The sequence below is a fragment of the Podarcis tiliguerta genome (genome assembly GCF_965153285.1).
Source record: "Podarcis tiliguerta genome assembly, chromosome: 4".
Classification (NCBI taxonomy): domain Eukaryota; kingdom Metazoa; phylum Chordata; class Lepidosauria; order Squamata; family Lacertidae; genus Podarcis; species Podarcis tiliguerta.
Genome location: NC_139537.1, coordinates 19183439 through 19254122, shown reverse-complemented (window position 1 = coordinate 19254122; position 70684 = coordinate 19183439). Strand labels below are relative to the sequence as shown.

General features: G+C 43.0%; 2 protein-coding genes and 1 long non-coding RNA gene across 3 annotated transcripts in view; all 3 read left to right on the top strand.

The window, feature by feature from the left end:
• Window positions 1–20464: 20464 nt before the first annotated feature.
• On the top strand, window positions 20465–49857 carry LOC310676842 (stromelysin-1-like). The gene is made up of 18 exons (XM_083439020.1): window positions 20465–20810; window positions 21207–21451; window positions 22477–22625; window positions 22722–22841; window positions 24946–25107; window positions 26140–26296; window positions 27609–27742; window positions 28679–28838; window positions 29250–29353; window positions 30943–31045; window positions 38053–38201; window positions 38298–38417; window positions 40250–40411; window positions 41095–41236; window positions 42265–42398; window positions 43279–43438; window positions 43534–43637; window positions 49311–49857. The coding sequence occupies exons 1-18, from the start codon at window positions 20703–20705 to the stop codon at window positions 49433–49435; spliced, it is 2538 nt and encodes an 845-aa protein (XP_083295146.1). The 5' UTR covers window positions 20465–20702; the 3' UTR covers window positions 49436–49857.
• On the top strand, window positions 43749–48595 carry LOC310675873. Its single transcript, XR_014510269.1, has 2 exons — window positions 43749–45110; window positions 45614–48595. It is a non-coding gene; the product is annotated as an uncharacterized lncRNA (long non-coding RNA).
• A 15228-nt stretch (window positions 49858–65085) lies between the features above and the next one.
• The window catches only part of LOC310675636 (stromelysin-1-like), a 12566-nt gene continuing 6967 nt past the window's right edge, over window positions 65086–70684 (top strand). Inside the window, exons 1-5 of the mRNA XM_083436607.1 lie at window positions 65086–65386; window positions 66809–67053; window positions 67169–67317; window positions 69151–69276; window positions 70003–70164. Of these exons, the coding sequence (XP_083292733.1) occupies window positions 65288–65386; window positions 66809–67053; window positions 67169–67317; window positions 69151–69276; window positions 70003–70164 (781 nt within the window). The 5' untranslated portion in view covers window positions 65086–65287. The remainder of the gene's footprint in view (window positions 65387–66808; window positions 67054–67168; window positions 67318–69150; window positions 69277–70002; window positions 70165–70684) is intronic.

Genomic DNA, 70684 nt, shown 5'->3' with positions numbered 1-70684 from the left:
GAGTTGTCAAGCTTTTTTAAGGAAGCCACAGTTGTTATTTCCCCCCTTTTTAGGTGGATGGGGGAGGAGATCACTAAGGGGCCAAAGATCTAACAGGAACAACCTGCAATCTACTAGGAAATCACTATCTACCCGTTGGACATGCCTGGCCTAGGGTGTATTACAAATTCAGATACCCAGCATCTTCTGGAATGTTAGCAGTGTCCTTAAAGTACCCATAGCAGGAGCTACGGGTGAGAAAAATAAACACATTGTCCTTGTCATATCAAGAGTTATGGCCATATTAAGACTGCACATGGCAACAGATTGATAATATTACGCAGCGACTTGCTCGGTTTATGAGGAAGGGATTTTGTCATGAAATCTCCTTTCATAAATCATCAAAACACACACTTAGTAAAAATTTCCTTTTTGTAACCACAGTTTCCCTCTTTCTCAGTATACAAGATAGGTTATGGGGGGAATGATACCTTGTAAGCCGTTTTTGAGCCTTTGAGGAAATCAGTTATTCTTCCTCTCATGGGCATATGAGGACAAGGCATTGTGATATGCTGCAATCTGTTCCTGAGACTTTGAGGAAAGAATGTTGTCATTGACAGTTAGTTTCCTTCTAGGGTCATTCTCACAACAAAACGAAAATTTCCTTTCTTGACCACAGTTTCGTCTTTCTCTCAAGAGCTTATGAGGATATGTATCGAGCGGTAATGACATAGGGACAAATTTACCACAAACAGGAATCATCTGAAGGCAGACAAATCTCCCGTTGTGTTTCGCCATATTGAATCATGTTGTTGGCATCCATCTGTCTTGAGAGACAATGGAGTGTGCCTCCAGGGTTGAAGTCAAACCGCTGGAGAATCACAGCGCCTGCCGTGGCTGCAGAGGGTCCTTTTCCTGAAACATACATGTAGTTGCCTGTGGAGAAATTCCAGTGCGCAGCCTCCAGACCACCATCACTCAACAGAGTGCTTCCCAGGAAGTCCGGCTCCAGGGGTGGGGAACCTATTTCGGCCCAAATCACCCTGGTGGAATAGGAAACCATCTTTAATCAATATACACTGTCTTGAGAACCAAAAGCCACAGAGGGGTTAATATATCTGGAGGCTGGGTAGCTTTCTCAAGTTGTGAGCCACATTTTTTGTTTCCCCTTCCTTTTTTTTTTAAAAAAAAAATATTATTTATACTTTTCAGATATATATATTTCACTGATTTTACAATCATTTTAAAACTTGACTTCCTTCCCCCTCTTTCTGCGGTTCCTTAAATTTATTTTTAAGATCTCCTGCATATCCAAATTCACTTAACTTATATAACTGCAGGTTATTACAATAATCCTGCCACTGTTTCTATCTCTTTACAATTTATCTGCAAATATTCAATAAACCATTTCCATTCTTTTATAAAAAGTTTGTTATCTTAATTTCTTATTCTTCTGGTAAGTTCTGCCGTTTCTGCATATTCCATAAGTTTTTGTATTTATTCTTCCTTTGCTGGGACTTTTTCTTCTTTCCGTTTTGGGCGAGTAACATTCTTGCCACTGTAGTTGCATACATGAATAAGTTTCTATGCAATTTAGATAGTTCTGTCCCTATAATTCCCAAAAGAAAGGCTTCTGGGTGTGTTTTTTTACAAACTTTATTTTAAACATCTTTTTAATTTCATTGTATATCATTTCCCAGTAAGCCTTAACCTTACTACAAGACCACAACATATGATAAAAATAACCTTCTTTCTCTTTACGTTTCCAACACTTATTGTTTCCCCTTCCTTGCTCGCTTCTGTTTGAGACCTGTCATGGCTGCTCATCTTAAGTAAAAGAAGCTGTGAAAAACTTGTTGCTGTGTCTGCCTTTCCTAGCAATAAGACAAAAGTTCTGCTCTGTGACGTACATAATACCATAGCTGTCAAGCGTCCCTTATTTGGTGGGACAGTCCCTTATCCCAGCGCCATGTCCCGCTGCTGTCCCTTATTGATGATGTCCCTTAAATAAGCTACTGAAGGTAATGGGGCCCTTTCTATGTCCAGCTGTCCTTTGTCAACAACAAATTGTTGCTTTTGTGTGTGTTGAATATATGCTATATGGTAATTTATGGACCTAATAGGTATCTAAAGCCATTTGCACGCAACAAAATATGTATTTTATCAAAGTAATTGTTGATCCCTTATTTTCGAGGCTGCTGGTCCCTTATTTTCGAGGCTGCTGGTCCCTTATTTTCAAATCTGTAAGTTGACAGCTATGCATAATACCCCAGTCTATATGTACCTTAGCAATAACTTGCCAGGTTATTAAATAACAGGAAGCCATGCTTGCTGTTACATGCAATCTGATTAGGACAGTGTGCCAGCTGAAGTGAGCATGGCCTGGAGATAAGCAAATGATGATGAGCCTTTTTAATCTCACATTCCTAGCATTTGGACCACACTGCATTCTGTCAATCTTCCTTTTCCTCTCTCAAGGCCTTGGGCAGTTCAAATGAAGCTCCAAAGCAAGACAGGAGCTCAAAGTGCCATACCTGGTTCTCGCACACCCAGTTTTAACCCCACAACAACCCTGTGAGAGGGTTCAGCTACGAGACTGTGACTGGCCCTTACATTATCCAGTCAGCTTCATGGCTAAGTGTGGCATTTAAGAAACTTGCAGGTATGTGAAGAAGCTCATTCCATCACAAACTCCTTTCAGTACAATATTTCTACTTACTAGAATTCTGTCTGCAACCTCCCTAAGAGGACCTGTTGAATAGGAAGATAAGAAAAATTAGGAAAAAACATATTTTTGGTACAGTGGTACCTCGGGTTACAGACACTTCAGGTTACAAATGCTTCAGGTTACAGACTCCGCTAACCCAGAAATTGTACCTCTGGTTAAGAACTTTGCTTCAGGATGAGAACAGAAATCACGCAGCGGCGGCACGGTGGCAGCGAGAGGCCCCATTAGCTAAAGTGGTGCTTCAGGTTAAGAACAGTTTCAGGTTAAAAATGGACCTCCAGAACGAATTAAGTTCTTAACCTGAGGTACCACTGTAATTTGCTTTCTAAAAATGCTAAAGTTTGCTTATTTCCTCTTTTCAAGTACATCTAGCAAAGGAATAAGTATTAAGCCGTCATTTGAAAATGGGTATCTTGGAATGTGCCATTTCATACAATACTGGTAGTTATGAGGTTTTGTGGTTTGTTTGTTTTTAAACAACTTAATGCAGACCAGCAACAGGTTGCATTAAACTGACAGCTTGTCAGTTTCGGTTCTCTCACTTCCTCATGTTTCCATCTTAAAGCTGGTTCTCCACATCTCTGTAGCGATCTGAAAATTCTCTTTTTAAAAATCCTCATGGAAGCTATTCAGTGTTTTGGTGCAAATTTCTCCTCATGAACACATTTTTTGTGTGCAGTTTTGACTGACATGCACATGCTTGCAAGCAATTTATGCTAATATCATTCATTTTCACGCATTGTTTTCACTACTATATTCATTTTTATGAACCCCCCCCCCCAAATATATCCATTTTTGTAAACATTGATTTGTCAAAGAACTGTGATACAAAATTAGGATAAGTGCAAATTTAGAAGAATAGCTGTCCTCATAATGTTTCAGAAAGTGCAATATTGATGGATTTGACTTTAAATGTGAAGTAATCCCCAATGCCTAATGCTGACCAAGGTCTTCCAAGGTTTGACATCTACTGTGATTGCAAGTGTAATGTGGATTGTGCTTCAAGGGACGCCAGGCCACATATTGGGTTTGCCAGAGCCTGAGGAATGGACTGATATGGGAGCAGATGGCCCAACAGATATCTGGGTTCTAAGTTGTGTAGAGCTTTAAAGGTTTCAAGTCAATTCAGAAATATACTGGGAGCAAATACAGTTGCAAAAGCGTAGGTGAGGTGTTAAGCAGCCCACCATCTTGAAACTGAATAGTCAGAAATTTCTCCACTCTTTTACCATCATGTCAGGAAAAGCTGACCACCCAAACAACTGAATCTGTTTGGTCTGAACACCTCGCAAACGCGTCCTGATTTTGTTGTTCAGAAACCAGAGTATGAAGCATCCCCTCTGAAAGCAACAGGCAGAGCCTATAAAAAATATCTAGCTTCCTTTCAATAAATAACCATGGGCTGCCTTCTCAGGCAGGACAAACCATTAGGAGTGCACCAAGCATTCATTTGTTTCAGTGGCGCCAGTATTGAGAAAGGGAGCATTTGGTCAAAAAGCTTTCCCATCCCACCTCACTTGCTGGGGATACAGCTTCTCTGAAGCTTTGTGTCTCTTTTTTGCTCAGTGGTGCTGTTCAGACAAGACTTTAGGGTAGAATCCCAGAGCCCCACTCGGAAGAATAAGCAGGAAGCTCCCACCCCCAGGCCTGGTATAAACAGTGTGATGCTTTGCTTGTACCAAAGATGCAAATATTTCCCCAGCACATGATGTTTGATACCATCAAAGTACAAATGAGTCACTTCAGCAATCTATTCCTCCAGATTTCTGCAGGGCATTGAAACCGTCTGTAGGACAAGATATGCCAAGGAAAATAAAGAATTTATTTATGTATGCTACAACAGCGGCAAGAGTCTTGATAGCACAAGGATGGAAGAATGAGGAAACCCTGACAAAAGAACAGTGGTGAGAGAAATTGATGAACTGGCGAAATTGACATACAAATTGCGAGATAAGGACATCTGTGACTTCAGAGAAGAATGGGAACTTTTTTTACAAATTACTTAAAAAGACAACAAAATGTACTGGACTCCTTGGCAGGTTTTGAATAAACATACACAAATTTATCGAGGGTTACTGTAGTAGAGAGATAATAAAAGGATATATACAATTTTACAGTATGCAGAGAACAACATGAGAAATCAGAGAGAGGAGCTGAGGGAAGTCTTGGAGGGGGGGAACTTTTTTTAAAAAATTAAATTTTAAATTTTAATTTTTTTAAAAAAATAAACCGTCTGCGGAGCAAAAATGTAACAAAGCACATGCCACGTAGGGCTTGTCGGTGAAGTATGCTGGAGAAGGAGAAGGAGAACACAGAAGGAGAGCCTGCGGGGAACTTGAAACGGCCATTTCTTGACCACTAAGGGAGGGCTGCTTTCCACTAGTGAGTTGCTGGAAGAACCTTATGCATAGCTGTCAAGTGTCCCTTATTTGAAGGGACAGTCCCTTATTCCAGCGCCATGTCCCGCTGCTGTCCCTTATTGATAAATGTCCCTTAAAAAGGTAAAGGTACCCCTGCCCGTACGGGCCAGTCTTGACAGACTCTAGAGTTGTGCGCCCATCTCACTTAAGAGGCCGAGGGCCAGCGCTGTCCGGAGACACTTCCGGGTCACGTGGCCAGCGTAACAAAGCTGCATCTGGTGAGCCAGCGCAGCACACGGAAATGCCGTTTACCTTCCCGCCAGTAAGCGGTCCCTATTTATCTACTTGCACCCAAGGGTGCTTTCGAACTGCTAGGTTGGCAGGCGCTGGGACCGAGCAACAGGAGCGCACCACGCCACGGGGATTCGAACTGCCGACCTTTTGATCGGCAAGCCCTAGGCGCTGAGGCTTTTACCCACAGCGCCACCCGCGTCCCTTAAATGTCCCTTAAATGATGTCCCTTAAATTTCAAATGAAGCAGCTCCTCTCCCTCCCTCCCTGCCAGCCAGGGAGGAGGGAGGCTCCAACTGTGTTGCTTGGCTGTGTTGCTCACCCAATAAGAAGTCTAAGAATGACTGGGGGGTGGAGCTTGAATGCCTTGTGTGTGGCTAGTTAATGCAAGCTGAGGGAGTTTTTGAATGCTGGACGCTTTTTTGTTGCATGTGCTGCCGCAACCTTTGCAGTGCAATGCCAGGCCGGGGAGCCATCTTAAGTTGAGGCTGCATAGGCCTTGTGGTGCATGTGATTCAGATTCTATTCAGTTGAACCTCTGGTTACAAAGTTGGTTGGACAGTGTTCTCGAAGCTACCAGCATGAGTTTGACCAGAATGCAGGAGGACAGGAAGACTGGAGTGCCTGGAACAGGTGAGGCTGCAGGTCCCTTATTTTGGGTGCTGGTCCCTTATTTTCAAGGCTGCTGGTCCCTTATTTTCAAATCTGTAAGTTGACAGCTATGACCTTATGCTGGTTCACCAGAGTTATAGCAGGGGGCACTGGAAACATCATAGAACCAGAGAATTGGAAGGGACCTCAAATATCATGAAGTCCATCCTCTGCTGATGTAGCAAACCCATGGCTGCAGCATCCCTGATAATTGGCCACCCAGTGGTCATGAGCTGAGATGGCTGAAGAGCTGTAATGAGCTTAGGAGAGATGTGACTTCCAAGTCAGCTGGTTCACTTAGTAAAAACACACATGTATCATTTATTTCTCTTTATAAAAACATGTATATCTCAGTTTTCTCAATGTGCCCAGAGAATCTCCCTCTCTTTAGATCAGAACTTAAAACAGCAATGAGCTGCCATGGTGTTTGACTGGCTCTGCTGCTGCACCTGCACTGCGCCAACCTCCCTGTCCCGTCTCCATGTTCCTCTTGGTTACTGGCAGCAGCCTCTGTGTTGGGAAGCCAGGTGAGCGATGCAATTCCACCCCACTCTGCTCCACTAGCTGCTGCTGGAGAGCAGAAGACTAACTCTGTCCGCTTGCACTAGTTTTCCATTTTGAATGGTTCTCTCCCGTTGTGTTTATTTTGGAGCTCTGCATGTGTCCTGATGAATGTGTCTGGTCACGATGACTGGCGAGAAGCCGTCTGATGACTGAGTCTTCCTTTTCATCGGGTGGTGATTGGAAGGTTTAAGATTTCCATGGGTGGTGCAAAGGGACTAGTGAATCCATTTAAGAGAAAGAGGATTAGAAAAGAACACGTTCCTGAACAAACATAAAACAACACAAAGTTTTGAAGTGTACTGCTTTTCCAACTGCATTTTATGAAATGTCTATGTTTTTATACAATCCAATACACAATTTCATTTTTTCCTTTATTTTGTGTTGACCCCACCCCACCCCATTTTCCATGGAGTTGTTGTTTCTCCTCTTCTGTTGCACCCTGTAAAATACTGTTTGTTAAATCATAACCACAGTTCTGTCATCTAGTTACAGTGGTACGTCAGGTTACATACGCTTCAGGTTGCATACGCTTCAGGTTACAGACTCTGCTAACCCAGAAATAGTACCACAGGTTAAGAACTTTGCTTCAGGATGAGAACAGAAATTGTGCAGTGGCGGTGCAGCAGTAGCGGGAGGCCCCATTAGCTAAAGAGGTGCTTCAGGTTAAGAACAGTTTCAGGTTAAGAACGGACCTCCGGAACGAATTAAGTACTTAACCTGAGGTACCACTGTACTTCTGTTGCTCATAGTTCAAATCCTGATTGCAAATTCATCCTAACTATAGTATTTCTTTAGTTAGCAGTTTTGAAGTGTATGGCTGGTTGGGCATTGATGACTATCTAACAAAAAGTCTGTCATTTAGCTACAAGGTGAAGTTTAAGGTGCTGGTATCAGCGTACAAAGCCCTAGAAAGCTTGGAACCAGGCTACCTCAAAGATCGCCTCATCCACATCATCTTCTTTTTATATGCAAATGTTTAAACTGTTTTTTAATATGTGGAAGTGTTTTATATATCTGTTTATGTTACTTAATTCACAAAACACTTGTGGTTTGTATACACCACTTGACTGTTAAATCCTCAGAGCAGTTTCCAAAAGACAACACAGTAAAATAAGCAAAAATTCACAACCATCCTTTAAAATGTACATAAGTTAAAATATTAAAGCAAATTAAAAATCAACTTTCGAAGCATCTGGGGAGACTTGTCGAAGCAAGAATATATGTCAAAAATATGTGTCATTATATTGTAAATCACTTCCAGGTGGCTTCATGAAATGAAATGAAATGAAATTATTGTTGTTGTTGTTAGCCAAGTGTAGGTACTTTGTAATGCATGCTTTGTATGCACAATGGGGCTGAGAATACTATGTATTCCCAACAGCAAATATTTTAGCATGGGAAATGTCCATATGAAGCCTTAGAATCACATTCAGAAATGAAAAACCTGCTTTTTCCATCTTGCTGATTCAGCTTAGGCACTTGAATTAAGTCCTTGGTTATGCTGTGCAACTCTCCAGGAAAACAAGCAACTGATATTTAACAGAACGTAACAGAAGTTGTGGGTAGCTATAGAAAAAGTGCCCTGCAAAATAACTATAATTTGGTTTTGTTTATTTGGAACAAACTTTTGACTAAGTGCTAAAGTCCACCGTAACAACAGAGGTCATGAGGTGAAGGCCTACCTTCTGTGAACGTTGCTTACATGAAACTGGCAGGAACAGAGAGACTGAAAACATTTCCGGTTGTCTCTCAAATACGGTACCCTTCAGTCAGAACTTCAAAAGCCACGTGAATCCAAACGAAATCTATGCGACCATCAGCTCACTATTACACAAATATGTGTTCTCAGTTGCCGGCATTTGCTTGGCCACATAGATTGCAGAAGTGGAAAAAGAAAAAACCAGCAACACCCCACCCCTAAGCATTGGTGCAAAATGTCTCAGTGAGGGCTGCGCATGCTCACAGGACATAAAATGCTGTTTCTCTATTGGCAGGGGGACATAAATGGAGGCAGCACTCCACTCTGCACCAGTGTGGATAATTCAAAGAATACAGAGCAACAACAACAATAACAATTTATTATTTATACCATGCCCATCTGGCTGGGTTTCCCCAGCTACTCTGGGCAACTCCCAACAGAATATTAAAACACCAAACATTAAAAACATTAAAAACTTCCCTAAACAGGGCTGCCTTCAGATGTCTTCTAAAAGTCAGGTAGTTGCTTATTTCTTTGACATCTGATGGGAGGGCATTCCACAGGGCGGGCACGACTACCGAGAAGGCCCCCTGCCTGGTTCCCTGCAACCTCACTTCTCACACTGAGGGAACCACCAGAAGGCCCTCAGAGCTGGACCTCAGGGTCCAGGCTGAACAATGGGGGTGGAGACGCTCCTTTAGGTATACTGGGCCGAGGCTGTTTAGGGTTTTCAGGGTCAGCACCAACACTTTGAATTGTGCTCGGAAATGTACTGGGAGCCAATGTAGGTCTTTGAGGACTGGTGTTATATAGTCTTGGTGGCCACTCCCGTCACCAGTCTAGCTGATGCATTCTTAATCAATTGTAGTTTCTGGGTCACCTTCAAAGATAGCACCACGTAGAGTGCATTGCAGTAGTCCAGGCATCCCCAACCTACGGTCCTCCAGATGTTTTGGCCTACAACTTCCATGATCCCTAGCTAACAGGACCAGTGGTCAGGGATGATGGGAACTGTAGTTCTAAACATCTGGAGGGCCAAAGGTTGGGAATGCCTGCAGTAGTCCAAGCGGGAGATAACCAGAGCATGCATCACTCTAGCGAGACAGTCTGCAGGCAGGTAGGGTCTCAGCCTGTGCACCAAATGTAGCTGGTAGACAGCTGCCTTGGACACAGAATTATAAGGATCGAACTACAGCAGGGGCTGGCAACAGCTGCTATTGGACTCCAAGTCCCATCAGCCCCAGAGAGGATGGCCAATGAGCAGACAGGATGGAAGTCCGACAGCGTCAGGCTAGCACCACGTTGGTTACCCCTGAACTACACATCCTTGTTTGCACATGCATATACACAAACAGTGCTTGCCAAGTAGCATGAGTGTCAGGAAGAATCGGTGGGAGGGCTGATCTGTTTTCTCCATGTCTCCCAACTGTATCCAGAGGTCTACCTAGGCACCTCTTGCATGCTTGGCAAGGAGATGTATTGGTGCCCCACCCCCATATCTTCCTTGGCAAGGAGCTGTATTGGTGCCTCCAAATCCGGAAGAGACCATGGGCCAGAAACTCAAAATAGTGCCGGGCAGTAACTGTTGTAACAGCCCATGCCAGTGACCAGATTCCGTCTCCGAGGAGCCTGTTTGCCTCAGCCACCCAGGGCAGCAGAGGAGCAGCCCATGGAGCACGCAGATAGGTTGCTAGACCGTCTGAGTGGAGAGGCATGATTTTTGTGCATCCCTGAGCAGGGGGCAACCTAACCCACCTCTAGGTATGGCCCTGATTGTCTCCTGCCTATTTCCCCTTCCCTACCCGTCCTCCAGCTCAGTCATGTTTTCCTTGCATCCAATTTCAGAGTTTGCCTGCAGGGAAATGGCAGGCCTAACAGGGGGTGGTCAGCAGAGAGGGGAAGATTTAAGCACATCCCACCCAGTCAAGTAAAGGTGAGCTCCTTTACTTCAGCCTTCCGCATCCTGGTGCATTCCAAATGTTTGGACTACAACTCCCATCAGCCCCAGCCATCATGACCAACAGCCAGGGATGGTGGGATCTACATCCCAAAACATGTGGAGGACGCCAAGCTGATGAAAGGTGCCTTACAGGGGAAATACAGGATTGAGAAACTCTTGTTTGCATCATAATATACTGTATATATAGTGCCACCCTAAATTAACTGGGGGATTTAGTTTTGAGTAAATGACTGGTGATCGTCTCTGCCAAATCTAAACACAGTGACAGGGTGTTGTACTTTTAGTGAACTTCTGACACATGAATGAAGGTTGGAAATTCCATGACTAGACTCCAGGACTTCCACTGTCAGGATTCTACCCTTCCCTTTAAAGCCCTTCTAGTGCCTGGCCTCTTGTGCCTTCCAGTTCCTTGTGCTATTTCTTTCTAGGGTTGGGAGAGATACTTGATTCAGTTCATATTTAAACGTGAATCTGCTGAATCCTTACTTTCTGAAGCAGTACGTGAATTGAAACAGCCACCCTTTGAAATTTGCGCTTCTCCGAATATGTTGCACTTTTCGGAGTGTGTGTGTGTAAAAATAACATACAAAAATGCATTCTATTGGGGAAATCGCTTTGCAAAAATGTGTATATAAGGAAACCCACATTAAAATGCTGACAAATTTTCACGAGATTTCAAAATAATAAATAAATTGCATACAGTGGTACCTCGGGTTAGGTACTTAATTCATTCCGGAGGTCCGTTTTTAACCTGAAACTGTTCTTAACCTGAAGCACCACTTTAGCTAATGGGGCCTCCCGCTACTGCTGCACCGCCACTGCACGATTTCTGTTCTCATCCTGAAGCAAAGTTCTTAACCCGAGGTAATATTTCTGCGTTAGTGGAGTCTGTAACCTGAAGCGTCTGTAACCTGAAGCATATGTAACCCGAGGTACCACTGTACTAATATGGAAATGTGAAGAACTTTGGGGATGAGACTAATGCTTAATTATGCTCTCTAAAACCCCAATTAAACATACGGTCAGGATGAGAAAGACAGAGAGCAGGAGGCACCATGGTAAAACATCTGCCTTTTGTCCCAGTAGTCTTGGGTTCAATCCCTGGCATCTGCAGATGGGGCTGGGAGAGACCTGATGTAAGTGGCCTAATTCAGTGTAAGAGAGCTTCCTATATTCCCAATCCCACTCAAAAACAGCCACAGCCAGGAAGCATCCTAATTCGTCAGAATTACATTTCAATTTTTCATTTGGCCTAAATCCAGGGCAGCACTACATTCCATGTGGCTGTGGTAAACGCCAATGCTTTCTCGAGTTGCCCACTGCAATTCTTTATCTGTATTTAGGCGGTCAGTTGAATAAAAGGGAGCTGGGATATACTGTACACCATCCTGATTTCAAAAGGTCATCCCAACTGCTGGGTGGGATCACCCAGAGTTCTGGAGTGTGTTGCCAGCGATATGCTGATGATTCACGGCTCTGCTTCTCCTCTACATCTGCAGGTGTGGCAGTGGACGTGCTAGACCAAAGTCCTGCCTCAGTCATGGGCTGGATTACAGTCATTCAACTGAAGCTTATTCTAGATAAGGCTGAAGTGCTGTTAGTGGGTGCTTCCTTTGGCTGGCTGGTGCATGGCTTGCCTTGAATGGGGTTACCCACCCTCTGAAAGGGCAGGTGCCAGTGTAACTGGATATCCAAGCTGCTTCAGTCGCAAAGTGCCTTCCATCAGCTTCAGTTGGTGGTGCAGCTACTTCCCTATCTGGCCAGGGATAGCCTAACTTCTGTTGTCCATGCCCTGATAGGATAGATTACGGCAATGGATGATATATGGGATTGCCTTCAAAGATAGTTCGGAAACTGCAGGTGGTGCAGAATTTGACAGTCATGCTCCTGAACATGGCAAAACAGTCCAAGCATAGAAAACCAATTCTGGCACAACTGCGCCCAATTCAAAGTGCTGGTTTTGACTTCTTTAGTTCTTTTCATTTGTTTGTTTGTTTATAAATTTTATTTTCTGTTTTTTTCATTTTACAATTGACATAGTCGTGACAGTTTTTGTCTTTTACAACCTAAAGAAAGAGAAAAGAAGAGAAAAAGAACTCCTCCAACCTCGACTTCCTTGCCCTCCGTTCTGTCGTTCCATGTAATATATCTCATTCCTACCGCACCTCCAAGTTTACTCTATTTATCATTTATTCTTTTAATTTTATTTTAAAAAATTCACAGCGAACGTTTGCGCCTGTCCTGCTAATGTTTTTAGTTGTGTACAATAGATTTGCAAATGTTCAATAAAGCATTCCCATTCCAAATCAAAACATCCCTTTTCTTGATTTCTTAACCTTCTGATAAGTTTCGCCATTTCTGAATATTCCAATCGTTTCTGTTGCCAGTCTTCTTTCGTTGGGTCTGTTTCTTCTTTCCATTTCTGGGCAAACACCATTCAAGCAGCCGTGGTCACGTACATAAATAAAAACTTTTTTTCTTTCTTTTGGCATCTCTGTCAAAAGAAAGCTTCTGGCTTCTTCACAAAAGTTATTTAAAACATTTTTTTCAACTCATTATAAACCATTTCCCAGAATGCTTTCTCCCTCTTACACAGGAAAAAAGGTATCTTCTTTCTCCTTACATTTCCAAAAAGTATCTGATTCTGATTTATAAATTTTTGCTAGCTTACTAGGTGTCAGGTACCTTCTATACATCATCTTCATCATTTCCCTTTATTGAAGTCTACATTCCACAATCACTCCTATGCTGACAATTCTATATAGTGTCCCATATCCATTGCCCAATGTATCATTGTTGACTTCTGTTTTCACAGCATTTTATACATTTTTGACATTACCTTCTTATTGTTATCTAGTAGATCTCTTTCTCTCTGTGTGTTTTTGACTTATAAAGCCTCTCCCCCTTTTTTCTTTTTTTTTAACTGGTGGCACTGGTGCTATGGAATTCACTCCCTACTGGAATATGAGATAAGCCGTCTGTACTGGCATTCTGCCAGCTTTTAAGCTTAAATGCACATGTAGTCCCTTAATCACTCAAGTTGAGTCTCCTGTTTTAATTGCTTTACTGTTTTAATGGGATTGTTTTATTGCATTTTTTACTTCTAGAGCTTTATATTTTAAGATTTTAATGGGACAGCTTTACTGTGCATTCTAATTATGGATGTTTATAATTTAATGCTTGTCTGATTGATTTTTTACACATTTAAGCTCTCTCTCTCTCTCTGTGTGTGTGTGTGTGTGTGTGTGTCAGGATGCTGTCAGTGGCTCCTGGCTGGTTGCCCAGGAAAGTATAAAGACAAGGAAAAGTTTCTTACCATCCCTTTTTATCCAATAATTACAGAGAGGCTATAGAACCTAGCCTCTTGGACAATGGCATTTTCCTGAGTGAATCTCCAGCCGCCTGTCTCTCCCACTTCCTCATTCACCAATTTCAGCATCTCTCCTATGGGTGCTGCTACGTGCCCTCTGCCTTTGAGCTCTTTGCTCTCCTACTTTTAAGGCTCACCAGGTTCCGGGAGATGCTTTCTAAAGACACTGTGTCAGTCAGCTGCCGTTCTGGTCCTGCCTCCTCTTCTCCCATTATTTCCCAACTTTCCCCCTCATCTACCTCTGAGCTGTGACCTCCCTCAAACCCCTGATGTAAATCTATACTGTCTTCCTCTTCCTCCTCCCTGGAAGGGTCAGAATGGGGAGTCTCCACCATGCCTCCTCTGCCCAGTCCCTTACAATCTATATAATTTATTATATGGGCTTCTGGTTTGAATGGAGTGCACCTCTTAATCCAGTTTAGCTAGGAATAAGCCCCACTTAGTTCCTTCTAGGCACAGTTAGAATTTCATAGTAAATCTCCCCAACCTGCTCTAATTAACCTTCTCTTCTTTCTCTTGACTGGCTTTCTTATCATCTTCACTGTGCCAATACATTTCTCGTCACTAAACCTATCATAGTTACTTATTCAACTGTCCTGGAAAAACCGGGATATCCTGTTTTTTCTTGTGAGAGCACAGTGGACATTTTGGGTGCCTCAATCTCTCGTGATTTCACACTGTGACACCCCCCTCCCCCGGAAAAAGTGATTTTTCAGGGCTGCAATCTTGCACAACATCCCAAAATGTGCATCTTAAGGCACCGTTCCACAAAACTCTCACTTTTTGAGAGTGAGGGGAATCATGGTGTGGAATTGCATGATATTATGGTATCCCAAATGGCTGCTGTTACCTCGTGAAGAAAAAATGGGAAAATGTTGTCCCAAAAGATGGCATCCTGATTTTTCCCTTTGACATGTTGGAGGATATATTCTAAGTTTCACACCTGCCCCAACCCCATCCTTTCAATTTTGCTGCCCTTTCTCTCTGGGGCTTACTGCTTCCCAGCATCCATACCTCTCTCTCCTGGCACTTGCCTAAACTGGCCAATATTTCTTCAATTTAATCTAATACCTACGCAGATGTTACCTGTTGGTGCATGTAAATATGATGATGATGGAGATGTTTCAAAGCTTTAGATATTTGGTTTAAATCAGCTATTGTTATCTGCTAATCCACCTTGGGCACTGTGACCAAAATTTGAGCATGAGTTGAATTGAATTAATGAATTAATGGAACCAAACAAAACACACCATGATACCTGAGACACATGGGTATTTCCAAGCATGGAATTATTTTAATGAATGAATGTTTCCGGGCCTTTTCTGGCATTTCCCAAACCCAGCATCATAGATCAGATGTCTTCTTTGGAAAGGGTTTTGGCAGAAAAGACCCTGTCTGGCAACCCTTCTGGAACTTGACATGTTACTCAGATGCTGATGACAAAGATCGGTTCTCATTAATAACGGCTCACTGGATCTCTAAAATTCTGTCGATTACTAAATTGTCTGGATTTTTTATCCTGCAGCAATCATGTCTCCTTCACCTGGGTCCTACAGAAAATATTTTCCCTTTTCTCAGCTGGTAGAGCATGAGACTTCATCTTAGGGTCATGGGTCCGAGCCCCAAATTGGACAAAAAGATTCCTGCATCCATTGAAGGGAGAGTTGAACTACATGACTCTTGTGGTCTCTTCCAACACTATGAAATAGGGTTGCCATCCAGCTCAGAGCTGGTGAAGCTGAATGCTGAAAGACCTAGGACTGGCAAGAAAAAGTACTTTTTTGAACAGTGCATAAACAAGGGGTAGTGCTGATGGCCAACAGTTTGGAGGGCTTTAAAAGAAGATTAGAAAATTCATGGATGTGAAAGCTATCAATAGTTACAAGCCACAATGGCCTATTCTATCTCCATCACTAGAAGCAATGTGATTCTAAATACCAGTCACTGGAAACTGCAGGAGGGGAGGCTGGTTTGGCATTCAGATCCTGTTGCGTGTCGAGGTCCCCAAGCCACCCCAATAAAACACAATTCACACAGAATTTTTGTTTAAGGCTTTTGGCATAATTTTGGCCACAACTTTATTAAAATACAAAAAATGTGAGTGGTTGCTTAGGCATTGGTTGCGACCATCTGACCCCGCACGGGGACAGACTGACATTCGCACGCCCACGAAGTCAGAAAGGGAAAACATTTTGGGGAGAAAGATGGAGCTGGGTACCATGCCCTCACCTCTCCCCAAATGCTCCCAGGGGCTCTTGCGTGACCCTAGCCCCTTTACAGGGGTGCGGACAAAAGCATGGTGAGCCCCTGGATTCCTTTAACAAAATACCCTTGCAGCAGCATTGGAGGGGCAGGCACAGCCAATCCATGCCCCTCCACCAACCAATTCATAAAACCAATGCCTAACCAGTGTGCCAGTGTGTTGTAGTGGTTAAGAGTGGTAGTCTTGTAATCTGGTGAACCAGGTTTGCATCTCCGCTCCTCCACATGCAGCTGCTGGGTGACCTTGGGCCAGTCACACTTCTCTGAAGTCTCTCAGCCCCACTCACCTCACAGAGTGTTTGTTGTGGGGGAGGAAGGGAAAGGAGAATGTCAGCCGCTTTGAGACTCCTTAGGGTAGTGATAAAGCAGGATATCAAATCCAAACTCTTCTTCTTCTTCTAACCGCAGCTTTATAAGTTGTGACAATTTGCTACACAGTAGGCAAAAACCAAATGGTACCAGCCAATCAGCCAAATGGACAAAATTCCTACCGGGCTCCTGCCCCAAAAGCAGATGAACCCATGACAGGCATAGCAAGGTCAATGTGAACAACCCTAAATATAGGGAGGGTGGGCTGGTGATCTGATGTGCGCAGTGCAAATAGGGAGCTCAACGCTGCGCGCAGGGAATAAAAGCCTTCTTGGCTCTCAGTCGGAAAATGGCAACATCAAATTCTCCTCAATGACAAGAGGAGCCCAATCGCAAAGGTGGCCAACTACTTTTTCCCACCCAGCAACAGTGAGGTGTCTTGTTAGACCCCACCGCAACACGTGCTCTCCATGAAGGAGAACACGCTTTGTGAGAAAGGTCCCCATTTCCCACAAACCTGGCAGGGCTGGACACCAACAGCTGTGAAAAGGGCAGAGGCACCAACTCTCTGCTGGGTAGAGGGCAGAGTTTAGCCTAAAAGCAAGGGCTTGGTGTCTGCTTCTTTGGAGCCCAGGCCCTGAAGGGGGGACAGAGTTGGTCTGAAAAAAGTGTCCCCACACAGTTAAAAGTTATAGAATTATAGAACCATAGAATTGTAGAATTGTAGAGTAGCTAGAGCATCCATGACAGATGGCCATCCAACCTCTGCTTAAAAAGCTCCAAGGAAGGAGAGCCCACAACCTCCTGAGGGAGACACTTCCAGTGTCAAATGGCTCTTACTGTCAGAACATTCTTCCTAATGTTTAGTCGGCATCTCCTTTCTTGTAGCTTGAAGCCGTTGGTTCGAGTCCTACCCTCCAGAGTAGGAGAAAACAAGCTGGTTTCTCTTCCATGTGACAGCCCTTAAGATATTTGAAGATGGCTATCGGGGTGCCAACTTGAATAAAATATTGGCAGGGGGATGGACAGGTAAGTCCCACCCCACATAATCAATCACATGATGCAGTGCATGCACACCATTTGAATGGCAATGCCCCTGCCCCCTTTTTAATTGGGAGTTGGCTCCTATGATGGCTATCGTATCTCCGCTCATCCTCTTTTGCAGACTAAACACACCCAGCTCCTTCAACTGTTCCTCAAGTCTTTAGGGGAGAGAAATAGACTTGAATTTCTTTAGTTACTTTAAGGAATTTCAGGGAGAAGCACTCAACTTCCTAGGCACTGTTGAACATGGTGAGATACTGTGCTTCAGTACTTATTTCCGTTGTCTTAGTAAGGTACCTCTCTCTGTACATTTACATGACTACCGTCAGATTAAGATTTCCAGCTTCTGAAAGGGTGTGTGTGAGGAAGAGTCAAGGCTGCGTTTTCCAGTCCTCCACACCTTGCAAACTGCCTCACCTGCTCCCTCGCTGACTCCCTCCTTGGCACCACAGGTGTGCCAGGAAGAGGCGTGAGGGGATTTCTGGCCCTATCCGAGCCTCCTGAGCAGTCAGAAAGGGGTTCCTCTGAGTCAGTTCCTGCATGAAGAGGCCTGTGTTTACATGCTGCCATCTGTGAAATGCTGCAGGCAGCCACAACTATGCTGACTGTAAACTGCGAGGCTCTATGTGTGTATTTGTGTGTGCCTCTTCATGAGTATGTTGTCATCTTTAGGTGACCTTTTCATGTACGAAATGGATGTGTAGAGTGTGGGCACGCACTTCTGGTGTCCTCTTGGACTGCTGCTTGAAAGGCTTGCCAATTGTACATTATCTATTGGGGGGGGGGGTTAAATTACATTTGATAGGCTTCAGCTTGTACCCTTCTAGACAAAAACAAAGGGCGAGATCCAGAGCTTTGTCTCAGCTGGAACTCAGTTCTGGCACCTCTCAGGTGGGAGCCATTGCCATTATAAGAGAACAAGGGAGGTGTTCGTGGTGAGTTCCGGCAACTCTTTTTCTAGAAAAATAGCACCGGCGAGGTCCCATGTCAAGCAAGTGCCTAAAGCAAGAGAGTTGGCGTTGTTGTGCAAACTACTTTCATTGTGCCAGCAGTGGCACAAGAGGAAGTAGTGGAAGAGTACAAAACAGTACAGATGTTTACACTGGTCCAAGCTGTCCAATGGATTTGGCTGTTTTGCCACACTAGGAGAAAAACTCTGGCTAGTATAATGGCTGTTGCATTAGTGGACTGTCCCAATTGGTTCTCCGTTATTTCACAAGGTAAACACACACAGAGGCACACAGACACACCTCATAAGGGGGCCTAATTTGACCCAAGGCTCAGCTCTAGAATGCAGGAAGTATTTTTGTTTTTAATTCTTCATCTGAGCATGTGCAGAGCGCATGCCCTTCCCCATTTTCTCATCTTCATGAATTTGGCATTAAGGGGGTTCTAGCTGGATCCGAGTCCTTATACTTTTCTTTTTACCGATTCATCTTTGCTACACAATCATTCTACAGTGGTGTTTGGAAGGACATACGTATGGAGACTAGCTGGGAATCACAGACTGCTGCTATGCTCAGGTCCTGCTTGTCGGTTTCCCATAGGCATCTGGTTGGTGACTGTGAGCACAGGATGCTGTTCTAGAGAGATGTCTGACCTGGTTTAGCTCAGCTCTTTCTTGGGTTCTTATCTCCTAGTCGGAAGTTTCTATACTGCCTGTGTCTGGAATTAGTCAGATCCTCTCCTGACACTCTTTACAAAGTGCAACCGTGGGTGTTGCCAAAGCCTTTCAATCTTGGGATGGGCACATTCAGGTTACTGGATTGCTGGACATGAGGCTCTCTGTGAAAGTTCTCCAGAAACAGCCTGAGGACAAAGTACACCATAACATATTCCACAGAATGAGTTCATGGAAAGCAGCCAGAATGATAAATGGGTTGGAGCAGCACTCTTATCAGGAAATATTTGTGGCTTTTTAGTTTAGAGAAAAAGTAAGTTACAGGGGACATGGTATGGGTGAATAAAATTATGCCAAAGATTAAAGTGTGTGTGTGTGTGTGTGTGTGCGTGTGTGTGTGAAGTGATAGAGTCCAAAATCAAAGAAAATATTTGCCCCAAAACTATGTCATGACTGTCTATAATACCTTTCAAGACAACTGAGTATTCTTTTCATGAAACCGTAGTGGGTTGCCTCCAGACTAAGAGAGACAGTGTTGTGCCACATTTAGGTTGTTGGACTAGTCCCTGTTAGACCAGGAGTCAAATCACCACATGAAGCTTACTTGGAACTCAGCCAGATTGGTAAAGAAAAGGTGTTTATATGTGTTGTATATGCATTCTAACGCTAGTCACACTTCCTCAGTCTAACCTAGGTTGTTGTGAGGATAATATGCAGAGGGGCAGAAGCATGTATGCCACCTTGAGCTCTGTGGAGGAAAGTTGGGATATAATTGTAACAACATCAACAAGTCAGTTGGAATTCAGTCCCATTGAAACCCATGTGAAAAGTGAGTCATGATGTATGCTGAGGTCCATTAATTTCAATGGGAAACGAATATTTACAACTTCCACATAATGCAACTGATTTAGCCTGACCTCTTGCCACCAACCTACTCTGTTACTTACTGGTAAAAGGGGGGAATGAAGGAGGAATTGGCTTATTTGCAAAGCACACCTAAAGTTTATTGCCTTCTCAGGTGAACCAGGTGTCTTATTGTGGTAAACGGCAAATCCTGTTCTGTACTGGAAAATGGTAAACAAGGCCACCTATTTGGCCTTCAGATCCATGGGTCAGTGTCAAAATTACTCTAACCATCTCTGCTTGTTTCCTAAGAAGATTGTGTAAAATTTCCAAAACCTGCTACAACGGAAAGGCCTATGTTATTTATTTCAGCATATCTTACATTTACATATTAATGTTTTGTTCAGTTCTTCATACAATTGCTCTAATGATTTCTAATTTATATAGATCCTAACAATTCAGTCTGTCGGTCACATGTGAGCCTGTCAAATACTAAATAGCAAATGGATGGGTAGTATTCAATCCTAGTTATGCTCAGAGTAGATCTATTGATGGATTTATTGATCTGACTAATTCCTTAATTTCAGTGGGTCTATTCTGAGTAGGACTTAGTTGAATGCAACCGAATGTCTAGGGAGGATTGATAATACAAATAAGCATAGTATTTGAGTCGTGGAAGGGCTTGTCCTTATACTTTGTTTATCTTTATAAAAAGAACTACTCCCCCTCCCTTTGGTGAAAAAGTCCCACTTGACGAATCTCAGCCACCTTCATAGTAATTGCCAAATCAGGGTTTTCACACTTGGCAGCTCCTGCTGTGTGTCACACTGCTAAAAGGAGCATTTTCTGTGTTTGGCTAGTCAACGGATGTTATAATGTTGTGAGTCATGCTTCTGTTGATTTTATAGAACAAACACGGAGTATATATAGAGGTCAATTGGGAGCACACAGGCAGATCCATTGACAGAGGGACCGAAGTGTTCTAAGGCTCCAAGGCTGGGACGCAGAAGCGAAAGAGACAATGAAGAGCTTCCTACTGGCGATTGCACTCTACGGAGCACTTTCTTGTGCTTTGCCCTTAACCCAGGAAGCTGATCAAGTTGCAGAAGCGGACCTGAAATTTGCCAAGGTAATGGTTGATGGTAGCACAGAGGGGAAACAGAATTCTGCTGGTAGATTGACTAGCAAAAGAAAGTAGACAGTTGCTAAATGCCTTGTGCAAAGTGGATGCATATAGCCTGGGGAAATGTAAATTCAGTCCTCTCCTCCTCAGAGCTGCTGGATGGGTTAATTCTACATAAATACACCTTGGAGCAACTTACATTCAGCTGAGGAGGCATGCCTAGGATTGCATTGTTAATGTCTGTGAGCTTCAGTTCCTTTGTCGGTAACATGGGTGCAATGGTGAATGACCTTCTTCTTTGCGAACGAAGGCAGAAAGTATGAGTGGCTAATTCTAAAATGCAAATGAATATATGTGAAAATAATTCTATAAGCAATCAAATATATCTTTTCTTCCAATCAGAAATACATAGAAAACTACTATCCTGATTCCGCATCGACACCTGTCATAAGAAGCAAAGGAAGTGACGATATTCCTGCTGACAAAATACGGCTGATGCAGGAACGCTTTGGGCTGAAAGTGACAGGCAGATTGGATTCAAACACTTTGGCTTTAATGAGGAAGCCCAGGTGTGGGGTTCCTGATGTAGCAGAATACAGCACCTTTCCTGGGGATCCAGCATGGAAGAAAACAAAACTGACATATAGGTAAGGTTTCAGTACACTTAATTGATTGGAAGATGCCATTGGAAGATGCTAGAAATATTGGCATTCCTCAGTAAGAACAGTAATGGTCTTTCCTCAAAGTTGTCTAGTCCATCATGATTGATCTTCCTGCATAATGAAGAGTTGGGGCACAATTAATTACAGTGCTCCCTTGGTTCTCAAATGACTTGGAACTCAAACACCTTGGTTCTCAAATGCCGAAAACCCGGAAGTAAGTGTTCCGGTTTTCAAACGTTTTTCAGAAGTCGAACATGGCTGTAGCTATTGTTTCCAGGGCACCTGCACCAATCAGAAGCTGTGCCTTGGTTTTCGGACATTTTGGAAGTCAAATGGACTTCCAGAATGGATAAAGCTTGGCGGTTTTGTTTTTGCTACTTAATTTGCTTTTTTATTTTTGAAGCTTTTTTGGTTAATTTGTTTTTGTGACTGTGTGGAACCCAGTTCAGCTATTGATTGATTGATTGATTGTGTGACTGTGGAAATAGATAAAAGCCCCCCATCCAAACAATGACTATCATCAGTGCAGGTAAGAAAAAATAATAATTTTAATTTTAATCATCTACAATACTATCGTATTTATTTTATAGTACAGGACATTGTTGATTGCTTTCATTTTATGGATCAATGGTCTCGTTAGATAGTAAAATTCATGTTAAATTGCTGTTTTAGGTGTTGTTTTTAAAAGTCTGGAATGGATTAATCCATTTTGCATTACTTTCTATGAGGAAAGCGCTCCTTGGTTTTGGAATGCTTTGGTTTGGGAACAGACTTCCGGAAGGGATTAAGTTTGAGAACCAATGTACCACTGTAGTTCATAGTTTGCAAGAAGCATAAAAGCCTGCTCATCATTTCATCGCTTTGATGCACCTAGAAATACAAGGAGCATGGATTTTGTGTCAGATGTGCTGATATGTAGAAAGCTGTCTCTCTTTCACCAGAGACTCCGAAAGCTGTATGGTGCCATTTCTTTCATACATCCATTTTCTTTACAACTCTGTGTTTCACAGCGTTCTGAATTACACGCCAGACATGGACCGCACTGATGTGGATGTTGCAATCGAGAGAGCTTGGAAAGTTTGGAGTGATGTGACTCCCCTCACCTTCACCAGGGTTTATGGGAAACCTGCAGATATTGAGATCTCTTTTGCTGCTAGATGTAAGTAAACCACACGCAAATAGATATAGGTAGTTTTACTCAGGTTCCTGGCCGGGCGACTTATCCACATGTTCTTTGATTTATTTATTTTTAAAGCGCATGGTGACTATATCCCGTTCGATGGACCAGGTGGGCAATTGGCTCATGCATTTTCACCTGCTTACGGTGGAAATGCCCATTTTGATGAGGATGAATCCTGGGTGCGGGATTTAACAGGTAATTTGTTTACTTTTGTCTCAATATATTCAGCTGTATACTTGCTTGTAATGGCTTTCAGTGTGACTCTTAGTTACATATGCTGCAAAGTAGTGAGACACAGATACCATTCTAATCCTAGGGTATAAAAATGCTTACCGAATTTTTCTGTGTATAAGATGCCCCCATGTATAAGACGACCCCTATTTTTTTAAACCCAAAATTAAGAAATTAAGTTGTTTAGCTTTTTGGGGGGGGTGGGGAAGTCACTTCTGCCAATCTCTCACCCACCTCCCCGCCACTGCCAATCGCTTGCCACAGCCACTGCCGATCACACACCTCACTGCAGCCACCAATTGTCTGCCCTCTTGCCGCCACCAACACCCCACCCGCCCACTTGCCGCAGCTGCCAATCGCCTGCCCGCCTTGCCACAGCCAATCACCAGAGGCCTTGCCGCAGCCACCAATCACCCACCCAATCGCCGCTGCCAATCTCCTGCTTGCTGTTGCCATTAATCGCATGGCCCCCCTCTGCATTCACTATCTGAGTATAAGACAACAACCATTTTTTGCCTGATTTTTTTTAGCAAAAGGCATCACCTTATACATGAAAAAATATGGTGTGTGTTTAGGGGCCTTCCTCTATGTTTCTGACATACAAAAGCAACCTGTCTTCAGATGGCCAAACTATGGGAGTCACTACTACAAGATGCTGCAATGGCCCCCAGTGTGGGTGGCCTTAAAGGGGATTAGACAAATTCATGGGGGATAAGCCTATCAATGGCTTCTAGTGCATCCCAACTTCATGACTCTAATAGCAGTTGCTAAGAATTGCAAGTGGAAAAGGCACTGTTGCTCTCAGATCATGTTTGAGGCTTCTGGAGGCTGCTCCATTAGGACAAATGGAGTGCTGCCTCCTTCAGCCTTCCTTCCTTTTGACCTGCAACCATTCTGACGGGCGGCCCTGCCTTTCAGCTTCCCGCTCCTTAATCTCAGTGCCCTTGCAGAACTCAGCAGGGAGGTGGATGGGGACAACCCTGGAATTAGTAAGCTCTGACTGTCATTGGCGCTGGCCGAGTGAGCTGCTTGCCCTTCTGACTCCAACTTTACCAGTCCCAATGAGTGACAGTCCCCACTGCCACTGTGAGCACAGCATGTGAGTTTAGATGGGTCTTGGGTGCTTATCTAGCAGGACTCTTCTGGTGTCCATGGCATTTATTACTTCAAAACCCATGTCTGATAGGAGCTTTTTCTTCAGAAGCCTAATCTGTAAGGATGGAGAAACGTATTCTGGTCCATGTCACTTACACATTTGTTCACTCATGGGGCTGTTCCATCCAATATTTCTATTCTTCTCAAAAAAAAATTAAAGCTACAAAAAAATTTCAAAATATATATACAGTTAAATGCATCTTTTTGAATGCGCCAGTAGCGGTTTAGTCCTGCTGGCCACATGACCCGGAAAACTGTCTGTGGACAAACACCGGCTCCTTCGGCCTGAAAGTGAGATGAGCGCCGCAACCCCATAGTCGTCGTTGACTGGACTTAACAGTCCAGGGGTCCTTTACCTTTACCTTACCCCTAAATATATGTTGCAGAACATATTACCTCTCAATAATACACAATTTAAAATGCAGAAAGGCATCACATTAGAAACACAAAATCTGCTGGCTAGATACATTCTGCCACACATTAAGCTGGAAAAGGTTGAACTGGGTCCAGTGGCGTAGCGTGGGTTGTCAGCACCCAGGGCAAGGCAAGTAATTTGTGCCCCCTAACCCAGGGCAAGGCAAGTAATTTGCACACACACACACCTGCTGCACTGTCCCTCCCCCAGAGAGTCCCTCACTCTCTCTCCGCACCGCACCGCACGCCTGGCACCCTCCCCTCCACAGTGGGCGGCGACCCAGCGGCTCGGATCGGATTCTTACAGCCAGCACTGCAGTGAGAGAGAGTGAGTGAGTCAGGTAGGGGCAGTGAGCTGCAAGTGCGAGCGCGTGCCCCCCAGATGTTGCGCCCGTCGGCCGGCCCCCCCTGCACCCCCCACGCTACGCCACTGACTGGGTCAGTATCTTATACCCAGGTGAGCTTCACAAGTACTCACAATCTTCCTGTTTCCTTTTAGGAGTCAACCTTTTCCTTGTTGCTGCTCATGAGTTTGGCCACTCACTGGGTCTCAGGCATTCTGGCATTTGGGGGGCTCTAATGTTTCCAACTTATCAAGCTACGGACCCGCAAAACTTCAGGCTTCACCAAGATGACATTGAAGGCATCCAGTCCCTTTATGGTAAGTACAGACTCCCAGATGATTGTGTGGATTTATTCCATGCAAGAAGAGCACTGGCCTGGACCCTTAGCCTAAGGACATTCCCAGAAGGGAAATTGCCCATCACTTTCTCCTGCCTGCTGTTCCAGCAGAAGAAACTCTGGAGAGTGGCCTTCTGAACAATATGTTATGGAGAGACTGTGGAAGACAGTGGCAGGAAACTTGACTTCCATGAAATTCCTTAAAGTAACTTAGAGTCTGAGGACAATTCCTCCTCTTCCTCCCAGCACCCCCCACATGCTCTTTCTCGTTTATTTATTTATTATTATTATTTTAAATGATATTTATTAAAAATTTAATAATTACAGAAGAAGGAAAAAGAAAGAAAAAGTACAATAAAAAAGAGAAAAGAAAAGTAAAGAAAAATTTAAAAATACATAGAACAACCCCTCCACCCCACTAGAGAAAAAGCAATTTTTTTAAAAAAACCCTTCCATTTTTCACAATTCTATCCTTCAATGGCTTATTTCCTCGACCTCCTCCCACCTCACTTTTTTGTATTCCAGTTAATAATTAAATCAGCAAATTCTTTCCATCTTTCACTGCTTACTATCATTTAATTATCTTAATCCATTTTAACCTTATCTTCCCATCAACATCTTAAAAATTATCTATACTTCGCTCTAATGAAGAGAAAAAAAAGAACCTTAAATCTTAAACCTTTAAATCCTAAATTCTTAAGTCCTTATCATATATCAACTAAAGTCATATAAATTCATTCCACCATCTTTTTAGGAAGGCCCTTTAAACCACAAGAGAGGCTTTTCAGGGGCACCGGTGGCTGGGAAAGGGAAGGGATTGCGAACTCTCTTTCTGTGAATTTCCTTAGTTTGGGATTCTAGTTCAGCTCACCACCTGATGTGAATTGGCAGAGCCAACCTGTTATTTCACCCATTATCGGGTTTGGCCATCATCCAGTGAAGCCTCTTGCTCTGAGCTGCATCTTGCAAATCTTGCTTGTTCTTCAGCTCTTCTCTTTAACCCCTTTTCAAGGACCCCCTGAAGGTGGTGAGGATGGTGATGGTGGTGACAGTTCGTCAGGAAACCCAGAGCCAGCAACAGAGGCACCATCCACAGACTTGTGTGACCCTCGCTTGGCTTTTGATGCTGTTTGCTCTCTCCGAGGGGAAACCATGTTCTTTAAAAACAAGTAAGTTATCTCCAAGGGACGCGGGTGGCGCTGTGGGTTAAACCACAGAGCCTAGGACTTGCCAATCAGAAGGTGGGCGGTTCGAATCCCTGCGACGGGGTCAGCTCCTGTTGCTCGGTCCCTGCTCCTGCCAACCTAGCAGTTCTAAAGAACGTCAAAGTGCAAGTAGATAAATAGGTACCGATCCGGTGGGAAGGTAAACGGCATTTCCGTGCGCTGCTCTGGTTCACCAGAAGCGGCTTAGTCATGCTGGCCACATGACCTGGAAGCTGTACGCTGGGTCCCTCGGCCAGTAAAGCGAGATGAGCGCCACAACCCCAGAGTAAGCCACAACTGGAACTAATGGTCAGGGTTAAGTTACCTACAAAGCACTGACATCTTTCACTTCTAATTCAAAGTCACGCCCAACCCCTCCAGCTGCATTTCAACCCAAAGCACTGGAAGATGATATCTGGATGTTCCCTTTCGTTTTGTTGGGCTTTACTGCTACTTCAGATGGGTTTAATTGTTGGCCTGTCATCTTGGTTTGCCATTCCTTGTCTTCTTTCAATCTCCCGGCTACTAGCATCCGGGCGGCTGTTGTTCCGTACATAAAAAGTCTATGCCGAAATTGCATAACTGACTGGAAAACTCAGAAACCAAGAGGATAAAAACTTTATGAAAGAATGGTGGGAAATTATAAGTTATCTAGGAGACCACTGTAAGCAGATGTAAACCCTGGCAGGATTTTAATTTCACTTGTAGTGTAACAATTACCATGGATAATATGGATTGATATAACACTTAGAGTTTGGAAGAATATGAAGTTTTAAATGTTTAACATGGGACCCCATGGGGGAGGGGTTCCGAAATTCGGAGTAATCTCTGTTTATGGATCTATATTTGAATTTTTAAAAAATATATAATTTTGTATTTGTAAAATCAAATAAAAATGATTTCAAAATAACAATTAAAAAAAAATAATTGTTGACCTGTCAGTAGCCCAGTGAATTTTACATATTTGTAGAGCTTGCTACAAATATGTGTAATAAACAGAGAAAACCACCTTATACTGAGTCAGACCACTGGGTGACCTAGTTCAGTATTGTCTACACTGCTGAGTAAAAGCTTTCCTGGGTTTGAGACTGGGCGACTCTCCCAGACCTGTCTGGTGATGGCAGGGATTAGATCTGGAACCTCCTGCATGCTAAGCTGGTGATCTACCACTGAGGTTCCTGCATTGCAGGGGTCAGACTAGATGACCCCCAGGATCCCTTCCAACGCTGCAGTTCTATGATTCTGTGTTTCTAAACATCCACATTGTCTCCCCCAGTTTTTTCTGGAGAAAGAATCCCCAGAGAAGAGATGTTGAAAAGGTTCCTATTTCTGCTTTCTGGCCAGCTTTGAGCAAGGGCATAGATGCTGCATATGAAGTTAAGGCTGATGACACCGTGTTTCTCTTCAAAGGTAAATGTTCTGGGTCCCTTGTGAGTGTGGGTGAATGGCAAGTAAAGAAGCTAAGAAGGAGTTGAGTGGAGGGTGTCATGTTATTAAGCAGAAATAGCTGTGTAAGAGTCTACAGTATGTTACTTCCCAAATCCTAAGCTACAAAGTGTGGCTGTTAGAAGGCTGTATTAAGACCTTGGGATGCTAGAGTTGAAGTCCTAACTCAGTCCTAACCTATTTTACAGGATTACTGTCAGGGTTTTAAATCTCTCTGAAGGAAAAGGTGGGATATAAGCACAATAATACTGTATATAAATAAAATAAAATTCTGGGCTGCTGTTAGTGAAACAGCTTCATGTTTCTTAGGAAATCAGTCCCAGACCTCCTTAATATATTATTATTATTATTATTATTATTATTATTATTATTATTTGTACCACACCTATCTGACTGGGTCGCGCCAGCCATTTATTTATTTACTAAAACCACATCAATGCTATTTTTGACATACCCATCATGAGGTTTTAAAGAAACATGACCTCAATATGACCTCAATATGTAACTTGCAAAATAAATAGATGAGCAGCCAGCATTAGGCCAAAGGAGACATATTATTATAGTCAAGTAGTATCAATATGCTGGAAAGGCCTAAGGAAATCGATAAGTTTCTACCAAGGTACACAAATACCACCTGTATTCGTGCCTGCCTTGATTCAGGGAGAGGATGATTCCAAACAGGATTTTCCTGCGTAAGCTAATAAAGGCTAGTAGATTATAACAAAGGGGATTATTATTATTATTATTATTATTATTAAAATTTGTATACTGCCCTATACCCATAGATCGCAGGGTGCTTCACAACATTCAGGAATCCTGGGCTCTCTCATTCAGATTTGTTCCATCTTCATGCAAAGCTCTCTCAATCATTTTTCTTTCTGTCTGTCTTTTGCTTAACAGGACACAAGTATTGGGCCACCAAGGGAAATATTATACAGAGAGGCTTCCCCAAGAATATTCACAGCCTGGGCCTCCCCAAAAGTGTTAAGAGTATTGATGCAGCTGCTCATGACAGCAGCTCAAAGAAGACATATTTCTTCTCTGGAAACAGTTACTGGAGGTAAGGGGAACTAATCTAGCTCAAGTGGAGCAATCCAGAAAGTTCATTGAGAAGCTCTTTAATTCAGAAATGAGGAACTGGTGGTCCTCAAGATGCCATTGGACTCCAAAACCCATCAGCCCCAGCAAAAGTTGCCAATGGGCAGGGATGCTGAGAGCTGTAGTCTCAGTAACATCTGGAGGACCAACCCTCCTTTAAATCCTTTGGAACTGAAATGCAAATAATGTATCACGTGGTTCTTGCTGCTTTGCCACACATCCCAGAACCATGCAAGACACCTTTGTTTAAAAACCCCCAGTGAAGGAAAGTCCTTACACTTTACATATGTAGGTTCACATATAAGGAGTTTTCAATGTAGCTGTTTCTGCTGGTGCAAAGAGCAATGAATTCTCAACCCATTCATTTCTTTAGATATGATGAAGCCCAGAAGTCCATGGAAAAAGGCTACCCAAGAAAGATATCAGCTGACTTCCACCAGGTTGGCTCCAAGGTGGATGCTGCTTTTCTGAACCATGGTGAGCAGATGGGGCTAACCTATTAAACAATATTTTTTTCAGTGTGGTGGTGAGATCATAGGAGGACTTGACCACATCTGCGAATGTGGCAAGTTGCTCAATGACCTGAGCATCTCAGGACTGCTCCCTTGGCCGTGGTCCATGTCAGGATCTAAAAAGCAGGTCTTAGCTCAGAGCCAGGTTGGTAGCTGAGTACCAAAGTTCCTAGGGTCAGTCCCTAGTGTCTCCCGTTCGGCCTGGGAAAACCTCCTGCCTGAGACTGTTTTCTTGCCCACAAAGATAATTTTCAACGTAACAGGAAAGAAATGGAAGGGGGGGGGCATTCTTTTTTAAGACCATTTCACAGATCCCCTGAAGCCCATCCATGGACCCTCTGGAGGTCCACAAAACACAGGTTAAGAACCACTGTCATAGATGACTCTGTGCAGACTACAGTGCTTGCTTGGCATGTGTGCTAGTGCAACTGAGTTTGAAAGTTCCCCAGAGGCAGTACGTTTCCGAGCACAATTCAAAGGATTGGCGCTGACCTTTAAAGCCCTAAATGGCCTTGGCTCAGTATACCTGAAGGAGCGTCTCCACCCCCATCGTTCAGCCCAGACACTGAGGTCCAGCGCTGAGGGCCTTCTGGCAGTTCCCTCACTACGAGAAGTGAAGCTAAAGGGAACCAGGCAGAGGGCCTTCTCGGTAGTGCCACCCGCCCTGTGGAACACCCTCCTGTCAGATGTCAAGGAAATAAACAACTATCTGAGTTTTAGAAGACATCTGAAGGCTACCCTGTTTAGGGAAGTTTTTAATGACTGATGTTTTAATGTATTTTTAATCTTTTGTTGGAAGCCACCCAGAGTGGCTGGGGAAACCCAGCCAGAGGGGCGGGGTATAAATAATAAATTATTATAAAATTATTATTATTATTTTGAAAAACGACTGATCAGGCACTGACTCCACTCAGTGGATCTGAATCCTCTTAGTCCTACAATTGGAAGCTACTTTGCTGTTTATGTTGGTATCCATTGACGAAGAAATAATCAATAGCAGAAAGCCACTGAGAATATTGCTGCTGGGTATGGTCCCAAAGGGAGGTATTTCCAAGCTTAGGGGAAACTCAAGGTTTGTAGAAGTACGAAGGAATCGTTGGAGGAGGATGCAGAACAGCCCAAGGCTGACATGGGAAAGGAGGAGAAAAGGAAATTGGCAGGGGGAGGTCAGAATGGAGCATTGTGGTGGAGGAGAGCAGTCAGGAAGCAAGTCTTACTGGAAAAGTGAGTACAGTGGTACCTCGGGCTACATACGCTTCAGGTTACAGACTCCACTAACCCAGAAATAGTACCTCGGGTTAAGAACTTTGCTTCAGGATGAGAACAGAAATCGGGCTCCGGCAGCGCGGCAGCAGTGGGAGGCCCCATTAGCTAAAGTGCTGCTTCAGGTTAAGAACAGTCTCAGGTTAAGAACGGACCTCCGGAATGAATTAAGTACTTAACCCGTGGTACCACTGGTAGGCTCATTCTACACTGAGGTGTTTTGTAGGGTTTTGAGAGCTTCCGTCATCCATTAGATCCACAGTTTTCACCCTCCCTCATTTTTCTTTTCAGGTCATTTCTATTTATTCATTGGCTCAGAGCAATATGAGTTTGACAGCGGAACCAAAAGATTTATTGGCATCAAGAAGAGCAACAGCTGGTTTGGGTGCCAATGACACGGGACAAAGAGTGATGCAACCCAGAAGAAGGGAATCTCCTGGGCATTCTGTTTGTTGGCCTGTCCTGTGGTTGCATGAGCCACGGAACAAGCTGCGTTTTGAATAAGGAGCTTCTAAAATGGAAATTCCCCACTGTTTTTAAATTTACAATAGATCTTAATTTTTTTTTAAATAATACTCCTGTTTCTATCTTTGTCTTTTATTTCAACGTTCATTTTACTTTTTGTAAACTGTTTATAGGGTTTTTTTTTAATCAAGCAGTATATAACTTTTGTTACATAAATTAATAGATATTTAATATAAATTATTGCTGCAAAGAATATGTATGTTGTATGCTACTTTGTAATAAAGTGAATTTTTATTATTACTGTTGTTGTTGGTATATGATTACTATTGTTATCTTTAATCATGGTTCATCATGAGGTCTTACGGTATTTAAAAATACAATTTGAAAATCACTTAAAATTATTTCACTTGTGAAAATAGGGTGGATTCTAAAATACCTGTCCCATGTGTAAAGGGTCAGGGTTAGGTGGGTCTTCAGAAAAAGACAAACTACATAATGAAGGTGTCAGAAAGAGTTCCGCCCAAATGGCCAGCGCTGGCTCTCCTCAATCTCTTCATGGGATCCAAAACTAACTCAGATTTCTAATCTCAAATTTAGTCCTCCACATTCCTCATTCTAATTTGACTGTGTGACTTCTCCTTCCCTGTAGGGTCGTGGATGAGCTTTTCCTGAATAATCACTTTATCTTTTTGCCAAAAGAGGAAACTTTCTTTTCAAGAAAAAAAGGAAATGTCTTTAAGTTAAAGAAGTAACCCATGAGACCATACCATTTATGGATGTATGAAATATACGGTATTACACAGAACAGCCCATAGGCTGTACTAGTTACACATATTTTTTACATTGGAGAAAAAGGTGTTTTTCATAATAAAATTTCATTAATTTCATTTCAAGCAGATAACAACAACAACAACAATTTATTATTTATACACTTCCCATCTGACTGGGTTTCCCCAGCCACTCTGGGCGGCCTCCAACAGAATATTAAAATACAATAGTCTATTAAACATTAAAAGCTTCCCTGAGCAGAGCTGCCTTCAGGTGTCTTCTAGAAGTCTGGTAGTTGTTTTTCTCTTTGACATCTGGTGGGAGGGCGTTCCACAGGGAGGGCGCCACTACCGAGAAGGTCCTCTGCCTGGTTCCCTGTAACTTGGCTTCTCACAGCGAGGGAATTGCCAAAAGACCGGTGTTATGTGGTCTCGGCGGCCACTCCCAGTCATCAGTCTAGCTGCCGCATTCTGGATTAGTTGTAGTTTCCGGGTCACCTTCAAAGGTAGCCGCACGTAGAGGGCATTGCAGTAGTCCAAGCAGGAGATAACTATAGCATGAACCACTCTGGTGAGACAGTCCACGGACAGGTAGGGTCTCAGCCTGCTGATCTGCACCTCCATGGACAGCTGTGAGTCCAGAATGACTCCCAGGCTGCACACCTGGTCCTTCAGGGGCACAGTTATGGGGATTCAGGACCAGGGAGTCCCCCACACCTGCCCGCCCCCTGTCTTCCCAAAACAGTACTTCTGTCTTGTCGGGATTCAACCTCAGTCTGTTAGCTGCCATCCATCCTCCAACTGCCTCCAGGCACTCACACAGGACCTTCACCGCTTTCACTGGTTCTGATTTGAAAGAGAGGTAGAGCTGGGTATCATCTGCATACTGATGAACACCCAGGCCAAACCGCCTGATCATCTCTCCCAGCAGCTGCATGTAGATGCTGAAAAGCATGGGGGAAAGGACAGAACCCTGAGGCACCCCACAAGTGAGAGCCCAGGGGTCTGAACACTCATCCCCCCCCACCACTTTCTAAACACGGCCCAGGAGGAAGGAGCGGAACCACTGTATAACAGTGCCTCCAGCTCCCAGCCCCTCTAGACGGTCCAGAAGGATGTTATGGTCGATGGTCAGATTTCTAATCTTAAATTTAGTCCTCCACACTCCTCATATTAACTTGAATGTGTAACTTCTCCTTTCCTGTAGGGTCGTGGATGAGCTTTTCCTGAATCATCACTTTATCTTTTTGCTTAAAGAGGAAACTTTCTTTTCAAGAAAAAAAAAGGAAATGTCTTTAAGAAGTAACCTATGAGACCATACCATTTATGGAAGTATGAAATATATTACACAGAACAGCCCATAGGCTGTACCAACAGTTACCAGTTACACGTATTTTTTACATTGGAAAAAAAGGTGTTTTTCATAATAAAATTTTGTTAATTTTATTTCAAGCAGATGCTCTACCACAGCTATAAGCAGCTAGGAAAAACGGATTAAAACTACGTCAACTTTCTAAGCAGCTGCTTAGGCTTGTTTAGAGAATAATATTTTTCTCAAGTGCCGACAAGAGGGGCCTGCTTGATCTCAATAGGCAGGGAGTTCCAAAGTCTGGGCACTGAGACACTAAGCGACCAAGCTCTTACAATGCAGAAGGGGTATTATTTGGCACCAACTCTGCCGATCGAAGTGATCAAGAGTGGAACATGTGGGGGTAAAGCCTTGCTTTCCGGACCAGTGACGACACATGGCTACCCCACTTACCAACCTAGCAGCCCCATAACATGCAGGTCTCCATAACATGAACAGCTGAGGCTGGGCATCATCATTTGTGCATACATGTTTCTATTCTTTATGTTTTCATTGTTTTGTTTTTAAATCATTATTCCAATATTTATTACATGAGCAGAAAATGTGTAAATATAATGTGGACTATTGGGTGGTGCTGTGGGTTAAACCACAGAGCCTTGGAACTTGCCAGTCAGAAGGTCGGCGGTTCGAATCCCCACGATGGGGTGAGCTCCCGTTGCTCGGTCCCTGCTCCTGCCAACCTAGCAGTTCGAAAGCACGTCAAAGTGCAAGTAGATAAATAGGTACCGCTCTGGCGGGAAGGTAAACGGCGTTTCCGTGTGCTGCTCTGGTTCGCCAGAAGCGGCTTAGTCATGCTGGCTCCCTCAGCCAGTAAAGCAAGATGAGCACCGCAACCCCAGAGTCGGTCACGACTGGACCTAATGGTCAGGGGTCACCTTTACCTTTACCTTTTAGTAATGACAAAATAACCAGTAAAATAGAAAATAGAAGAAAAGAAAACCAGTGCCTCTGCCTAGTCCTCTGCTACATCACTTGCTGGAGTCAATCCTTCCTCCCAACGAGGCCCCTGCTCCTCAGAAGACCCCTGTCAATAGTGCTGTGTAGCAGCCAACAGAGTGCTCCACCTGCAACTTTGGACTTCCTGTCTGGTCCACCGCCATCTTTGATTCCTGAGCCTTGGGCATCATGGGGGAGAATCAGGGATCAAAGCAAGGCTTAAGATGGGGTCACTGGAGGAGAGGCTTCTCTAAAATGAAGTTCCTCAGCCTTTGGACCAGAGTGGGTTTCTCCACGTCTTCAGTGGGAGTTTGGTGTTGTGTGAAGCCCCAAGTCTCTCTCTCTGAAGAGGTCTCTCCAAGGTCTGGGTCACTACAATGCATTAAATGTAAGTCTGCCTTTTTAAGAAGTTTGGGAACTTCAGTTAACACAAAATATGCCTCGAAAGTCGGAGATGATACCCATCTTCAAATATCTAAAGGGCTGTCACAGTGGAGGATGGAACAAGCTTGTTTTCTTCTGCTCCAGAGTGTGGGATTTGAACCAATGGATCCAAGTTACAAGACAGTAGATTTCTGACTAAACATCAGGAAGAACATTCTGACAGTAAGAGCTGTTGGACAGTGGAACAGACTCCCACAAGAGGTGGTGGACTCTCCTTTCTTGGGGGTTTTAAAGCAGAGGTTGGAAGGCCACCTGTCATGTATGATTTAGTTGAGATTCCTGCATTGCAAGGGGTGGACTAGATGACTCTTAGGGTCCCTTGCAACTCTACAATTTTATATTTATTTGAAGCCCCTCTTCTCAGGGCACCCTAAGTCAGTGCCATTTTTTTCAAAGTTGGACTGTGTTGTCTGTCAGTATTGCTGAGGCAACTTCCAAGTGTATACGCCTCCCTGCAAAAAATGGGCCTGGTGTTGGCATTATACACTCAGTCTCATAATCTAGGGCTACAAGGTTGTTAACAAAGAACCATTATGTTTTCATTGTTCAGTCACATTCGGCTATCTTGTAGGAAGTGATTCATTAACAAATTAAAGTAAACTTCTGCATCCTTTCATTACATCATTTTCTTCTAGTTTACTATGAGTCTGAATTTGTCCTTGTTTCTGTTGAGTTTTTCTTCAATTAAAATTGCTACAGAATTTTTATTTTTTTATTTATTTTTTGGTCATCCCACCCCCAGCTTCTGTTTTTAGGAGGGATCATTCCAAATCATCCATTCTTGGCAACTGCAAAGTTTCCTGCTGGACATGGTGTTTTACCCACCGACAGACTCATTTTCTGTATTCAAATAACAGATGAATGAACTAGGAACCAAATTAGGTTGTTTCCCTGCAGTAAAGCATTTATGCTTATCTTTTTGTGTGTACAGAGGGAAAGCCATAAATTGTAAGCGTTTGAAACTTGAGATCATTGTTTACTCCTGTGCTGTTGACAAAATCCCAGAAGAGCCGCATTATAATAATAATAATATAATAATAATTTATTATTTATACCCCGCCCATCTGGCTGAGTTTCCCCAGCCACTCTGGGCGGCTTCCAATCAAGTGTTAAAAACAGTACAGCGTTAAATATTAAAAATTTCCCTGAACAGGGCTGCCTTCAGATGTCTTTTAAAGATAGGATAGCTGCTTATTATAGGTCTACTTCTGTGTAATTTTTGCAAAGGAAGGAACCCCAGGCAAAGGTGGGCTTTGGGCTTTAAAATTTCAGCTGCACCCTGTGAGACCCCAAAATTTCTTTCCTTATACTGTAGTGGGAGAAGGCAAATACTGTTCTGTACCCAAAAATGATAAACCAGGTCACTTCTAGGAATTAGATGTGCTGATCAATGTCAGAATTATTCTAACAATTTCTGCTGATTTCCTAGTAAAATTGTCTAGAATTTCCAGAACTTGCTGCATTGAAAAGATCTGCATTATTTATTTCATCATATCTTATGGTAAATGTTTCATTCAGATAATGCCACAATTGCTTAATTATTTCCATTTATATAGATAATAAGATTTCAGTCTATCAGCTGACATGTTCCCAATATAATAGGATTCCTTCAACTAAAAAGAAAAAGTTTGGTGCCTAGTCCTACACAGAGTAAACACTTTGAGGTTAAAGAACATAGCTAATTTGGGCTCATTGATTTTAGGGAGTCATTCTAATCAATTAATTACTTGGAGACAAAACCCTGTGTGATGAACCCCACTCACCTTCTTAGTAATTGCCAAATTAGGGCCTTTGAACTTAACAGACTCTGCCGCGTGTGTCACTTTGCTAAAAAGGACACCAGGCTCCACCTCTATTGAATAAATTAAATTGAGAATGATGCCATTCTAATTATTTAATTATTTAGAGGAAATGTCCAAGTCACTTTCTTGGTAATGACCAAATCATGGCTTTTGAACTTAACAAACTCTGTGCGTGTCACTCTGCTAAAAGGGACATTTTCTGTGTTTGGCAAGTCAACGGATGTTATAATGTTGTGAGTCATGCTTCTGTTAATTCTATAGAAAACCATGAAGTACCGGTATATATAGAGGTCCATTGGGAGCACATAGACACATCCATTGACAGAGACACTGAACAGTTCTAGGACTCTAAGACTGGGACGCAGAAGCGAAAGAGACAATGAAGAGTTTCCTACTGACGATTGCGCTCTATGGAGCACTTTCTTGTGCTTTGCCCTTAACCCAGGAAGCTGATCAAGTTGCAGAAGCGGACCTGAATTTTGCCAAGGTAATGTTCAATGGTAGCACAGAGGGGAAGCAGAATTCAACTAGCAGAAAAGGTAGTCAGTCACTAATTGCCTTGTGGCACTCAGTGTAATGTTGTGCATGCTTATAGACTGGGAAAATGCAGATTCCAACCTCTGCTCCTCCATAGGTGTGCTGAATGGGTTTGGGTAAAATAGAGTGCAATTCTACATACAACCCTACATCCATACATCTTGGAGTAAGTCCCACTGAACTGAGAAGATGTGCATAGGATTCACTGTTAATGTCCATTAGCTTCAGTTCTTATGTCTGTAAAATGGGATCAATTAGACAAATGAGCTTCCTCACTGGGGGGAAAAGGTAGAAAGATCAAAATCCTACAACGTGAAAGATTATATGTGAAAATAATTCTGCAACACTCAAATGCATCTGTTCTTCCCATCAGGCGTACATAGAAAACTACTATCCTGATTCCACATCAACGCCAGTCGCAAGAAGCAAGTTTGTTGACAAGTTACAACAAATGCAGAAACACTTTGGGCTGAGAGTGACGGGCAGACTGGATTCACACACCTTGGCTGCAATGAAGAATCCCAGGTGTGGGCTTCCTGATGTAGCAGAATACAGCACCTTTCCCGAGTCACCAAAATGGGGACGGAAAAACCTGACATATAGGTAAAGTTTCAAAACACTTGCCTGAATCGAAGATGTAACTTGATAATGCTTATTATTGGCTCCTGGCTCCTGGCTCCTGGCTCCTATCTGGGGAGATAATGGAATGGATGATCTTAAAGAGGGTATGTCTGGCAGGCTGTCTGGAAGCCTGATAAGGAACGCACCAGACTGCAGATTTTGGGTAGTACAGATCCCACTTGCAAGCTACTGTTTTCAGCTTGTATTCATGGGAATGCTGGGATTCCTTTGTCAGATCAGTAATGGTCTTTTCTATAAGTTGGCTAGTCTACCATTATTGATTTTCCTGTGCAACACAGAGCTTAATTCTAGTCATCACTGCATAATTTTAATGCACTTGGAAATACAAGGGGCAGGTATGTGGAGATGCTCTGAGATGTCTCGTCTTGCACACACACTTTGAAAGCTCTGTGAACATTCTTTCAAACGTGCATTTCATCTCCTTCCGTGTGTTTCACAGCGTTCTGAATTACACGCCAGACATGGACCGCGCTGATGTGGATGTTGCGATCGAGAGAGCTTGGAAAGTTTGGAGTGATGTGACTCCCCTCACCTTCACCAGGGTTTATGGGAAACCTGCAGATATCGAGATCTCTTTCGCTGCTAGAGGTAAGTAAACCACATGCAAATAGATATAAGTAGTTTTACTCAGGTTCCTGGCCGGGTGACTTATCCACATGTTCTTTGATTTATTTATTTTTAAAGCGCATGGTGACTATATCCCATTCGATGGACCAGGTGGGCAATTGGCTCATGCATTTTCACCTGCCTTCGGTGGAAGCGTCCATTTTGATGAGAATGAACCCTGGGCACGGGATTTAAAAGGTATTTTCATTGTTTTGTCTCAATATATTCTATTCACTTGCTTGTAATGACTGTCAAGGAAGCTTAATTACTTTTGCTGACAAACACTGAGACCCCTGCATGTCCCAGGAGAATTACTCTAGAGTTTTAAAATAGTATCATTGTTATTAAGAATGACATGGAAAAAATACGAACAACAAAAAACAAATGTTCGTCACCAGGTACAAAGCAAAATATCGTCATGATGTGTATAAGGCAGAAAATAATAGCAGCATGTTTAGTAAAACAACCAAGCCAAAAATATGCATGAGGTACAGGGGGTCTAGGTTCCTCCCAATGACAGTTAATAAAAGAAATAAATATAAACTAATCCACATAAATTATCTTCTTTAAAATTTCTCCATGCATCGCTCTACAGTGTTGCTAAAGTTTATCTGGCACACAAAGCAAGTCTTTCTCACACAGCTCAGCTGTAGAATTTGCTGCCGCAAGATGCCACAATGGCCATCAGTGTGGCTGGCAAATTCATGGGCTTTAGATGACTGGTGGCTACAAGTCTTCATGACTATGTTGCATCCCAACTTCATGGCTCTAATGGCAGTTGCTGGGAATCACAAGTGCCAAAGGCACTGTTGCTCTTGGGTCATTCTCGGGGCTTCTGATAGACATCTGGAGGCTGATTTATTAGGGCAAATGGAGGGCTGCCTCCTCCAGGGCCAACATGCCTTCCCTTTAACTTACAAACAGGCCAGTGGGCAGCCCTGCTTTTCAGCTTCCTGCTCCTTAATCTCAGTGCCCTTGCAGAACTCAGCAGGGAGGTGGATGGGGACAACCCTAGAGTTAGTTGGCTCTGCCTGCCATTGGCCCTAGATCCTTCTACTCTTGGCCTTTCTGCCTTCCAACCCACCACTGGGAGCATAGGATGTGGGTCTTTGGTCCTTATCCAATAGGACACTTCTTGTGTTCATGGCATTCATTTATTACACTCCACTTGCATATCATATTGCTCTCTGTCACATTACTGGTCTATTTGATTGTGGTCCTTGTATTTGCATTCTTTCTATGAGCTGCTTGGAGCACTGTTTGGTGGGTTACAAACCTAACAAACAAATAATCAGGACTTGCATTGAAAGCAGTCGTTGCTATAATGAAATCAGTGATAATGATCATGTGTGCCAGGACCACTTATGTGGCTGATGAAATTTAATTATGAAAAGCACCATTTTTGTCAATGTTAAAAAATAATAACACCCCACAATGTTCATTGGTACATCCTATGGACTGTTCTGTACATCCATAAATGGTATTAGTAAACTCACTCAGGTTATTCATAAGATTAGACTACATTTCCTTGTTTCTGGTGAAAAGGGATGTGTGCTCTTTTTTTAGCTTGTAGTTGAAATGGTTTGACACAGAAGGTTCCATGTGGAATCTCCAGCATCTCAAGAAAGGGATTGCAAAAACCCATCTGAAATCCCAAAGAGTTGCTGTCCATCTTCTTCTTCTTCTTCTTTGACGATCACTCAAAGCTGAGTAAGATTGTCTTCCATAAACACGGTTTTAACAATAAGTCCGTAAGTGACTGTGGAGGCCAATTCTGGATCCACACGTCCTTCCACAGTGGGGACATTGGTTTCTGGGTGGGAGTTGATCATGGTGTGGATTTCCCAAGCATGCCTTCCTCCTAGCATGTTTCTCCCTTGTGTCCTGAGTTTGGGTGTCTTCAAAGCCCATGACACCTTTGATAAAGGCTGTTCTCCAACTGGAGCGCTCGCAGGCCAGTGTTTCCCAGTTGTCAGTGTTCATACTACATTTTTTTAGATTTCCTAAACCCATTCCTGTTTCCTTTATAGGCACCAACCTTTTTCTTGTAGCTGCTCATGAGTTTGGCCATGTACTGGGCCTCAGGCATTCCAGCAATCCAGATGCTTTGATGTTTCCAACCTACAGAAATAGAGACCTTAAAAATTTTGGTCTTCACACGGATGACATTGAGGGCATCCAGCAGCTTTATGGTAAGTACAGACTCCCAGATGATTATATGGAATGAGGCCATGTAAGAGCACTGGCTTGGATCCTAAGGTCAGTTAGCTTAAGAATGTTCACAGAGAAGACTCAAATAGATTCTCTGGAGGATTTGGGTCAACCTTCAGAACAAGGTAGGATGGAGTAACAGGAAACTTTATTTCCATGAACTCCCTAAAGTAGTCTTAGATTCTGAGGGGAATTCCAGCCCTCCCTGTAGGAACGCCCCCCATGCCCCACCTATTTTGGATGCCCCCTCAACCCTCCAGAGAGATTTTTCAGGGGGTACCATGGCTGTGGAATGGGTGGGTGAGAAAAACAACTGAAAATCTTTCTGTGAACTTTCTTATTTGGGGAGCAAATGATCGTCCAGACCACCTGATGTGAATTCGCAGAGCCAATCTATTATTCCATCTATTGTTGTATTTCACTATCTTCCAATAAATTATTACTCATTATTATTATTACCATTTATTACCTGGCCTTCACCCTAAAGTCCCAGGATGGGTTTAAACAATTAATACACAAGATCAATAGTAAAACACAATATGACATGATATTTTTTTTAAAAAAAGTTTAAAGCAAATTAAAATGAAGTCTCTTGCAATGCCTCTGAACTGCATATTCCAAACCCTGCTTGTTCTTCAGTTCTTCTCTTTACCTCTTTTTCAAGGACCCCCTGAAGGTGGCGATGACAATGAATCAATTAACCTCACATCCACAACAGAGGCACCATCCACAAATTGGTGTGACCCTCACCTGGCTTTTGATGCTGTTACTTCTCTGCGAGGGGAAACCCTGTTCTTTAAAGACAGGTAAATAATATCGAAACACTGAACTTTTTACGTTCTAATTCAAAGTCATGCCACACCTCCAAGAACATTTCTACTCAAAGAGTACTCTGCAAACACAATGAATCAGCAATGACTTTTCCCTTACGATGCAGATAACCATCCATACTAAGCTCAACATACTGCTCATTAAATTCATTCAACATGCCCTCCTTGGTGTGTAAGGTAAGAACAATTGCAAATAGTACTAGCCAGTATTGACTAGGCATCCTGTAGTTTTTTTGTGGTGGTTCTGGAGATGGCTTTGTCTAGGGTGGCTCCCAGGTTATTGAATGCTCTCCTTTCCATGGTGCATTTGACTCCATTTTTGGCTCTCTTGAGGCTGGAAGATGATCTCTAGATGCTCCCTCTTCCTTTGCTGGTCTTTCTTTTTTTCTATTTAAAATAGTTTTAACTGCTGTCTTAGTCATAATAAGCATTGTATGGCTTGTTGTGGGTAACCTTCCCTGGGACTGCTAAAATATGCACAATAAATAAATGGGCCCACAAGTAGGACTTAAACCTTATACACAAAACATTACCAAGAAAAAATTTTGATACAGTGAAAATAAGGAAACAGAGGAAATTGTCTTATACTGATTCCAGCCATTGGTCCACATAGCTCAGTACAGTGGTACCTCAGGTTACATACACTTCAGGTTACATACGCTTCAGGTTACAGACTCCGCTAACCCAGAAATAATACCTCAGGTTAAGAACTTTGCTTCAGGATGAGAACAGAAATAATGCTCCGGCAGAGCGGCGGCAGCAGGAGGCCCCATTAGCTAAAGTGTTGCTTCAGGTTAAGAACAGTTTCAGGTTAAGAACGGACCTCCAGAACAAATTAAGTACTTAACCTAAGGTACCAATGTATTGTCTACATTGGCCAGCAACTGCTCTCCTGGGTTTTATACTGGGGGAGGGTCTTTTCCAGTCCCACTTGCATGCAAAGCTGATGATGTACCATGGAGCCACAGCCCTTCTTCTGTAAACATTCATATTGTCTTCCCCAGCTTTTTCTGGAGAGAGAATCCCCAGAGAAGTGATGTTGAAAAGGTTCCTATTTCTGCTTTCTGGCCAGCTTTGAGCAAAGGCATAGATGCTGCGTATGAAGTTAAGGCTGATGACACAGTATTTCTCTTCAAAGGTAAATATTCCAAATGTGAATGAACAGCAAGTAAAGGAGCTAAGAATGATGGAAGGAGCATCTTGCTATTGAGCAGAACGACCTGTGCAAGAGGATGGAGTTACAGAATGTCAATGACCAAATCCTAGCTGTTCCAGTTCAATAAGTTACACAGAATAATAATAATAATAATAATAATAATAATAATAATAATAATAATATTTATACCCTCCTGTTCCCAGCCAAGACCGGGCTCAGGGCAGCTAACACCCGATATAAAACAAACTGATTGAAATGCAACTTAAAAACAAGATTAAAGTACAACATTAAAACCTTAAAATACAGTCTCATTTCAATGGAAACTCAAATCAAATCAATCAGTATAACTACAAAGACATTATTATTATTATTATTATTATTATTATTATTATTATTGGCATAAAATTGAGAACTGAAGCTACAACCTGGGGGGGGGGGGAGGGCTGGACAGATTCTCTCATCTCTACCCAAGCAGATTTTTTATTTCCTTTATCTATTTTTTCTTCCATCATAGAGCTCAAGGTTCTTTAAATAAGGTTGTCAAGTAGTTCTCCATCAAGGCACTGACCAGACCCCAACTTGCTTAGCAGCAGCAAAGGAATCACATCATGTGCCCTCAATGTGCAGGATATTGCTTCCAAATCCCTATTGCCCTGAGCAGAAGGAATAAGATGGATTAGGAATGGCCCTGCCTAATATTTATTTATTTATTTATTTATTTATTCATACCCTGCCCATCTGGCTGAGTTTCCCTAGCCACTCTCTGAAATTGTCTCTGCAGGGCCTGGGTTTTCTCATTCAGGTTTGTCCCATTTTCATGAAAGGCTCTTTCAATCTCTTTTTCCTGTCTTTTGCTTAACAGGAAGCAAGTATTGGGCCACCAAAGGAAATACAATACAGATCGGTTTCCCCAAGAATATTCACAGCCTGGGACTCCCCAAAAGTGTTAAGAGCATTGATGCAGCTGCTCATGACAGCAACTCAAAGAAGACCTATTTCTTCTCTGGAAACTGCTACTGGAAGTAAGGGGAACTTACCTGTCTCATGTGGGACTATTCTGAACGTTAATTGAAAAGCTCTTTAAATCAATGAATTCTCAACCCATTCATTTCTCTAGATATGATGAAGCCAAGAAGTCCATGGAAAAAGGCTACCCAAGAAAGATAGCAGCCGACTTCCAGAAAATTAGCTCCAAGGTGAACGCTGCTTTTCTGCATCATGGTAGGTGGATAACCATCTTCATTAAACAAACCCCCTAATCCAGTAGGACCATATATAGTTGTAATGGTGAGATAGAAGTCATGGAACTTTGAAGTGTCAGGCATAGCTCTAATGGCTTTAGCCCAAACGTAGCAGAGTTTTCCTGCACAGCGAAGAAGCTAGTTGAGGTGGAAATGACTAGTCAGCTAGACTCAGAATAACTATTTACAGGATTTATTAAAAGGGAAAAGAAAGCAGCAGAGTTTCTGCATACAAAACAAAGCAAAATAAATCCTTTCTTTCTCTCTCTCTCTTAACCATACACAGCACTCCTACTCCTAGCACACCTAACACACCTAACACCAAACTGTGCTAGCATTCCCAGATAACAGAGTTGAGTGCTGGTCGTTAACCAATCAGAGTAAGTAGTTTCTAGGTCAAGCAGACCTTGGCTTTCTGCCAAGAGTAAATTGACACTGCCTTGAGTTAATTGTGTGAAGCCAGAATCTGTAAGTTTCCATGAGAATCAATTAACAGAAACTGAACACCCCCTCACAGATTCTGCTGGACAATTAACATCAAATAACACCTATGTAGGAGATTATTTTTCCAGCAAACCTAAACTCTTGCACATTTGCTTGTTCTTTATCTTTGCCAACGGTTTAGTTAATACATCTGCTACATTTTCTTCACTTGATACATAAGTACATGTGATTATATTGTCTTGTACACAGCAACGCACATTTTGGTATTTTACAGAGATATGTTTGGAACGTGATTTGAAACCCTCTGTTTTACTTAAGGTTATACAAGCCTGATTATCAATGTAAACTTGTACTGGTTCTCCACAATTTACATTTAAATCTGCTAACAAATGCTTGAAATAAACCACCTCGTTGCACAATTCACTCAATGCGGCGTACTCAGATTCCGTTGATGACACACTTACAATGTCTTGCTTGCGTGACCGCCAGCTGATTAAAGCTCCACCGACCATTATGACTAGTCCTGTGACAGATTTTCTATCTGGCAAATTTCCCCAGTCACTATCACAATAGCAAACCAACATTTCATCCTCTGAAGAATTTAATTGTAACATATAGCCAATTGTCTGTTTGAGGTACCTCAGAACTTGTTTTACCCCTTTCCAGGCATTTAGTGTGGGTTTTGAGACCAATCTACTTAATATGCCTACTGCGTAGCTAATATCAGGTCTGGACCACTGTGCTAGATACAATAAACTTCCAATTACAGAATGATATACATCAGGATGTTCAAATTCAGGACTCTCATCTATATGAAGTGTTTTTATGAAACCTGGATCCATAGGCACCACTGCCCCTTTGCAATCCTGCATCCCGTATGTAGTCAGTAGTTGTTTAACTTTGTTCTGCTGACTAATTAGGCAGCTGCCATCTTGGGCCCAGCACACTTCCAACCCTAGATATGTCCTAACCGGGCCTAAGTCTTTCATTTTGAACTTACTGGACAATTGTTTGGCAAACCTTTTAGTTTGTTTATCAGTTTTGCAAGCATACAATACATCATCTACATAAATCAGACAAAACTCTTGATCACTGCCTGTACCACGTACATAAACACAATTGTCAGCTGTACTCTGCTTGAAACCAAATGACACTAAGGCCTCATGGAAACATTTGTTCCAAGATCTTGCAGCCTGTTTGAGACCATATAGAGCTTTGTTTAATTTCAACACTCTATTGGAACCTGTCTCATAACCAGGCGGTTCGGCTAGATACAGGTCTTCTGATATTGATGCATGTAAATATGCAGTCTGGATATCAAAATGGTTTAACAGCAGTTTTCTCTTTGCTCCAAGTGTTAGAATCAGCCTTACACTTTCTGCCTTAGCAGTAGGGGAAAAAGTCTCGTCATAATCTTTTCCAGGCCTCTGAGAGTATCCTTGAGCCACTAAACGAGCTTTGTATTTGTACTTTCCTGTCACCAGAGGTTTAAGTTTGTACACCCACCTACAGCCTACAATCTTTGCCCCCTCAGGCGCTGCTACTGGTGTAAAGACCTTGTGCTCATTCAGAGAGGACATCTCTTCCTCCATTGCCTGTTTCCAGAGCTCTGCCTCCTCTTTTGGTAACTTTAACACCTCTTGGAAACTCTTGGGCTCTGCAATTACACTAAACACATTTGCAGTATCCGGAGAAAAACGCACCGGAGGCACTCCTTTGTTTTGTCTTTTAGATCTTCTGGGAGAAAATTTTTCTTCTGACCCACTTTCCTCCTCAGAACTACGACCTCTCTTTTGTTGCTTAGCAACTGGTCTCTGGCTAATTCCACTTTCTTGAGAGCTCTTATCTGAACTTTCCTCCCCCTCAGACTCTGATTCTCTATGTTTACCTTCAGAGTCATGAAGCTCCTGAGAAGGTTCAAACCAAACCTCAGTATTGGCATGTAGTCTCTCCCAGCCACTATGCTCACAAAAACTGGCATTCCTGGAGATCACAATGCCATTTGTCCCTTCAGCAAAGCGGAAACCTTTTCCCAGCTCCTGGTAACCCACAAACACTAACTGTTTGGTCTTAGGATCTCCCTTCTTTCTCATTTGTTTTGGAATTAATACCCAGGCTTTTGATCCAAACACATGCAAATGGTCAATTTTGGGTTTTTTGTGAAACAATTTAAAGTACGGAGTTGTACCTATTGTTTGATGGAAGAGCCTATTTTGGAGATAACACGCGGTGAGCATGCTCTCCCCCCAATAAGACATGGGCAAATCAGCATCATCAAGCATGGCAAACATCATATCTTGTAAAGATCTATGTTTTCGCTCTGCAACGCCATTCTCCTCTGGGGAAAAAGCGTTCGTTTTTCTATGCCCAATGCCACGCTTCTGTAACCAATCTCTAAAAGCATTTGACATAAATTCGCCACCTCTGTCCGTCTGAATCCTTCTGAGTTTAATGGACAGAAATCTTTCCACAGATGCCACCCAGCCTTTAAACTTAGTGAACACGTCACCCTTATTCTTCATGGGAAAAACCCAAGAGTAACGTGTGGCGTCATCCACAATTGTTAATGAAAAACGCGATCCACCCCTGCTTACAGGAAATGGACCAATTACGTCCATGTGAACCAGCTGTAGCGGTGACTCACTAACTCTGTCACTTCTGGGGTAAGAGACTCTGTGGGTTTTAACCTTTTTACAAACATTACAATCAAGGTACTTGTTACAACTCTTTAAATTACCCCCATCAGCCAATTCAGACATTTTTAGTACACTTTTCCAGCCAGCATGCCCCATTTTCCTATGCAATAAGTGCACACAGTTGTCATGTATAGCTTTGTTATTCACTGCAGGCTGAGATTTACTGACTACTGCTGCAACTTGAGATCCTGCTTTAAGCCAAAACAAGCCTCCCTCTGACTTAGCAGTGCCTAAAATCTCACCAGCCTTCTTAATAATGCAACTGTCTCCTTCAAAATACACTTTAAACCCAGCTTTTAGCAAACAATCTACAGACATCAGATTGCTCCTTAATGAAGGTACACAAAGTACATTTTGCAGGCATTCACGAAGACAAGGAACAAAAACTGCACCCCCCGAAATCACTTCGGAAGTACTTCCGTCTGCTAGAGCCACCTGGCTGCGCTGTGCTGAGTTCTTGGAAACAAACAATTCATCTGAATTTACGATGTGCCGAGACGCTCCCGAATCGACCACCCAGACAGTTTGTTTCTCATCAGCAATCTTGACCTCTGCGGTCACCAGCTGAGCCGACTGTTTTCGTTTGAAGAATTTCTTTTTACGCTGCTGCTGCTGCTGCTGATCTCGTCTCTGCTCCTGCACCGGCCACTGAGACTTGACCAACTCCAGACATTGTCGTTTTAGATGCGCTGAAGACCCACATCGGAAACAACGCCTAACAGCAAACGCTGACTCCTCACCGGTACGCTGCTTTTGCGTCACCTCTGGCACGGCATGAGAACTCCTTCCAAACCGCCCGCCTGTAGAAGCCTCTGCAGCAAACGACCTTTCTTGCCTCTTCTGCCATTCTTCAATCAAACGCCCAGTAACATAGCTGACTGATAAATCACGCTCCTGTAAACCTTCTAGAGACAAAACTAAATTATCCCAGCTTTCCGGGAGAGAACTCAAAATAATAGCCACCTTCTCCTGCTGGTCTAACGCACAGTCTCTTTCCTGTAGCGCAGTAAACTTTAACTGTAAACTGTGTAGGTGTTCCTGCATTGTAACCCCAGGCTGTAACATTGCCTTGTACAATGCCTTGCGAATGAACAGCTTGGATACCGCTGTCTCACGCACATGGAGTTCTTTAAGTGCTTGCCACACATCTCTAGCTGTCTTGATTCCCCTCACATACGGCAACTGGGAATCTTCCAGCCCCAAGACAATTGTGGCCCTTGCTCTTTGATCTTTATCAAGGTCTTCATCATCAGGCTTTGCAGGAAACTTACTCACCACTTGCCAGAGACGATCCCTCTGCAGCACTGCCTGCATGCGTTCCGACCACAGCAAGTAATTGGAGTCATTCAGACGCTCAAAAGCCATCTGAACTGGTTGTGAGGCCATCTTGAGAGCGATGTCCCTGGAACCCGGAACCAGCTACTCACGACCACCGAGAGAGAAAACAGGAACCACAGCAACCAGCATTCACACGCTGCGTCTGTTGTCCTTGTGTCCACTGCGTCACCAGCTCACAACAGTCAGGAACCAGCCAGTGTCCATCTGCTGCACCAACAGGAACAACAACTTCTGGAACTACTGGAACCAACACCGTTGATGCTGACACCACCACAACTCAGGCTGGCAGCACAATACCCATAACCTCATGGAACTTTGAAGTGTCAGGCATAGCTCTAATGGCTTTAGCCCAAACGTAGCAGAGTTTTCCTGCACAGCGAAGAAGCTAGTTGAGGTGGAAATGACTAGTCAGCTAGACTCAGAATAACTATTTACAGGATTTATTAAAAGGGAAAAGAAAGCAGCAGAGTTTCTGCATACAAAACAAAGCAAAATAAATCCTTTCTTTCTCTCTCTCTCTTAACCATACACAGCACTCCTACTCCTAGCACACCTAACACACCTAACACCAAACTGTGCTAGCATTCCCAGATAACAGAGTTGAGTGCTGGTCGTTAACCAATCAGAGTAAGTAGTTTCTAGGTCAAGCAGACCTTGGCTTTCTGCCAAGAGTAAATTGACACTGCCTTGAGTTAATTGTGTGAAGCCAGAATCTGTAAGTTTCCATGAGAATCAATTAACAGAAACTGAACAAGAAGGACTTGACCACAGATGTGAATGTGGCAGGTTGCTCAACCACCTGAGCATCTCAGGACTGCTACCATAGCCATGGTCCATGCCAGGATCAAAAATGCAGAAGACGGAACAAACCTTAACCCCCTCCCACAGCTCTGTTCAGAGAACATATAGATTTGCAGAAGCAGAAAGGAAAATGTGAGGGAAGGGGTGCAGAACAGACCAATGAGGACTGAGCATGCTCGGTGGCTTACTTCAGCAGTTGAGGAATAGGATATCTGGTGTGGGTGGGTGTGGAATGAACCATTGTGGGGGAGCAGGGGTGCTTGACTTAATGGAACAGTGACTAAGAGTATTCCACACTGAGGTATTTGTAGGTTTTTGAGTTTCCTTCATGCATTCGGTTCACAATTTTTACTCTTACTCTCTGTTCTTTTTAGGACATTTCTATCTATTCAGTGGATCAAATCAATATGATTTGACAGCAAAACCAAAAAATTCCTCAGCATCAAGAAGAGTGACAGCTGGTTTGGGTGCCAGTGACACAAGACAAAGGAAAAAGTGATGAGGCCCAGAGGATGGATATCTCTCTTGGTCTGGGCATCAGGCAACACTCACTGGGCACCATCTTTGTTGGCATGACTTGGTCTCTCCTGTGGTTTCATGAGTCATGGAACAAGCTGCATTTTGAATAAGGAAGTTCTAGTATATATTTGTTTTTAACCTATGGTAGATTGCAACTATTTAATGATTCTATCATTCTATTTTTATATTTTAAATTATTTTAAATATAATTTTTAACTCTGCCTTTATTTACAGTCTTAACGTTGGCTTTACTTTTTGGTAAACTAATTGAGGATTTTATTTAAAACTGAGCAGGGCACCATTTTTTAAAACAAGAAAATAAATAGATATATTTAATATAGATTATTGCAGAAAACCATCTATTTTTGTACAATACTGTGGAATAAAGTGATTGATTACTATTATGGTCAAAGTTGCTGTTGCTATTTTTGTTGTTGCTATCATTATCCACACTTCACCATGAGGCCCCAGGACAGATTGCAACCATTTAAAAATACAATATTTAAATCAGTTAAAACAAACGACAATCAAGGAAATAGGTTGGGTCCTGAAATATATTGTGTGTGAAATATATATCTCATGCGCAAAAGACCTGGGTAAAGTGTGCTTTGAGCATATGAGAAAACTACATAACGAAGGTGTCAGATGCACCTCCATGGGGGAACACAATCTGTGGGAGGAAACTCCACAATTTAGGGGCCACCACAGAGAATGCCCTCTCCCTGGCTGCCATCCTGTGAACTTCTGAGGGCTGGGGAACTCCCAAGAGGGCACCCGATGCTGATCTTAACACCCGAGAGGATCCAAATGGAAGGAGGCAGTTTTTCAGATGGGGCTCCAACTCCAGGGGGCTGGTTGTTTTTTGGGGGGGCCCTCCATAATTTTTTGGGGGGAGGATCCCCCAGTGTTCCTTACCATCAGTGAGTGGAGGAGGCTGAGTGAGGAGCTACCAAGCACAAGAGAGGAGGGGCCCCCACCCACAGCATTCAACTTCATCCCTGGTTCTTCCCAAAATGTCATGTGACATCGCATGCTGCACACATGACATCCCCCGGTCACTTCACTCTTCAGTGCAAGTTGGCGCTTTCAGATATGTGGGGCCAAAGTCATTTAGGCCTTCAAACAATAACTTGAGCACCTTGAGTCGTGCCCAGAAATGACAATCAAACACTGTAACTGTTTTAGAGCAGGCATTATATGAGTTCTAGATGGAACCCAAGGCAGCAATCTGGCCGCTGAATTTTGGGCATGTCGTCTCAAGGGTGTTTGTAAAGTGTTTGTAGCAATAATCCCATATGGAAGTTACTAGAGTACAATGGCAGCTATACAGTGATACCTTGGTTTACAACCATGATCCGTTCCGGAGGTCCGGTTGTAAACCAAAACAGGTTGTAACCCAAGGTGCGCTTTCACCAATGGGGCCTCCCCCCCCCAAAAAATAAATGTGTTGTAATCCAAAAAAAGGGGGACACACTTCAGGGTTTGACGTGGTTGTAATCCAAAACGGTTGCAAACCAAGGTACCACTGTAGTTGGAACTAGGCATTCCAAGACACCAAGACCACCTGAGTCTGGATCCAGGAGTTTTCCCAAGCTGTGAATCTGATCTTCCCAAGGGAGTGCAACTCATAATCCTCCCAGGGAAGTAATATACCTCTACTGTACTGGGGGGGGGGCAGTCCATTTAGCAAGCATGGATGGCGCTGTGGATTAAACCACAGAGCCTAGGGTTTGCTGATCAGAAGGTTGGCGGTTCGAATCCCCGCGACGGGGTGAGCTCCCTTTGCTCAGTCCCTGCTCCTGCGAACCTAGCAGTTCAAAAGCACATCAAAGTGCAAGTAGATAAATAGGTACCGCTCCGGCGGGAAGGTAAATGGCGTTTCCATGTGCTGCTCTGGTTTCGCCAGAAGCGGCTTAGTCATGCTGGCCACATGACCCGGAAGCTGTACGCCGGCTCCCTCGGCCAATAAAGCAAGATGAGTGCCACAACCCCAGAGCCGTCCGCGACTGGACCAAACGGTCAGGGGTCCCTTTACCTTTACCTTTACACATTATCACACTGAGTAGTACTGAATTCGGCAATTGCTCACTTCATGTTCACAACCTACTATCAACATCTTCTACTGCGTATGAAGGAACCCAACCATGGGGACATAAATGAAGAGTGTAAGCAAAAACAACTCTGGATTTTTTATTTTATTGTCAACGAGGATTCTGCGATCAAGTTCTTCCATGCCTGCTTTCTCTTATTTCACAGTTACCTTCTGGTTGCATTTTGGTCTCTGTTTACTGATCTTAGGTTAAAGTCTAACATATCATGCTTCAATGCATAGAATAATCAGTTGCTCCTGTAAGATAGGAGTATCATCCCGCATGAATGAGTTTCACCACTGGAAAGAAAGAACTACATATGGTTTGGTTATGAGCAAAGGGAAAGGAAAAGAGTAGTCAAGAACAACAGGTTCTGTATTTTACTTTGCATCAAACATTGGTCCTTTTGTCCGTCCACAAAAAGCTAAAACTTTCAGTGGAAAATATTCTTTTGAAGTATATACCTATTGTATGGAAGTCAACAACAGGACAATGAAAATGGATTCTACGCATTCTAATGGTAAACAAGAGACTGATATTGATGAATTGGAAGAATAAAGTTATGATCCCCTTTAATAAATGGATTGACCATATGATAACACACACAACTTATGAATGGACAGCTGACAGATGTAGACTTTGACGGGATAAATATGACAATATTTCAAATGAGTTTATACAAAATGTAGCAGGCTATCAATATTTACAAGTGTATTAGGATAATAATATGAAATTTATATGAGAATGTATGGGTTAGGGTATTTTTTCGTATTTTGTACATCGTTTCTTTCCGCACATTTTGTGCCTTTTCATTCTTTTCTTTCTCTCTTTTTTTCTTTGCATGACTTCATTTCTTTAGAATTGAAACCTTTTGAATAAAATATAAATGGCAAAACAAGAACACTGGTCATTTTGTTGCCTCAAGGCATAACTGAGTTCCCTGAGTCCTCCTGAACTACAGGAGAGCTGCATTGTACATTAGACTGCATTGACTTGGTAGCTTAATGGATAGGTTAAAAACAAGATATGTAAATATATATAATGATTTATTTATTTTTGCTGTGTTTACTGTATAAATATTTAGAAGTGCACTTAGTCCTTCACAGGACTGGAAAACTGAAGAGACATCTTTCTAAGGCTGATTGGTACTTGGCAGCTATAGAATTGGTTATTGGTGGAAGGGCAGGGACTTTGTCCTTCAAATTTGGTTCCCTGATGAGATGTTTAGCTCTGTGTAGTGCCTTCCACACTAAACATGCTTTTTATTGGTCTTAATTTTATTGGTCCTGTTCAGGCATTTGGGGTACGATGATACCCACACCTGCATCAGGGTTATGGGTTAGACCCTTTTATGTCATTCCACTACAGGATAAACACTTTTAGTCAATTAATGCTCTTTTTTCTTTTCACTATATAAGCAAACATGATGCAGAATTTAAAATATAAGTCACTTTGAGATATTTTGTAGTAAGTGCCAAATAAATACTACTACAGTGGTACCTCAGGTTAAGTACTTAATTCGTTCCAGAGATCCATTCTTAACCTGAAACTGTTCTTAACCTGGGGTCTCCTGCTGCCACCACTCCGCCGGAGCATGATTTCTGTTCTCATCCTGAAGCAAAGTTCTTAACCTGAAGCACTATTTCTGGGTTAGCGGAGTCTGTAACCTGAAGCGTATGTAACCCGAGGTACCACTGTACTACTACTACTACTACTACTACTACTACTAATAATAATAATAATAATAATGTTTTACATTAGTAGCAGGGCAGGGATATCAAATCACTGGAAGACCCAGATGTATGAACTATGGCTCCTTTGCTATCACATTGACCTATAATTGTTATTGTGACATCACCAATTACAGACGGCCATGTGGATGGAAAATGCACCCCTTTGTGATTGGGCTACATGGAGCATGAGGCCTCACACCATTCCTTGAGGATGGCAAGTCATTTTCATAGAAGGGGTCACATGCCCCTTCTTCAGAGAAGCCACAATATCCACCCACATGACCGCCTCTGATTGGAGAAGGGACTCTCAGAGCTGATCCCAGGTCAGCAGAGGAATTCTGACTCTGACACATGGGTTCAGGGGTGGGCTTTCTGGTGTCACAAGGGCCATGAATCATCCTTTAAGGTTGATGTTCCAGCGGTTGGACGTAAATTATCACATCTCTGCTATTCAGAGTCTATCCCTTCTTCTGTGTATAAACAAATATTATTTATATGCTATACGCAATCTCTTGTCTTTTCTTCCCCTCACCCTTTTTTGTTGTTGTTGGCAAAATTAAATTACAAATAAATTCCAGTGATACAAGTCATTAACACCTTGTTGCACCACAAACCTGGATGATATTCCTGTTTTAAATGAGAAAAATGGCTGTTCCATGTCTGGAAGCATAAACCTTCCGTCTTTATCCCAAAATCAGTTACTTAGTCATAGAAGATAAAGATATACAACCTAAGGGCAATTGTATTGCAAAATACAAGGAAGCAGGTATGAAGCCAATGGTCTCCAGCCCTGCAGCTTATCTTCGCGTTAATTAAATCTGAGATCCTTGACACACTTTTTAAAAACAAACCACTGAGCCATGTGCTAACATTTCAGTCTGTTGTGGCGGTGTGTTTGATGCTCAGCTCGCCATTTTGCTTTGCCAGAAATCAGCACATAGCTCCTGGTTCCTACTATGAAAAGTGATTCTGTTGTTTTATCTGAACATTGACTTTCATGTGCATCCACTCAGCTGCTAATTTGGCCTGGTCTGCTGGGTGACTGCTTTCAAGCCAGCTATGGGATATGGGGGCCACAAGAGCCAGCCTGATGTGTAGTGTATGTGTAAACCTACTACATCCTGGATCCATGTAGCTCAGTATTGGGCTGACACTGGTGTGGAGTCGAGGGGCACTGAGAACAGGGAAGGCATGTCTGTGGCTCTCTCATACAGTGCTTCTCTTTATAGCACTGAGCAGTGGTTCAAAGTCTCCCTTTGATCAGGAACACTGATTGTACAGGAGAGCCAGTGTGGTGTAGTGGTTAAGAGGTGTAGACCTGTAATCTGGTGAACCGGGTTCGCTTCCCCGCTCCTCCACATGCAGCTGCTGGGTGTCCTTGGGCCAGTCAAACTTCTTTGAAGTCTCTCAGCCTCACTCACCTCACAGAGTGTTTGTTGTGGAGGAGGAAGGGAAAGGAGAATGTTAGCTGCTTTGAGACTCCTTAGGGTAGTGATAAAGTGGGATATCAAATCCAAACTCCTCCTCTTCTTCTTCTTCTTCTTCTTCTTCTTCTTGACTACGGGGAGCCCCTGCTCCTAAAAAGTTTGACCTCTCACCCTTTGAACGCCTGTTCAGGGAACACTCTGGGTTTTTTAAGACCTTTCTTCTCTTACACATCAAATGAAGGCTAGAGTCCTCTCCCAGCATTCACATACACTTGCACACACAAAAACCTTACATTGGCCAATGCTAGTTTTCACCAGCTATATTGTGCAAATGCTTTCTGAAGAAGCAAATATGGAGGGCAGGTGAGGGAAAAGCACAAATCTGCTTAGTCATAGCCCAGTTCACAAGGAGCAGTTGGGCCTGAGGCTGACCATCGCTTTAGGGAACAGATATTCTTTTCAATGGGGGCCGAGGCAGAGATGAAAGCGTGTTTGGTTTGGTTTGGTTTGGTTGTTTGTTATGTCCTACCTCATCGTTTATAACCCTGGGATTTATAACCGTACTGCAAAAAAACGGTGTTTAAAAATACTCTTGACTTTTTTATCCCAATATATGTCTAAGAAGTTCAAGGTACCAACCCTGTCCCTCCAGGCATCCACAAATTCACTCATTTGATTACAAGGGATGAGTGGCCCCAGGCCTCTGGAAAGCAGGGCAGCCACACAAGTCCTTAGCCCCAGAAGGCTCATTTCCACTACTGTTTTCATGTAGGCAGAAAACAGCAGAGTCCCTTCTGAGAAACTCCTGTTGTTTCTTACCTTCTCCAAATCCTCCCATCAGATGTCAAGGAGATAAAGAACTACACAACTTTCAGAAGGCAGCTGAAGGCAGGATGTTTTTAATATGTGACATTTTATTATGTTTTTATAAGTACTGGAAGCTGCCCAGAGCACATATGGGTAGGGAATAATTATTATTATTATTATTATTATTATTATTATTATTATTAGCATTATCCAAGGAGAGAGGACTGCCATCTCACTAGCAGGACCTCAAGTGCTTGCCAAGGATTTGGAGCACAAACTCAGTGGTGATGACCACAAATAATGATTGGCTAGGAAGCCAACTCCTAGATACCGTGGACTCCTGAGTATTCCCCCTTTTCTCCACTCAACAACAACCCTTTGAACTTTCGAGGATCCACACCAAAAGCACAGTCAACACACATTTAAAGAGCATAGCTTCCGCAAAGAATCCTGGGAACTGTAGTTTGTTAAGAGTGATAGGAATTGTAGCCCTGAGAGGGGGGATTGCAGTTCCCAGGATTGTTGGGGCGGCGGCAGGGGGGGACGGACGGACAATTGTATGCTTTAAATTAATGGATCTGCCCTTAGGTTAGTGCTGAGGAAGTGTGACTGACATGAAGTCACTCAGTAAGCTTTGTGGGGATATGGGGATATGTACCCAGATCTAAATCTGAACCTCGAATCAATACACAACAGTGCATCTGAGTTTTAAAAGAAATGCTTAACAATGCAGTATTAAAAACAAGGGGGCGAAACTGTCCAGTAGCACCCTCAAGACCAACTAAGTAGTTGGTCTCTAAGGTGCTACTGGATATATATATATATCGACTGCGTCAGACCAACATGGCTACCTACCTGAATCTAAAAACAAGGAGACAGCTAGTTCCAGCTACATACAAGCTATATCCTGCCTCGTGTGGATGTTGTTAAATATAAGCATCATAAAATGGGGTGCATAATACTTTCTCTACCACTCCCATCCTGCGTATGATTGCAGATGTGTACTTACATAGACTGGCCTCAGGGTCTGGCAGAAACAGTACAAATTATCAGGTGATGCCAACCACTCTAAGGCAGAAATCATCCCTGGCAGTAATGTGTTCACATTCAGAAGTAACATATATATTATTCATTTTCCTCCTGAAAATTCTTCTGCATTTTACTGCAAAATTATCCTGACAAACACTTTTTTGCAGTTCCGACTGCAAAAATTTGCACATTTTTTCAAGCAATTTCATCTAATAAAATGTGTTCCTGTTTGTTGTTTGTTGACTAACAGCATCATTCCGTATCATTTGCTAAAGGTATCAGACACCCTTGTAAGCTTTGAAATGAGCTCTTTCTGAGCAAGAAGCCATCTGAGCAGGATCCCATCCTACCAAAGTAACAGAAATGCCTGCTCCACCTTTCCATTCCCCAAAAAACAGGAAATGTCCAGAGAAGGTAAAAGCACAGACACTCCCTGTGACCAGGACCTTGCAGGGTCAGGGGTTGTAGGTTTATGGACTGTCTCTGCGCTTTGGCTTTCCCATAAGAATGTAAGAATAGCCCTGCTGACAAAGCCCCAAGGCCCAAGAAAAGTGGCAGCTATGTGAATCAGAGAAATGACAGGATGCAATCAGTACTTGAGACTTCGAAGGAATAATTTTGTAATCGAAAGCTGCCTCCCGGAAAAGTCTCTTGAAAACCATAGTGAAACAGCCTTCTGTAAACCACAAATTTCCTCTTTCTCTCATGAGAAATGATGGGACATAGCAACGATGATAATACGATTCAATTTGTTTCCGACACTTGGAAGAAACAATTTTGTCACCAAGAGCAAGACACTTTCTAAATAAAATCTCCCACTTTATTTAAACAGTTAAAGGTAAAGGGACCCCTGACCATTAGGTCCAGTCGAGACCGACTCTAGGGTTGCGGCGCTCATCTCGTTTTATTGGCCGAGGGAGCCGGCGTACAGCTTCTGGGTCATGTTGCCAGCATGACTAACCCGCTTCTGGCGAACCAGAGCAGCTCACAGAAACGCCGTTTACCTTCCCGCCGGAGCGGTACCTATTTATCTACTTGCACTTTGACATGCTTTTGAACTGCTAGGTTGGCAGGAGCAGGGACCGAACAATGGGAGCTCACCTCGCCGCGGGGATTCGAACCGCCGAATCGGCAAGTCCTAGGCTCTGTGGTTTAACCCACAGCACCACCCACGTCCCATTTAAACAGTTATATGACACCTTTTTCCAACAAGGTCAAGATGGGGCTTACAGCATACAGTGGAAATGAAACAGTAATATAAGAAATGCAACAACCATTTTTTAAAAGCAACCTCAGCAATTAAATAATATTCAAAAAGAGAGCAAACATTTAGGGCTTGAAAGGGTTCCTAACATGGAAGGCTTTTGCCATCTTCTGGAAGGCCCTTAGAGAAATCCAGTGAATATATCCTCTTCCTAGTACTAACTAGCCATATTTCTTAGGACACTGGGACATACAGGAGGACCTCAGTAGGACAGGTGCATTCAGGAGAAGATGATATCCTTGTGATTTCCTATTAAAATGGGCTTTGAAGGTCATTACCAGCCCCTTGAATTGAGCCTGGAAACAAAAACGAGTTTAATGATGTAGATTCATGAAGCGAGTTCTTCACAGGTATGTTGGACATTAAGGAAATAGCCTTCTTCTCTTGCCATTCCATAGAAAATGGTGATGAGAAAGAAGGTCTTCTTGGTGGTGTCCCCTCCCCCAAAAACCCTTTGGAATACTTTGGAAGCTTCTCTGACTGTAGCAATGGGCAAATCTTGTCAATATCCATTTCTCTCTCTCATTTTTCCCCGCGTCTTCGGTTCGACACAGCAAATGGTGCTTTTAAAAAAGTTTCAAGTTTGAATTTCAGTGCAACGTAAGAACATAAGAAGAGCCCGCTGGATCAGGCCAATGGTCTTTTTAGTCCAGTATCCTGTTCTCACAGTGACCAACCAGATGCCCATGAGAGGCCTACAAGCAGAACCTGGGTACAATAGCAGTCCACCTACCTGCAGTTCCTAGCAATTGTGGAGTGGAGGAAGTGACTAGGAGCTGCTGATAGCCGTGTCCTCCATGAATCTATCTAAGCTTCTTCTAAAAGCCATGCATTTTATCTTATTTTATTTTTAAAAAATTCAATTTATTTCTTACACGCCCTTTAGCAGGACAGGTTTCATACAAGTACAGAACAAAGGAAACAGTTGCAACCATAAAACAAAAAAGTGAAGACAATTAGAAGCAGTTTGTTTATAAAAATATTTCTATACTGCTGTATCGTAGAAATGTGTTCCAGTGGTTTGCAGCAACATAAAAACACAAAGTTCCATATATAAAACAGCTAAAGGCAATGTCATCCTTTAATGATGCAACACAAACGCTTCCATATATTTTTTAAAAAAGAAACAGTTTAAAAATATTTCCAGTACAGGTGCAGACTGGGATAAAGATCTCCACTTAAAAGTCTTGGTGACTCCAGCGGGCGCCAACGAGGAACAGAGACGCTACCTGTAAATATTGATCCTGCAAATATGTGGATTTATTTTTTTACTCTAGTGGTTGCAAGCTGCTTCGTAGAGGGATTTTCAATAAAATAAAATCAACAAAGGCAAGGACGAGGGAAAACAATTTACGTCAAGTTCACTGTAAATACACTAGGTATTATTAATGGTGCAAAGCGGAGTATGGAGGAGGGGGGAGGCGGGGAGCAGAGATCAGAGAATTTCCCAAACAGATTGAAGAAAAAAATTAAACAGGGTTGCCATGCAAGTAATAAAGAAACCATATAGAAACTTGGCCCAGTGTTGTGTTGTGGTTACAGTGTCAGACTTGGAGCTGGAAGACCAGGGTTCAAATCCCCACACAGGCAGGAAGCTCACTAGGTGAAACTGGGCCAGCCACTGCCTCTAAACCTAACCTACCTCACAGGGTTGTGGGGATTAAATGGGAAGGAGGAGAACCACGTAGGCCACCTTGAGTTCCTTGGAGAAAAAGATAGGATATAAATGGAATAAGTAATAAATAAACAATTGTTGTTGTTTAGTCGTTTAGTCGTGTCCGACTCTTCGTGACCCCATGGACCAGAGCACGCCAGGCACTCCTGTCTTCAAATAAACAATTAACTTGGAGGAAAAACAAACTCATGGCACATTTTGCATGGTACATTTATATCCCACTGGTCTTCCATCAGAAGAACTCACTGAGTCCCAGTTGGGCACTTATACAGGCACCGAGACACGGGTGGCGCTGTGGGTAAAACCTCAGCGCCTAGGACTTGCCGATCGTCAGGTCAGTGGTTCGAATCCCCACACCGGGGTGCACTCCCGTCTTTCGGTCCCAGCTCCTGCCCACCTAGCAGTTCGAAAGCACCCCTAAGTGCAAGTAGATAAATAGGTACCGCTTTATAGCAGGAAGGTAAACGGTGTTTCCGTGTGCTGTGCTGGTGCTGGCTCGCCAGAGCAGCTTCGTCATGCTGGCCACGTGACCTGGAAGTGTCTCCGGACAGCGCTGGCCCCTGGCCTCTTAAGTGAGATGGGCGCACAACCCTAGAGTCGGACACGACTGGCCCGTACAGGTAGGGGTACCTTTACCTTTTTTACAGGCACCGAGCAAACCCAAACCAGCTTGGCTTGTGCAAGCATCATGAGCACTTCTGCCATGTTCCAGAGGGTATGATTCAAGTTACCAGAAAGGAGATTCTGACTAAACATCAGGACATAAGAGCTGTTTGACATTGGAGGTTTTTAAGCAGAGGTGGGGTGGCCTTCTGTCATGGATGCTTTAGTTGAGATTCCTGCATTGCAGGGGGTTGGACAGAGGACCCTCAGGGTCCCTAGCTTCTGCCAACCTAGTAGTTCAAAAGCATGCCAGTGCAAGTAGATAAATAGGTACCGCTGCGGCGGGAAGGTAAACGGCGTTCCCGTGTGCCGTTCCTGCTTGGCAGGGGGTTGGACTCGATGACCCTTATGGTCTCTTCCAACTCTATGATTCTATGTGCTCTGGCACTCATCACGGTCTTCCTTGTCCCAGTAGCAATTTAGTCATTCTGGCCACAGGACCTGGAAAGCTGTCTGTGGACAAACGCTCACTTCCTCAGCCTGAAAAGCAAGATGAGCTCCCGAACGATCGACCAGGAGGGAGGGAACATGCCAGTGTCCTACTTGAGTGTAGGATGAGCTCCTGACACACTGCACCCCATAGTCACCTTTGACTGGACTTTACCGTCCAGGAGTCCTTCACCTTTACCTTTTTACCAGGGTCCCTTCCAAGTCTACAGTTCTATGATTACACACCATTGACAAAGCATGCGGTGTGCCTTTACTGTGGAGGCTGGTTCATTAGAGAGAACAATCTGCCCACAGTTAAGTCCCCAACTACCTGTCTTCTTACTTGCATCCAGTAAGTGGTGACTCTGTCTGTCATTGGCTCTGGCTCCACCTGCTGTCCCCTTCTCTGTTTTACAGCCTATCGGTCCCAATGGGTACCAGCCATAGCTGCATGCTAAAAATAACAATAATAAACATTTAAAAAATCCAACCCGTGCCATCAAAGTGCTGAACACATAATTAATTTTTACTTCAGCAATTTATAGATGTTGCTTGATGTTGCTCATCCAAACTCATTATCTGGAAGAACACCTTGTGCCAGACGAATCAATGTTTAAATTATTGTTGGGTAGGTGGGTTGAATCAGAGAACATCAAAAGGTGTTACAGGAAGCTCGTGGCATGGAGCAGGTCCCTGCTTGCTAGTAAATATTAGGCATGCCCTGTTGTATAACTAAGCCACAAGTTCTTCGCTCTGTTGCAATTTTTGTAAGCAGGCATTAAAAAAATTTTTGGCACAAATGTCCCATGCGAATGAATAACAGATTTACTTGGAATGTTCACAACGCAAAATGTTTGTTTTGGGGACATAGATGGGAACATCATCAAACTATGACATGTCATGTCCACATTGCTTGGAAATTCAGAAATGACCAAGTTGCTAGTTTTCATGATTGAAAGGACAAATTCTATAATGAGTCACCCGAAGCCCCTCTTAGCTATGATTGTGCTATGAATCATGGCCATCGATGATGCTTCTAATGGATCACTGAGTCTCAGCAACAGCTTCCTAGTTCTTTTAAGTGGTAAGGAGAAATCGAAAGGAGCAAGCAAGCAAAAACAACAAAAACATCTGAAGATGGCAAATCCATTTATAAGGAAACATTTCCTGAAGATTCATATTCTATCACATTCATTCTGCATCTATTCATCACATGATGATCCATGGTAGGAAAGTGTCCTTTTTTTCTGGGGGGGAAGTGGGGGAGCTCACCATGAAGTAAGTTAGCTTTTTGCGGGCCCAGTTGCAGTGCCACACCCACACAACCATGGGCAATGCCTAAATGTACCATATTTTTTGCTCTATAAGACGCACCAGACCACAAGACGCACCTAGTTTTTGGAGGAGGAAAACAAGAAAAAAAATATTCTGAATCTCAGAAGCCAGAACAGCAAGAGGGATCGCTGTGCAGTGAAAGCAGCAATCCCTCTTGCTGTTCTGGCTTCTGTTATAGCTGTGCAGCCTGCATTCGCTCCATGAGACGCACACACATTTCCCCTTACTTTTTAGGAGGGAAAAAGTGAGTCTTATAGAGCAAAAAATACGGTAATATGTGATTAATAAACTCAGGCAGACAATGATCTGGATTAGAAATGGCCACAACTTTATTGATTACAGATATAGGTGGATTTTTGGCACAGGCATTGAGTATATATTCATTTCATCCGGCCGCCCACTGGCAGACAAATAGTAATAATAATTTCATTTTAAAAAGGTTTAAAAACCCTGTAGGCTGTCAGATCAGATGTTTACTGTTATGTACTGAAGTTCTCACCCTGGGCCAGCAGGGGGATACTGTAAATAGTTCAGGTCCACATATGCAAATAAGGGATTGAAAATGACGTTCAGTGATTGGATAATTACAGAAAGTTGTTAAAGTTACGTTGTAGTGGAGCTCTATATAAGCAGGCTGGCGGAACCCTTCAGTTCAGTTCTGTTCTGGCCTGTGAATAAACAAGACCTGTTTGAAGAATCGCTGTGTCGTCTGATATGTTCACCCACAACTTAACATTTACCCACCTCATATTTCGCCATTCAACAGAGAATTGAAGTCTCCAAAGAAGACCAGAGGACTTAACGTAATATAGCTATTAAGTTATATAAACAGAGCATGGTGCAGTGTCTAGAGTGTCAGACTTAAGACCCAGGAGGCCAGGGTTCAAATCCCCACTCACATACCCTCCAACATTTCTCCGATGAAAATAGGGACGTCCCATTCTATAATGATAATTTTACTATTTATGCCCCACACATCTTATTGGGTTACCCCAATAAGATGTGATCCTGGGCAGCTCCCAACCTATAGAAAAACATTAAACATTTTTTAAAAACCAAGAACTTCCCTATACAGGATTGCCTTCAGAAGGCTCAGGGGTTGGATAACTCCAAACCCTCCAACATTTCTCCAATGAAAATAGGGGTATCCTAAGGAAAGGGGGACATTCTGGGATCAAATCAGAAACTGGGACGGCTTCTCTAAATCAGGGACATCCCTGGAAAATAGGCACACCGGGGGCGGGTGGGTCCTGCACTCATCCAGAAAACCCAGTCACTGTAATAATAATAATAATAATAATAATACAGTGGTGCCTCGCAAGACGAAAAGAATCCGTTCCGGGAGTCTTTTCGTCTTGCGGTTTTTTCGTCTTGCGAAGCAAGCCCATTGACGGAGTAGCGCTATTAGCGCTATTGACATTTTAAGGGCTAAAAACGGCTTTTTAAGGGGTGGGGGATTAGCGGTTTTGCTGCTAAAATGCTTTTAGCAGCTTAGCACTTCAGAAAAAGGGGTTTTGGAGCAAAAAAAAAAATTCAATTTTTTTCGTCATTTTTCGTCTTGCGAAGCAAGCCCATAGGGAAATTCGTCTTGCGAAGCGCCTCTGCAGATGGAAAACCCTTTCGTCTTGCGGGTTTTCCGTCTTGCGAGGCATTCGTCTTGCGGGGCACCACTGTAATAATAATAATAATTTATTCTTTATACCTCGCCTATCTGGTTGGGTTTCCCCGGGCACTCTGGGTGGCTCCCAACAGAATATTAAAAACATGATAAAACATCAAACATTAGAAACTTCCCTAAAAACTTCTCTCAGCCTAACCTGCCTCACAGAACAAAACGGGGGCGGGGGGGGGGGCAGTGTGTGCTTGATAAGCTGGATATAAATGTCTGTATACATACATACATACATACATACATACATACATAAACAGGGAGGGAATCATGGGGGGAAAGCTCTCCCCACCTCCACATCTGACACACAAATCTGCAGAGCATCCGCCCAGATTCAACTCTGGTGGTTGAAGGGGTCGTTTAGAGCATGGGTAGGCAAACTAAGGTCCGGGGGCCGGATCCGGCCAAATCGCCTTCCCAATCCGGCCCACGGACGGTCCGAAAATCAGCGTGTTTTTACATGAGTAGAATGTCTCCTTTTATTTATAATGCATCTTTGGGTTATTTGTGGGGCATAGGAATTCATTCATTCCCTCCCGCAAAATATAGTCTGGCCTCCCACAAGGTCTGAGGGACAGTGGACCAGCCCCCTGCTGAAAAAGTTTGCTGACCCCTGGTTTACAGAATGGGTAAAAAAAACTTCTTCTTTTTTCATTCTGAGGGCCACCTTCCAAGGCCCTTATGGACAGGAAGGCCAAGGGGACAGAGCAATGAATACAGATTTCCCCTTTGCACAGTGGGGACAGAACCCTCTCAATCCTCCGTACAGCGAAGCAAGAGGACAAATCCTGGCCAGGCAAAACCACTCAAGGCAAAGCAAGGCCCATGAGGGGTGTGGCCTGGAGAGAGTTCCAAGGGCCATATAGCAAAGCTTGGAGGGCCACATGCAACCCCCCTGAGATTCCCCACTTCTTGTTTAGGTGAACTAAATCAGTAATCAGAGTAGTAGTCCTATTCACACTTATTTGGGAATAAACACAAACTGAACCCAGTGAGACTTGCCTCTGTGTAAACAGGTACAGGATTGGCCTGGAGAAAATCTCACCATTCCTTTTTCAAAACACTTTAATGCAGAAGCACTATGCCCCATTCACAGGCACAGTAATCATGCAGCAAACATATAACACTATTCTCTCTCTCATTTCTGAATTCACTCGATATTTTGGTGTTATTTTGACAGTCCTTTTGAGCTGGAAATGCATTTGTTCCAGCAGTCTGGATTCATCTGATCGTTTTAAAATAGCCAGTCGTTTCAAGCTAGGAATTGGTCCGAAATGAATAGAATCAAATAAACTTGTGGGCCTATTTCTAGATTATAAACAAGAGCCACCTTGACTGTGCCCCATGAAATAAAATTATTCAAGTCTCGGATAAAAAACGAAGACAGATTCGTCACCCTGGAGTATGCTGTCAGCATCCTTGCGGCTAATTGACGGACAAACGTAGGCAACCATTTCCTAAAACAAAATTATTTAAGATTGCAACATCTGCCAAGGTGAAGAGTGAAGCAACTATCTCCAGGCCAAAACAGAACTCTCTCTTTTTCCATGCCCTCTCCTCCTGCTGATTGGGTAATATTCTTAACTGAGTCAGAACACAGCTTATTTTATGAAGCCCCAAAAGTGCTATATAAGCAGGGACGGATAGTAAACAGGAGCAAAGACTGAGCTTTCGAAACGGAAACGTGCGTAAAGGAGCAACTGGATTCAGAATGAAAACCATCTGCTTTATGCTGCTGGGCCTCGCCGTGGCATATGCAGCGCCAGTCAGTTCACAAGGAAGAGAAGAAGAAAACTTGCGGTTCGTTCAGGTAATGGTGGTTAGGTGATGGGTAGAAACAGTGCTTTTTTCTGGGGGGACGCAGGGCTACGCATACCCCTAAACATTTTGTGAATCTTTGTACTTTTGTCCATTTACTGTATTTATTTCCCCCGATCTGAACTATAAAATGGTGATTTTCTTGAGTCAAAATGAGAGTACCCCTAAACATTTTTTTTAGGAAAAAAAGCACCGGATAGAGATCATTTGTCCATGAATAGCAAGGAGGCTCGAATGAAAATTGATTGCTGGTTTTGCAGCTTATTGGTTTGGTCTGCATTATTTTGAGAAAAGTGGGCCTCCCCAGAATCCTATGCATTTTGCTCTCTGTTGGACTTAGGGTGGTTTTTAACAAAATTTTATTCAGAGCAAACCCACTGAAGTTAATGAACATGGCCCCATTAATTTTAATGTGTGCTCTAAGTAAAACTTCATTGTTTATTGTTTAGCATTGTTTAGCATTATGTATTTACTTTACAATCAACAAACTTTATTATGGTCGCAGAACAGCATAAGATACTTTAGAATCTAGACTGACTGCAGAATTATAAGGGAATTTCTTCATTCGTGATTTCTTTTTAGGTATACTGGAACTGAGAATTTTACCTGATCTCACTGCATAGAATTGCTATGTTGCAAAAATGAAATTGACCTTGCTTGCAGTAAAGTCAGGCAATGGCAGGGGGCTTAAGTGGTGGTGAGCTTGGAACAAAAATATGCATGTAGATAATTCAAAGGCTGTTTTAACAATCTGTGTGGTTGAGCCGGGAAGAAAATAGCATGTAAAACCTAGCAATGGATAAATATGTCAGTTTCAGATTTCTCTCAGTGCATTTTTCCCCCCAGTCTTAAATTCCCCTTCTCCACATTTTTGCAACAATTGATGACATTTTTTTTTTTTTTAAAAAATCATCAGAATTTAACATTTCAGTGTGAATTTCACATACTACGGTACAGTCAAGCCTTGGTTGTTGAACGTAATCCATTCGACTTCCGAAATGTTTGATAACCGAGGATCAAAGGGCAGTTGGCAATGGAGAAAAAAGAAAGAAAACTCCCCGGAAGCCATTCAGCTTCTGAAAATCATTCGAAAACCAGAGCAGTTACTTCTGGGTTTTCGGCATTTGGGAGCCAAGGTTTGACTGTATACACATCTTTGTATGCAGTTTTGAACAATATGCACATCAATCAATTAGCAGCCAATATTAGAAAGTCACCTGGCATCATGTATGGAACATCAATTTTATATCTGCAGAAGCTGTTTGTTCCTAGCATTTCTTGAAATGGTTTTTATTGTTTCTGTGTTTCATTCTGTGTATCTTGTACACCACACCAGTGGCTTTATGCTATGAAGCAGACTATACATTTGTTAATTAAAAATAAATAAATGTGCACATTTCTCTTTCTTTATCAGAAGTACTTGGAAAAATATTACAACTTCACATCAGATGGGCAACCAGTTTTTAGACAGAAAGCCAACAGCCCTTTTGTTAAAAAAATCAAAGAAATGCAAAAATTCATGGGGCTCCAGGTGACTGGCAATCTGGATTCTAATACGCTGGAGGCGATTCAGAAACCCAGATGTGGAAACCCAGATGTTGGGGATTTTGGCTTCTTTCCGGGACAGCCCAAATGGGAGAAGAAAGACCTGACCTACAGGTAATCTTTCAGCATCAGGTCTTAAGGGTGAAATCCACACATTTTATAGTGATTAACCACAGCCTGAAATGATAGCCCGCTTCTGTTTTGATTTGTGCTGCCTTCTTTTTCGAAGGATTGTGAACCATACGCCAGATATGGATTCAAGCGATGTGTACGAAGAGATTGCGAAAGCGTTTAAAGTGTGGAGCCGGGTTACACCCTTGACATTCAAACGTGTTTCAGCCGGCGATGCAGATATTATGATCAGTTTTGCTGAAAGAGGTAAAAAAAAGGGGGCGGGAACAGGTTGAACCATGAAATATATTAAGGGCAACCTAGAAACGCTGGACGCATATGACATCAATAATAATAATAATAATAATAATAATAATTTATACTTTGCCAATCTGGGTGGCTTCCAACAGAGTATTAAAAACACGACAGAACATCAAACATTAAAAACTTCCCTAAACAGGGCTGTCTTCAGATGTCTTCTGAAAGTCAGATAGTTGGCCATTCCACAGGGCGGGCGCCACTACTGAGAAGGCCCTCTGCCTGGTTCCCTGCAACCTCACTTCTCGTAGTGAGGGAACAGCCAGAAGGCCCTCGGCGCTGGATCTCAGTGTCCGGGCTGAACGATGGGGGTGGAGACGCTCCTTCAGGTATACTGGGCTGAGAACGTATAGAAAGGAAGCTGCCGTATACTGAGTCTGACCATTGGTCCATCTAGTTCAGTGCTGTCTACACTAACTGGCAGCCGCTCTCCAGGGTTTCAGGAGTTTTCCCCAGCCCTACTGGGAGCTGTCACAGATCGATTCTGGGAGCTTCTGCATGCAAACCAGCTGCTCTATGGCTGAGCTATGGCCCTTCCTCCTAAACCAATTGCTAACAGTACTTCTGGACAACTTGTGATGCCCAAACTGAAGAATCTTCCAGTGTAGCTTTTCTAGCAATTGGACATCAAGTACAACACCATGTTTTTGCAGTGCTGGGGGGCAGGGATAAGGCTGCAAAAACTGGAGATGCCTGGTGCTCCATGATGCATTAGTGTTATATGATATCTGGTTTCATGGGTTACATGTCGGTTTCTTTATGTATAATTTTTATTAAATTTTCTGTTTTACAATTTAGAGTATTCATTTAAACAACCTAAAAATATCAGTGACTTCCCTTCTTCTCTTTCCGTGGTTCATTTTAAATAGCATAAATCCCTGCATATTTCATATAAACGAAATCATTCAGTATTCCGTTATTACATCCATCAAAACTTATTTACACTATTGAATTTACCTTAATGCTGCCACAATCCCTCCCATATATTCAATAAACATTTTTCAATCTTCTTTAAACGTATGTTCTTCTTGTTCTCTTATTCTATAAGTTAGGTCCACAAGCTTCACATATGCCATCAGTTTAAGTTGCCATTCTTCTTTAGCTGGGACCTCGCTTGTTTTCCATTTTTGGGCTAATGCATAGCTGTCAAGCGTCCTTTATTTGGCGGGACAGTCCCTTATCCCAGCACCATGTCCCGCTGCTGTCCCTTATTGATGATGTCCCTTAAATAAGCTACTGAAGGTAATGGGGCCCTTTCTATGTCCAGCTGTCCTTTGTCAACAACAAATTGTTGCTAGTTTTTTGTGTTGAATATATGCTATATGGTAATTTATGGACCTAATAGGTATCTAAAGCCATTTGAACGCAACAAAAAATGTATGTTATCAAAGTAATTGTTGATCCCTTATTTTGGCTGCTGATCCCTTATTTTTGAGGTTGCTGGTCCCTTATTTTCAAATCTGTAAGTTGACAACTATGGGCTAACGAAACACGGGCCAGTAGTGCAGTAGTGACATACATAAATAACCTTTTTTGACATGTTTACTAGCACGCTAGAAATAGTTACAGCATATTTCACACATTCTTGTTTTGTAAAAACTTGCTTCATGTTTTGTGAAGCTTCAGCAGCATTTTATGAAGGAAGGGGAGAAAGCAAGGCTAGGTGTTATCAGTGTGTTGACGGTGTTGCAATTGGAAACTCTGGGATGAAGGCACAATTGCTGAGTAATAACTAAGTGCAGTTCAGCAACTATGGCCAACTGTTTCTTCTTGTGTACATAGAACATGGCGATTTCAATCCCTTTGATGGTCCTGGCGGGACTGTTGCCCACGCCTATGCTCCCAGCAGAGGTATTGGAGGAGATGCTCATTTTGACGAGGACGAAAAGTGGACCAACGGCTTGGAAGGTAATTTTAAGGAATGGAAAACAAACAAGACCACACAGATTTGCCATGTCGTATTGGAGATCTAGTGTGATACCCCTATCTCCAGTTGCAAACACAAAAGTATGCAGATACTTCTAGAGGGGGAATTACGTAGTGTCAGCTGACTCAGACATGTTCATTTCCTCCTAAGTAAGTTCATAAAGGAGAGAGAGTCCGCTGGCTTATTTTCAAATCTCTGTGCACCAAACAAGGTCCAGAAGGCAGGCAATCAGTCAGCCTCTATGCTGTATACAGTGTGCTTATAGATAACTCTGTGGTTTGCATGGGGACGGGGTTTTTTTTATCACATCTTACTTTTGCCATCTGCTTGCAGAAATGCAAATTTACTATAGTGAACAATATTCAAATCTGTATTTCCCCGAGAGCTCTCAGTTGTTATAAGATACCTTCTGAGCAACACCGGGAGACAGAGTTTGCTTAGACAGATGATAACTGTTAGAGGGTTGTTGTTTTTTAAAAAAGCAACCGTGTTTATTATTTTAATCTACAGAGGAGTGTTGATTGCTGCAGTAGGTGCTGTTGCTACCAGATCCTGCTTGCATGCTTCCCATAGGAACCCGATTGGCTACTGTGAGATCAGGATACTGGATTCTGATGGGCCTTTGGCCTGATGCAGCAGGACTTTCCTTATGTTAAACCTTGGAGGTGCAAATCTGTGACGTGATGCGTTTCTCTTCTGCCTTTCAGGTTCCAACCTGTTTTTTGTTGCTGCTCATGAATTTGGCCACTCGCTTGGGCTCTACCATTCCCAGGACCCCCAAGCCGTGATGTTCCCAGTGTATAGCTACACCCAGCTCACTCAAGAAGTTCTCTCTCAGGACGATATCAAAGGCATTCAGTTCCTCTATGGTAATTTATGTTCAGTTTTATTAAATAATTAAGGAATTTGTAATACCTTTTTTGAAAGGCCACGGGATGATTGACAACGTAATAACCTTAAAACACACACACACAAACTTCAAGCCATTATTTGAGTACAACTAGTAAAAGCATCATCATCAAACTATTCATAAATTAGGAATCACAGTTCCCTTCACTCAGCCTGCTGGAAAAGGTGCATCTTTACATGTTTTGTAACAGAAAACAATTATATGACTAGGTGTACCTCACTGGGGTGCAAGCATCACACACACACACTCAGGGCTGTGCCCTGCTCACTTCATGCATGAACCCCATATATCCCTTTCTCCACCCTTTATACCTCATCAACTCCACCACCATAACCCTGTGGTTTGTATGGAAGACCCACCTGCTTGTGTCTCCATCCTCTGGTCCCCTCCTTCTCACCTTGCCTGAGCCTGCTGGTCCATCTTCTAGAATTCTCCTCCCCTTCTCTCTTTGGCTGGGCTGCCTGCCCACCCACTGGCCC

Bases quoted from the DNA above. Each gene is read 5' to 3' on its own strand.
- LOC310676842 (XM_083439020.1), top strand. From the start codon at position 20,703: ATGAAGAGCTTCCTACTGGCGATTGCACTCTACGGAGCACTTTCTTGT. The intron at 42,399-43,278 runs GTAAATATTCCA...TTTGCTTAACAG, and splicing joins CACAGTATTTCTCTTCAAAG to GAAGCAAGTATTGGGCCACC. The intron at 43,439-43,533 runs GTAAGGGGAACT...TCATTTCTCTAG, and splicing joins TCTGGAAACTGCTACTGGAA to ATATGATGAAGCCAAGAAGT.